A 72,089-nucleotide genomic window follows, 5' to 3' on the forward strand; every position below is an offset into this window, starting at 1 on the left:
GAAATGCTTCCAAAATTTCCCCATTAATGAAGATATCTGCTATAGTTTACCAGTTTAAGGAAGTTGTCTTCTGTTTCTAATTTACGAAGAGGTTTTCTCCAATCATGAATTCAACATTATCAAATGTTTTATTCTATATCTAGTAAAACAATTACATAGTTTTCTCTTGTAATCTGTTAATGTGTGAAATTAGAGTTTTTTGGGGGTTAACCCATCCTTTCATACTTGGGGTATACTCAACTTAGTCATGATATTGTTAGCTTTTTCATACACTGTCAGCTTCAATCTACTAACATTTTATTCAGGATTTTGAATCTATATTTTTTAGTGAAAGGGCTATAATTTTCTTTCTTTTAATGTACTTGTATCAGGATTAAGATTACTAATTTTAAATATTTCAAAACTGTAAGCTTTGCATGAAAAAAATAGCACAATTTTAGAAGAAAGAAGCTGGAAGAAGATATGTACAAAATATGTAACTGACATACAGCTGGCCCCCCACATATATAAATAACTCTTACAGATCAATAAGAAAAAGACTAACAATCAAATCAAATGGGCAAAGGATTAAAAAAAATGAAATTAACAAAGAGGATAACAAAAATATTTAATTATATTCATTAAACATTATAAAAAGATCCTCAACATCACTATAGATTAAGAAAATACAAATCTATACAATATTTATATACCATTTTAAAGCTCATCACAACGTCGAAACTTAAAAAGAAACCAAGTCCTGATGTTAACAGCGCAGAGCAGGAATTCCATCCCTGCTGGTGGAAAAATAATTGGGGCTATCAATTTGTAGACCAGTTTGGAAATATTTAGTGAAGTTGAAATTATGCATGAACTACTTCCTCATAATTCTACTTCTAGAGAAACTGTCATTTAATATGCTCCAGAAGAGTACAAAATTAGAAAAAATCTTAATGTCTTTCTGTAGGAGGATGGCTAACTGAACAGTGACACAGATAAAATGAATATACTGTGTATCTGCATGAATCTATATAATACATCTTGAAAACAGTACACTGGGTAAACAATAATGCTAGGAGGAAAACAGTGCAGTATGGGACCATCTTTGTAAATCTTGGAAATACTCAAATCATTGTTATATATCATTTATGGCTACAAATGAATGAATTAAAATATAAAGCATGAATACAAAAGATATACACAAACTTCATGAATTGGATGAGTCTACCAACGTAGGGAAAGGAATTCGGAAGGGTAAAGGGGTTTCTGTTGTGACATTAAATGTTTATTTTCGCAATTTGAAGAAAATATGACAAAATATTAGTATTTGTTACTTTGATAGTGGAGAGTATATGAAGTTTATAGTTCTCTTTAGGTTTTTCTATGTTTTTTAAATGCTTCATAATTTTAAATAAATGTTTATGAAAAAGAACCACTTGAATTATTTGAGAAGTAGATGTTGCGTTATATTACCGCTCTAACTATCCTTGAAATTGTTCTCTACGTATTCTGTCTCTTCGTGATTGAATATTCTCTGGGCCTGCTTCCTCACCTGTAATGTAAGAGGGGTGAACAGATGGTCATTTCAGATTCTTTGTAGCTCAGATACTCTAAGTGCCTTTCCTTCCCCATCCGCTGACACCCCGTCCCGCCACCATTTTTTTTTTTTTTTTTTTTTTTTTGCGGTACGCGGGCCTCTCACTGTTGTGGCCCCTCCCGCCGCGGAGCACAGGCTCCGGAAGCGTAGGCCCAGCAGCCACGGATCACGGGCCCAGCCGCTCCGCGGCATGTGGGATCCTCCCGGACCGGGTCACGAACCCGTGTCCCCTGTATCGGCAGGCGGACTCCCAACCACTGAGCCACTAGGGAAGCCCCCGCCACCTTTTTAAGGTTCGTTACCTGACTCCATCTTTCTTTCCATTCTCCAAGTCTCCTTTTCTGAAAAGTCACCCGGAAACACTTGACCAAAGCATGCTCAGTAATCAAATTTGCTAAAACTCGAGAAAAGCTTTTTAACAGTTCCACATTTTTAACTGTCAGCTCTGACGGAAATCGGTGTAGGGAGCAGCAGGAGGAAGCAATAGAAAAGACGCTCCATGGGAACAGGTGTGCTAGTGCGTTCTTACCTGGACGTCAGACTCCAGCCAAGGAGCAGATAATTTGGGAATGGACTATAAGGCCAGCTTAACTCTGTACAATCCGAGCAAGTCAGCGTGGACGCAACATATTGTACTTTGCAGCAGTTGGTTGGGTGGGAGGCGAGGGGAGAGAGGCGGCAGCTGGAGGTTTAAAAAAAAAAAAAAAAGGGAAAAAAAGGCGAGGTGCTGGGAGAGAGGGCTGCCCAAATCAGAAACACCCTGTAGCGTCTCCGCCGCAGGAGGAAGGCGTATTTCGCAACCTCCGAGGGAAATAGCCTCGGCCGCGGCGTCCAAGTGAGCTGCGGCCGCAGCCCGCGCAGCCCGCGCAGCCCGCGCAGCCCGCGCAGCCCGCGCAGCCCGCGCAGCCCGCGCAGCCCGCGCAGCCCGCGCAGCCCGCCCCCAACTTGCCCGCCGCGCGCCGACCCCGGGCTTGGAGCTCGCGGAGGAGGCTGTTCTGGCGAGTCGAGTACCCGCGCCCACGAACCTTCCACCTGCAGAGGACCCGGGTGCAGCCATGGGCTACCAGGGACAGCTGCCCGTCGTCCCGCCACAGGTAACGAGACTGGGGCTGGTTCTGAAGGCAGGTCATTCGTTCGTTCATCCTGCAACAGCGTTTAGCTACCTTCACCCAGCGTCTTGATGTAGCACCACAGAAGGTTCTCCAGCAGAAAAAAGAAATTTTGCCTTGATCTTTTTTTTTTTCATAGCGGGCACTTTTCAATATAACCCCTTTAATTTCACAAAAATCACATCCTTTGCTCCCTAAGAGATCCTAAAGTACTAGGATTTCATGCAGTAGTCCACGAACTTGGTGCAGCTGTAATCAGGACATTTTAGGATGGAGTTTGTTCACAAGCTCTGTTTGAATTACTAGATATTGTTGTTACTCTATTATTATCCTCATTTGCTTATCGTTATTGGCATTACTTATTATTATTACTAATATCATGTTAGTCTCCTAAATTGCAGTTTTCTGAATTTTTGAGCTAGTTAAATATTTTTTTAATTACACTTTTATATACTAAAATAGAGCCATCTAGATGACAGAGAAACCCTCATTTCTGAGCATAAGGACAAAGGGAAAACTTGTCGTCAGTCTGCTGCTGTTTTTAATGTTGTCAACTCGATTATAGGATCTGGTATAATAGGTAAGTTTGTTGTTTTTTTTTTTAAATTTTCAGTGAAAAGGCCAAATTTAAGACACTTATTATGTTGCTAGTATTCATAGGTTAATTTTAAAGGAAAAAAATCTTAAATGATAAAATTGGTAATTGTTTTTTCATAAAAGCCTTCCCTTTTTTCCAATGTAACAATGTGCACACATCAGTCTCTCTTATACTAAAAATGGGGTGGTGATTCACACTCTTTCCACATTTGAGAGCATCCTCCGTGTGTGATAGATTAAGGTGGAGCTGCAGATGGGAGATTGCTGAATTTTTTTTTCATAGGCTGCATGGTCAAGTGATAATGTTACCCAATTTACTTTTTTCCCTGTTCCTGGAGTGGCCAACCGTTACTTGAATCACCTTTCCATCACCTTCTAGAGGTGTAGAACCTCCAGATACTTGCAAATATTGGAGATACAAAAGTTTAATGTGAAAACATAACAATCGTGAAGAATCAAATCCACGTAATATTTCCTTACCCATTTATAGAGTATTAAATTTTAAAGTACAAACTTATTATGATATATCAATTGTAAATATAATTTAATCAATAAATAGAAATGGTTTTTTAAATGATTTTTTAAAACAAAGGAGCCAAATAATCAGAATTGAAAGAAATGAGCCTCTCATATTTTCCCAATTTGAAGCAAAGGAAAAGTTCAGAAAAAATTAAGTGCATTGCGTTATAATAATAAAGGCAGTTTTTTTTTCAGCGCTTTTGTTATTTGAAACATCCAATTTAAGAAAAAGCAAGGACAAAACAAAATCCTGCAAATACTCATTGAGAATATTACTTTTTCCTGTAAAGTTATGACATTTTAGTCTCAGTCATCTGGATTGAGTTACTTTTCTTAACTTTCACAAGTTGATGTATTTCTTGATTTTACTTTCCATATACAGACAATTTTTTTTTCAAATGGTAAATAAACTGTAGGAACCTGAGGCAAAGTAGTAGCAAGTAGGCGTAAAGACTTTTTTGAAATTCAGCCTCCATGTACCATAGAGGTGTAGGCCGAATTCCAGAGTTAATTCCTGATATGAACACTTTAAGCTGATTTATGTCAACTTAAAAAGTACTTCTTAATTAGGCTCAGCAGATTTTTGAAAGGGGAAAATTTTCAGAGAATAAATATTCTGGGTGGAATTATTTTAAGTACATTTTATTTTAAATGTTTCATTGTCCATAATCTAAAATTGCCCATTTCCAAAAAAGATTCATAAGAAATAACATTACATACTCCTTTCAGCTTTATAAAAAATACTTTTGCCTTCTTATTTTCCTCTCCTTTTCCTACAGAGTTGCCCATTTTGACCCCAGGGTTGGTCTTTCCTCATATCTCATAACCCTTCTATACTCTGGTTATCATCTCTGTTTTCCCGGCCAGCACATAAGGAGAGCTTTGGGTCATTACTCTCCACATATTCTAGGTCATATGTCCCCCTCACCCCGAAGGGAACATTATTTGTGTGAACTGTCATCTGTTTTTCATTTGATGCTTTCTTACTCTTATTTTTCCACCTCATAAACTTACTCACTTGACATGCCCTTAACTTACAACATTTTATTCTGAAATAGGTGTTAATATGCTAACATTTAATTTTAGTATTCATATACACTGTTTAAAACTATGTCATATAAATATGTCAATTTACTTAGCCTATTATATACAGAAATTGGGGGAAAACTTCCGTGTTTCCATATGTTTTATTAACGTGATGGGTGGGACATTTTATGTTTTTTCCAGGATTGCCTTATTCAATGAAGCAAGCTGGCTTTCCTCTGGGAATATTGCTTTTATTCTGGGTTTCATATGTTACAGGTAAAATGCTATGTAATTGATTATTCCTGCAACTTAAATTGTGCAATGACTGTTTTACACAAACACACACGCTCTGTAATTGAATTTCCTAATTAAAAAGTGCATCAAAGAATCCTAAAGAATTTAAACATTTGTATCTGAGGAGATTTACTTTCCTTGCTAATCCTCTGAACAGATTAGAAAAGCATTATATATTACCAAGCCTAAATCCTTTTCATGTGCCTTTTCACTTTATGCCAAACGTGGTAGATAGAGGAGTCACTTTAAAGACTGATTAAGGCCAAGACCGTACTCTGAAAATGCAGACATCAGGGATTCCTTTCCCACAAAAACCTCAGGCAGGTGCACACAGATGAACAACCTTTTTGAGCTCTGTTTGTGCAGGTGGCAGCTAGAGCCCCGGTGCTCAACCAGCAGGGATCCCCACTCCCTCCCCACCCTACCCTGCCTGCCCAGCCTCCTGCCTGCCACTGTCTTCAAGGGCAGCAGTAAGGTGCTTCTGTATCGCTTCTTCTGTTCTGCTTCCCACTTTCCGTGTAACATGTTCATTCACACCCATTCCCCCGTCTAAGTGCAGGCTTTACAACTCCTAATCATCTTCTCTTCCTGTTGTTCTCACCCCTGCCCTGTCGTCCCCCCAGTTCACCTCAAGGCAAACACAAGGTCTTTCCTCTACCTTAGTATCACTGTGAAAGATGCTGCAATCACAGACAGACACCCACTGCAGTGGTTGCTGCTAGGGGGCTGCTACGTGTGATCACCTAGATGCCCTTTACCAGGTAATACAAAACACCTCAGCTGTCCCCTGCTCCAGAGTGGCGACCTGGGCCTTAACAGTATCACCTTCCTGTGAGGTTATGAACCCCAGCCACCATTTCCCCAAAGACTGAGTAACGGAAACCCCAAAGCTGTTCTCCTTGCCTTGGGAGGGACCAATGTGCGGGGCAGTTGGAGCTCCAGAGCGCCACCGCTGCAGGGCTTGGGCTGCAGCTGCTCTCCCCCGAGATGGAGTCCTGGTGAGCTGTTCCCCTGCCCTATCTTTTCACTCCCCTTCTCCTAAGAGCACTCCCTCAAATCTCTTGCCCAAGAATCTCTGTCTCAGCTCTACTTCTAGAGACTCTGACTATGCGATCCCTCATAAAATCTCAGGCTTCCAAAACCAGCCTGTAACTCAGCTGTTTTTCCTCAGGCTCAGGAAGAAAGTAAAGCATGCAGCAGGTACCAGAGTCAGAGCTGCAGAGGCCCTCAACTCCCTTCCTCCCTGCTTCTCACCACCCACCACTCCCTAAACCTAAGATGCTTTTAGCTTCTACAGCTCTTAATTTGTAGCTTAAGACCCATACTTTAGTAATGTGGAATCTGTGACTTTGTGCTTATTCAGAGTTGCTGGTGCTTAAAAAGTGTATTTTATTTATGAGCACATTTATCACACTCAAAAACCCTATTCAAGGATTTACCCTTGTCGTTTTTAATTTCCTGTTTCCCAGTCAATCAGTACTGACAAATAATTAATTTCCTCCCAGGCATAATAACCATGGCTTGTTTAAGTGCATTATGAACATGTACACACATTGTAAACCAGTAGACAGAAAGCATTTAAAAATATATATCACCTAAGGATTCAATCAATAATTAAGGAGAATGAATAGTTTCTTAAAGCCAAGTCACATTATACATACATAGATCATAATGTGAATAACTCTCTCAACTGATGCTATACGTAAACCTACAGCAATGTCTGTGAGCAGTCCTTTGCAAAGTCATATGTTGCAACTAATCAGCAGAAATTAGTTACTCAGTAATTTGGCTGCATGATGAAAATCCTTAAATAATTTTGATAAATTAAGGATGACCACACAGACACAAAAAATAATTATAGACTGTGATTCATTTTGTTCCTTAATTAGGATTTTAAGAGCAAAATCTACAAGTAGGGTTATAATATTGAGTTGTTCTTTAAATTGACACTAATTATACAGTTGTTTGTCTCTACAATTATTCTTTTGTCTTTTTAAGGCCTTTGTCTTTTTAATGAGTTATGTCCAGTTCAACAAGTAGTGTTTCTAAGTTCTGTTTTCATGTTTGTGAAATGTTGGAGAACAAGAAAGAATTGTAAATATTTACAACAAATGATTTTATTTTAATTTACTTTAAGGTTCTCATATTTGTTGATTAGAGTAAAATAATTTTTATTGTCCAAGTATACATAATGATGTAAAAGAAAATGTTCCTGTTAAATAACGTACACTCATTCATGGATTATCTAAAATTTGCATACAGTACATTTAAAGGGAGATCAAAATGTTATAGTGATATTTGAGATTCCTAAAACTTTTGAGAGCTTTATCTATAGCCCGTATAGCATTTGTTATTGACTAACTTCTTAGCAAATTGTTACTTTTGAGCAGTACATTTTGAACTGCTGTACAATTCAGCAGGTCTCATCCCAAGCATACAGTTCTTCACCAAAACTTTACAACATCTGTGAAACTGGTTACCCCCTGTTACTCCAGTCCTCACTGATTCTCTTCCTTGGCCAATAAGTTGCTTTTTAGTTTTCCTGCCTTTAGCATCTGTCTTTTGCTTTCTGATCCGTCCTCCATATTACTGCAAAAGTTATCTTTATGAAACCTCAGCCTGATCTGATATTCCCCCAGTCAAAACGTTCCAAGACTCTATAATGACAACAGAAAAAAATGTATTGCATTTAAATTCTTTCATGGTTCGGCCACAGTCTGCATTTCTGGTCTTATCTCCCTCTAATATGACCTCTCTTTCACCCTGTCACCGACACTGCCCTGTGTGGGACTAATGTTTTAGCCATTCTGGACTATTCCATTACCCACATGTAGAATATACCTTCACACTGACTTCCCATAGATAGTCCCCCTGCTTGACATTATTTTTTTCTTCTCTACCTGGTGAAATCCTGTTTATCCTTCAAGGCACTACTCAACTCTTCTGTGAAGCTTTTCCTAGTTTTAAACAAAGGAGGTAGGATGAATTACTATGTCATTTGTGCTTGCAGAATATTTTAAAATATATTTATTAAGTCATTTATCATATCACATTTGAATCAGATATATAGACACCTAGCAATCCTGCTTTATTGATCACTGATTCATTCAACAGATACTTACTGACACTGCTGCCATTATAACAATGATAGGAATGATAGCTATAGCAATGATAGCATTATTCCTGCCCACACGAAGCTCACAATGTAGTACGTTAGGCAGAAAAAAACACACATAATTATAATACTTCATGAAAAATACCATAATACAAATATGTGCATGACAATAGGGATACTGGCATTTAATCCAGCCTTAAAGGAGCAGACATGTTTTGGGGAGGAAAAAACAGCTTCACTGACTGTTTATGAAAAAATGTGAGAGAGCAAAGAAAATGGAAGGGTACTCCAAGCAGATGGTAATGTAGAAATGCAAGAGAGAACTATGTTAGTGATTCAGCCTGGCTAAAGTATAGGGTTGATGTTGATAAGTGGAAAGAGATGAAGTTAGGTTTGCAGAGGCATTTTTGAAGGCTCCCATGTAATGATAATCATTACCATTTCCTGAAGACTGGCTAGATGCTAAGCATAATGCAGCCACTATACTTAATCCTTCTGACTCCATAAAGTAGGTATTCATGTTCTACTTTTTATGGAGGAGGAAATTGAGACCAGTAGGTTAACATGATTTGCCCAAGGTCTGCAGTTACTGGCAACAGAGTTGAGATTTTGGTTAAATGCGTGGATTCTGGAGCTAGACTACCAGGGTCTGAGTCCTGTCTCTCCTTTATTCTGTGAAATTTAGCAATTTACTTAAGCTTCTGTGCCTCACTTTTCTCATCTATCAAATGGAGGATCATAAGGGCACCTACTTAGGGCTGTTGTGATGATTAAACACATTAATATACATAAAGCATTTAGAAAAAGGTCTGGCAGACAGAAAGTGTTGTGAAGTATTTGCTATTGTTTTTGTGGTTTTTATCATCGTTACCATCATTATCATCAGACTCCAAATACTATGTTTTTCCACCGCAACACACAGCCTATAGAAGATAACTAAAAATAGCATGAGTTCTCATTCGTTTAGCCTCCATAGTGTGCCAAGCATTGTGGTAGGCATTTAAACATCATCATCCTCATAGACTCTTCAAGGTTGGGGTATTGCCTTACTTTACAGATGAAACTCAGAGTCCTTCATCCAAGATCCCACAGCTAATAAACAGTTTTTTTCTGAAAAAAAATTATGAAAAAGTGTTGTTTTTTATCCAAAGGCATCAAAGTATTCCCCTGGAGGATTTTAAGCAGAAAACATGGTCAGATTTATGCTGTGGCCAGATTCATCTGGTACAGGGGGGAGGTCAAGAAAGTCTTAGTAGGGAGGGGATAGTGGATGAGAGAACTAATAGGAGTTTTTGCAGTAATCCAAGCAAGAAATGATAAAGGCCTAAGCCCTAAAGTAAAACAGGTTAGAGACTAGAAGTGAGGAGATATAGTTGAATAATTTATGATGCAGTAGTTAATGGACTTAGTGACCAAAGGAAAATAGAAGGTGATGGATAATGAGAAGTCTAGTGTGATTCTCAAGTTTATCTTGATATTATTCACAGTTTGGAGAAATATGAATGCGGAAGCAGGTTCCAAAACAAATATATAAATTCTAATTTGGACATCTAAAATCAAGATGCCTATGAGGTCTTCAAGGTAAAATGTTTATTAGGCAGCTAGATGTAGAAATCTGGATTTTTGGAAGAAATCTGGGCTGGAGGTACAAATTTGGGAGTTACTAACATCTTTATGAAAATTGAAAGCATGACCATGAATAGGATCACATTAGGACATCTTGAAGAGTGAGGAAAAAGTCCAAGAATCCAGGGTTTGAAGAGAGTTAAAGAAACGTGAAAAACTAAATGACCCAAAAGATAGGAGGAAATCCAAGAGAAAGTGATGTCAGAAAGGCCAAGGGAGGTTGGTTGAGAAACAAGGGAATGGTAAACAGGGAGAAAATGCTACTGAAAAAGCAAATATGATTAATATTTAGGAGGTATCAATTGGATTTATCAACTTGGAGCTCATTGATGAACTTGTTAAAAGAAGTTTCAGTGAACTGGGGGTGGGGAATCAAGGTGGAAACAACATTGCAATGATTTGTATTTTCTTCTTTGTATTCTAGTACATTTCCAAATAACTTGATAAAAAATTCACCTGTGATGGAAGCATGAGCAAGGAAAAAGAAAAAGCAAGAATCACACCCTCTGTGTAGCTGTGTACCCAATACAACTGCAGTGTCATTCACTAGGTGTTCAAAAACATTGGGTTAAATGAAAGAGACTTTTAGTTATATATTTTCTATATATTTGTATCTTCAATTTCAACACTAAAAGTGGAACTTGGGAATTCTCTGGCGTTCCAGTGGTTAGGACTCCGAGCTCTTACTGCCAAGGGCACGGTTCAATCCCTGGTCAGGGTACTAAGATCCCACAAGCCACACGATGCGGCCAAATAAATAAACAAACAAAAAGAAAATTGGCCATCTCTGTTTTTTTTAAAAAAAAAAAAAAAATGGAACTTAAATCTCTAAAATGTAAATTTCAAAAAAAAATTCTTAGAGTGCTCTCTTAACTATAATAATAATATAGTAAAGTAAACCATAATAACTATAAAGTTACTAGTTGTACTTTGTTATAAAACAAATGATCTGATTCTCCTAAATCTATTTTTTCTTCTGAATGGTTCCAGCACGTTTTATTCTCGGTCTTCACACGTTGAACGCCTATGAGATATTGGATTACCTACATTCTGTTGCTTGGACAATTGAGCCACATCCTGTTAATAGTCATCGCACTGGTTAGGTTAAGAAAGTAAAATGGAAAATTAAAGCTTTAACTCTAGTCTGCATACCCTCATCTGTCCAGTTCATTGCATGGATATATGAAGTCTATTTGCATCTCGATTGAAAAATATATAACTGGAAACAGTACAGTTTTATGAAAGATAAAGTTTTATGAAACGTAAGACTTGCCATGCTAATTTACTGTAGCATTAAACTCTTCTTTAAAGTTCTTTTTTTCTTTAAGTCAAAACACTAAAAAAAAATTGTATTAAATGTAATCTGACATTTGTTTAATGGTTATTTTTGCCACAGACTTTTCCCTTGTTTTATTGATAAAAGGAGGGGCCCTCTCTGGGACAGACACTTACCAGTCTTTGGTCAATAAAACTTTTGGCTTTCCAGGATATCTCCTACTGTCTGTTCTACAATTTTTGTATCCTTTCATAGGTAAGGATGAATGTGAAATTGAATATTGTAAGTATTTTCATAAACGGCCATTTCTGAATAAAATAGTTTTAATAGTCATTAAAGAATACTAGTAGTTGAAATAGTTTCCACATTAAGTGTTTATCTTTAGCCATTTTTCCCTTGTTTTCTGTTCCTTTTGGTCAGTTTTCTGAGTATTTCATTGAAATAAAGTGAGCGTGATTCTGAGTTAATGCTTGTGATTCCCTAGCTTGATGAAAAATAGAATGATAGATTTCTTCTAAGGCTAAAATTTTTTTGAAAACCTAAGGATTTGTGGAAGTCATGTCCAAGGCCAACGTGCTGTTTAAAGTTTGCACCCAGCACTTCTTAAATAAGCAAAATGTTAACGTTCATCAATGGCCAAATTGACTTCATTTTCAAAATAAGTAATACAGAAGCTATTGTTCAAACTAGTTTCTTATGTCTCTTCAGAAAGCTAAGAATATATTTCTCCAAAATCTTACTTTTTCAAATGAGGTGATATTTTGGAGCCTTGACAGTTTTCTATTATTGTTCCGCACTTTGAGCAAAATATGTGTTCCTAGAGAGTATTTGGAAACTGAACTTTAATAACAAAACAAATTGCGTTTTAAATGACTACCAAAACTCACTATTATTTAAAGACGTTCTGGAAAGAATCAATTTGTGAGGTGAAAATCTTTTTGTAATACAAACTGATATTCTCCCACAAATCTGCTGTCTAGTTATTTTTAAAGTTGTACATATTTGTAATCACAATATATATTTGAAAGTAGACTATTTGGGAAGTGATAACTGATTACTTTCAAAATATTCAAGATGAAACATGTGATGGCTTGTTGGTGACTGTATTGTTTCAATTATGTGTTTAGCTATGATAAGTTACAACATAATAACTGGAGATACTTTGAGCAAAGTTTTCCAAAGAATCCCTGGAGGTAAGTCAGTATATTTATTTTATATGGTTTTTCATAGTTAATGTGATTCATAATAACTTAAAAATAAAATATTTGCAAGTGGAGGAATTGGATGACTTCAAATATCCAGTAATATCCATGATCCAATCTGATCCTAAAGTATTAATCTCTTATATATAGTTTATTTCTAATTTAGCTGTTTAAAAATTATTATTTATATAATTTAAATACTTTATATTTTAAATATCTTATGTATCAATAACTCTCTGTAGTATCATTTTTTCATGTAGTGTTTATACTACATCATTTCTTAAATAAGCAAGCTAATCTTTGTCCCCATTATTTGTGTTAAGGTACAATTTAATATAGTAAAATTAACCCTTTTTAATGTATAGTCCTATGAGTTTTGACACATGCATATAGTCATATAACCACAGCCACAATCAAAATACAGAACCATTCCATTATCCCCCCAGATTTTTCTCATTCCCCTTTGTAGTCAAACTTTCTCTCATCTCCAGCCTTAGGGAACCACTGATCTGATTTCTCTTCCTACTTTTGCTTTTCCCAGAATGTCAAATAAATGGCATCTTATAGGAGCTAGCCTTTTGGGTCTGGCCTCTTTCACTTAGTATAGTACATTTGAGGTTCTCCATGTTTTGGGGTTTATTAGTAACGTGTTCTTTTTTATAATTGCTGAGGATTATTTCATTATATTGATATAAACATTTTATCTATCATCCAGTTGAGGGACATTCGGGTTGTTTCCTGTTTGGCTTGATTCTGAAAAAGCCGCTGTGAACATTTTAAGCAGACCTTTTTAGCATGTGCCACAACGCCACTCCCTGTTCATCCTTTCACCATATCATGGCTATTTCAATAATTCAGAGATCGTGAGTCTTTTTGCTTTGAAGAGTTCCCCGTCCAAGCTACATAATCCCCATTTCATAGTCACCTAACTTTATAGTTGTTATTATCCTTCAAATTGATACAAAAACACCTTTTCTCTTAGTGTGTGAATCACCCATCCTAGAAACATGCCAACAAAATGAAACAAAACGTAAAACTGGAAATTGTGCTTATTCCTCTCACAGGGTTTAGTGGAAACTGAAACCAAGGAGATTTGAGCATCAAATCACTGACCCACTACTCGCTAGCTGTGTGACCTTGAGAAGGTTAATGCCTTCGCTGAGTTCTAGCCCCTCATCTCTAAATTATGAATTAGAGTATCACCTGCTTCATAGAATTATGGTGTGAAACGAGAGACAACGCAGACAGTGCCTAGCATATAGGAGGTGTACCCAGCACTGTTAGCTGTTATCTGTAGGTGCTGTCATAGCCCCCAGCCTCCAAATCCTGTTTTCATAAACTGAGATTAGGTGAGTGGATAGAATGTTAAGGAAAATGAGAAGAATATAATACCATATATACAATATGATCTAAATTATGTGAATTTTCTATTTCCATAAATAAGGAAAAAATAAAAAACATATTCACATATAAACTGTGGTTATCTTTTAATTGTGCAATTCATAGGAATTTTTTCAAAAATTTGTCAATTTTTTCAGTTTTTCAAAGGAGCATTATTAATTTAGAAAAACTTCTTTCTTTTTTCTTATTTAAGAAGTAATACATATGTATGAGGAAAATGTTAGAAAATATAGCATAGTCTCTTTCTCTTGGGACAACCAAGTAGGCATAATCCTACCAACACTTCCTTCTTTCCTTTTCTCCTTCCTTTTTAATCTATACTTTCAGAATTTTAAGGATACATGTAACTTCAGACATCCATATAAATAAGATAACACTATATTAGCAGAGCAAACAGTTTGAAAGAGTAAACAGACCAGATATACAAATAATTTAATTCATATTATGTTCACCAGAAATATGTAAATAGTTGAGTTCAAGGGTTTTGGAACTTGACTTTCCTGTTTTATTGTTTTGACTCACAACGTTATGATGATTGTTTAGTTATGACTGAGTTAAACAAAAACCCACGATTTATATTTCCATTCTGGTATATAGGTGTGTGTGTATAACTTATGCCATTTTGAAATTCCCACCTTGGAACTTCCTTATGTATTAGTTTATTAGCCATATAAGAAAACTAGTCTTACTTTTCAGAGTAATAGCTCTCTTTTTTCTTTTTATTGCGGTATGCGGGCCTCTCACTGTTGTGGCCTCTCCCGTTGCGGAGCACAGGCTCCAGACGCGCAGGCTCAGCGGCCATGGCTCACGGGCCCAGCCGCTCCGCGGCACGTGGGATCTTCCCAGACCGGGGCATGAACCTGCGTCCCCTGCATCGGCAAGCGGACTCTCAACCACTGTGCCACCAGGGAAGCCCCTCTTTTTTTGTTTTTGTTTTTTACCACATTCACTTACTTATTTGACATACTTGGCTTCTACAGATTTTAGATTTTGCAGAAATTAATGCACAAAGACTTGGTACCACTGAGGACATTTCAAAAATATAATCACATGATCTCTGAAGGAATTCAATATGAGCTAAAAATTTAAACAATAGTGTCTTTATTGGAATAGATAGATAGCTCCTAAAGTGAATACTAAAGTTAGCACAGCTTTAAATATATATATATATATAAATCCTTGTAAGTATGTTTTATTTTATGTTTACAAATTTTGTTTGTATTTGATCTCTCTCTCTCTCACACACACACACACACACACACTCTATTATTTCCTTGTTTTGATAGCCAAGAGTCTGCAGTGAATACCTGGTTTCAGCAGCTTCCCTATGACATCTTCCCTATCCAAAAAGTGGCTTTGTCTGCTTTCCTTCAGGGAAATCACTTCTTTCTCAATAGAAGGATAGAAATAATAGTCAATATTTTTATCAAAACCTTGAGGTTTGAAATCTTAAGTTGTACTGATCAAGTCTCTCTGGAATACAGAAGTTAGAAAAAAAAAAGCCATAGAACATACCATGTCCCCATGTTGCTTACTTTATGAATGAAGGGTTTTGCCATTAGAGGGTTTAGAACAAGGAGTGACATAATGACTTTAGCCTTTGGAAAGGATCTCTGTAGTTTCTAGGTTAAAAATATACACTAAGGCGGCTTCCCTGGTGGCGCAGTGGTTGAGAGTCCACCTGCCGATGCAGGGGACATGGGTTCGTGCCCCGGTCCAGGAAGATCCCACATGCTGCGGAGCGGCTGGGCCCGTGAGCCATGGCCGCTGAGCCTGCGCGTCCGGAGCCTGTGCTCCGCAACGGGAGAGGGCACAGCAGTGAGAGGCCCACGTATCGCAAAAAAAAAAAAAAAAAAAATACAGTAAGGGGACAAAGGAAGGAAGAAGCAGGAAAACTGATGCAGAGGCTACTAAAATAATTTGAATGCAAAATATTATAACATTATTTGAATTATAGGTTCATCCTTAAGTTATTTTGTATTTACATTTTTTGTGAATTATTTCTGTTTTTACATGGTTCTATGGAATTTATTCAAAACTGTCATTTATGTAGCGCTTTGTATTAATTAAGTCATTTTTTAATTAAATATTTAACTACTTGTGTCACTGGTGTTACTCATAAACACTTTATAATATTTATTGTGTTTTAGTTGATCCTGAAAACTTGCTTATTGGTCACCATTTCATTATTGTGCTTTCCACTGTTGCCTTTACTCTGCCTTTGTCCTTGTATCGAGATATAGCGAAACTTGGAAAGGTAATTTTTACATTTTAAATAGACAAAGAAATGCACTTTGTTACCTGCATTAATTTTGTCAAACTACTATCTCTATGGCCAAGTTCTTAATTACAGTATTCATCTTTAGTTTCTTTTAGTTTACTTATAATTGTATTAGAGTAAACTATGTTTGATATTTTATCTTATTTGGGGGAACTGATGGTTAAATACTTGATGACTATGAAATAAATAGGTCCTTTCTTTTCTTTTTTTAAGGTAGACACTCTGACACAGACAGCACACTTTAATTTTAGAAAATATAAAGAACTCTATTTAAACCAAGTCTGTTTACTGAAAAATCTAGTCTATTTTCTATCATTCTTTGTAGATAGTCATTTAAACAATTTAAAATTACATTAACTTTAATGAAGTAAGAATGAATCACTTCACTGGCTTAAAATTTTTTTGTAAATTACAACGTCTATTGTGCCCATTTTTTATCCAGTGAATTTAAATGTCAATATTTGATTGATTAATTGTTGAGAATTTGGCCAGTATTTATGATTCTTATTGCTAAAGAGAAATGGTGATTTATTTCTAATGAAACCGACCAAGTACGTATTCAACTCACCACATATGCTTATCTGCATGCATTAGCCTTTATCTGGCTGTATTTTATTTCCTTACTCTCATGAAGTGTTTGTGTTTTACTCAGAATATTATTGGTGTTGCATCCTCATTATGCCAAACATTCTGATTAAAAAAATTTTTTTTAAGTTATTCATGTGTTTTTACATTCTATTTTGAAAAATCCAACAGTTAATTAATTTTACTTTTCACTGTGACGTTTCATGTGTATCCACAGTGATGAAGCCCCTTCTTCCAGGTAGAGCTGAGAATGGGGATGATATTCCAGAGTTTTCTGACCATGCTCCTTCCTTCCATAACAGGCATCCAGAAATAAACTGAAGTGTATTAAAAGGAACTTTTTTGGTGAATTTTCTGAAATGTCTGAACTGTTTTCCATTCCATATGCTCAATGTAGACATAAATGCTTCCTTCTGAGAGCAAAAGGCAAGGCATTTATGAAAAGAAAGCTAATATTCCATCGTATTACTAATACTTGAACATTTTGACCCTAAGTGTCCCTTAAAAATGTCATATTGATGTATTTAAATAAATCTCCCATGAGCAAAGCAGAGTAGTTAGAAAACACTGATCTGGAGTCAGGCTGAGCATCTGAGTTCCCCACTGGCCACTTTCTAGCTATGTGACTGGATTCTTTCCCAATATCTGAGTGGATCAGAGGACTTATAATAGAACCTTCTCTCTAGTTAAAAGCTAACAACCCAGGAAACAAGATTAATGACAATCAAATGAAATAAAAGCAATTTTGTATTTTTCTTATCAGACAAAAATTTCTAAATTGTGCTTATCCATTTAAAAAATTAAGAGTAGAACACAGATTTAATGTTAAGAGTGCAAAGAACACATATACACACAGACCAGTTTATATTGTAACCAGTTAAAATAGTGACAGAAGAGAGAGGAAGTAGCAGAGAAGACTCTAGGAACACAGACCAAAGGACAAAACCACAGAGGAAAATTAGACTTAATAGAGCTAGAAAGCAGCAAGGAAAAAGCAGAGGTATCCCAAAATGTGTGTGAGTGAGTGGGGGGACGTTGTATAGGAAGGGGCAGGGTAGGATAACGACAGAAGCAAGAAGCAATTATAGATAGAAAAAAGCACAAGTCAACACTAAAATAAAACCTGAAGAAAAATGAAAACGTAATTTCCCTTTATGAAATAGTCATATTTGGTACTTGTTCTATTTGGGGGGAAAAGAACTAAGACTAAGATCTGATAAAAAATTTACCTGCCTTAGATTATCAATACCAATCTGTAAGAATAAACTACTAAAGAATTGTATTTTAAAAACTGTACTTAAGTTTACTCAAGTAAAAAGTGAATCACCTAATATTTTCAATAAAATTGTCTCTTCTAAACTGACCATATATCTTTACATTTTCTTTTTCAGATCTCTCTTATTTCTACGGTTTTAACAACTCTGATTCTTGGAATTGTAATGGCAAGGGTAGTTTCATTGGGTCCACACATGTAAGTTTTGTTGCTTCATTGGTTGATATTTGATTCATACCCATCATTCAGATGTTCATATGATATAAATGCAGAAACATAAAGTTATAATGGTACCAGAAGCATCATTTATCTTCAGTATTTGACAAAATGAGAGGAAATGATTACGTTTAAGTAGTAGCTGATGGGATTAAACTGAGTTTGCTTATTATTTTAATGGCCTGCCTAAAGAATTGAAATAAGAAAGGGATTTTGAATAGTGAGAAATAGGAACAAGGTAGAGAAGTGGTAGATGGCAGAAAGAGGAGAAATGGTAGATGGTAGAAATTTCTGTATCTGTCTCACAGATTGATTTGTTCTTAACAAAGTTTTCACCAACCTAGGTTGAAATGAGAAGAGTAAAGAATATAGTGGATGTTTTTCTCTATTTAATGAAATGTGGTCACCTTGAAAACCACCCTTTATTCTCTACTAAGATTATATTCTTTAATTGTGTTAAAATGCTTTGTCATTTGTGAACTCATAGTGATAGTTGGTAATGATATTTATTTGTTTTTTACATTATTATTTGGCCAAATAAAATGTTGGGAACTTGGCATTGGTTCCACAAATTTTAAAAATGTTACTTAGCCGTGAAATTCAAAGTAGAGATTCTACTAATCTAAACCACACAGTTCTTATGCTTTGATTATAGAATAGATTTATCAGATAAGGACTGGGTAGTTTGTATCCACAGTCCCAAGAGAATGCTGTAATGAAACTAGCTTAAAATAGCTTTAAACACAAAATTGGGTTCCCATAATGCACAATAACTATTTGTTGAATAAATTAATAAATAATACATTATGGAGTTTCCATGACACCTTAAATATTTTCTTTATCCTACATAAGACAAATAAAATTAATTTAAGACAATCTCTAACATAGTGCAAGGAACATGCTGGGTCTTCAGTTGTTATCTGTGAGGAATAAAAGAAACTTGGTGAATAGCTATAATTTATAATGCCATCCCCCAGGTAACTTATTTTTTTCCTACTGAACATTGTTCTGCAAAATCACTTCATCTTCCACTATATATGACTTATGTCAGGCTTCTTAATTTACCAGGAAAATACCAAAAATTATGCCTTAAATTTATTTGAAAGGAAGTATGAAATATCTAGACTACATTTCATATGGTCTTTTCTTTAAAAAAAAACCTTTTTTAAGGTTTTCAATAAAAGGAGATAGCATAAATATCTGTAATGTTTATATTAATGTTATCTTCAAATAACTTAATCCCAGTTCATAGTTGTATTAGTCAGTTTGGCCTGCTGGAACAAAGTACTACAGACTGGGTGACATGAACAACAGATATTTATTTTCTCATAGTTCTGCAGGCTGGCAGCTTGGTTGGGCTCTGGTGAGGGATTTCTTCCTGACTTGCAGATGCCTGCCTTCCTGCTGTGTCCTCATGTGGCAGACAGGGGGAGAGACAGCAAGCTCTCTGGTGTCTCCTCTTATACAGGCACTAATCCCAGTAAGAGTGTCCTACCCTCATGACCTCTTCTAAACCTAATTATCTCCCAAAGTCCTCATCCTTACATACCATCATGAATTTGGGTTAGGGCTTCAACATGAATTTTGTAGGGAGCACAATTCAGTCCATAGCGATAGTGTTTTTGAAATGTACCTGGTTCACTTCAATATGGCCATTTATTCCTTCATCTAGTAAACACTTATTGAGTACCTATGGCTTCTAACTATTTTGCTGTGCAGCACTTACTGCACATTGTTCACGATCAACTATGGATGAGGGATTTATTTTTTTTTTTTTTTCTTTTTTTTTTTCTTTTTTTTTTTTTTTGCGGTACGCGGGCCTCTCACTGTTGTGGCCTCTCCCGTTGCGGAGGATAGACTCCGGACGCGCAGGCTCAGCGGCCATGGCTCACGGGTCCAGCCGTTCCGCGGCATGTGGGATCTTCCCGGACCGGGGCACAAACCCAAGTCCCCCGCATCGGCAGGCAGACTCTCAACCACTGCGCCACCAGGGAAGCCCGAGGGATTTATTTTAAAAACAAAAAAGAAAAAGAAATGACAATACAGTATTAGGAGTGCAAAATAGAAGCATAAATGAGGGGCAGTGTCAGTGCCGAAGAAGAGTTCTTGAAGTCTGAATTAAGGAAGGCTTCCTAGAGGAAGAGAAATATGATCTGGACGTTTTGAAAGAGGAATCTGAATTTTTCCAGATAGATAAGGGTGTAAAAGGCATTACAGGCCTGGGAAAGGTAAGCTTAAAAGCACAAAAACACATATTAAATTCTACTAGATGTATTTAACGTCTATAATATTGGTACTGTATTCGGCTCTGGTTTTCAAAAGCTGAATTCACAGCAACGAAAGGCTAATAAGTGTATTGAACAAAATACACTAATAATTTTTGCTTAAAATTTTTACTTTTATAAGCCAGAACTATTTTAATTGAAGCCTTTATCATGTAGAGAATAAATCAGGTTATAATAAAAGGTGTTAATAGATTTGGGAAATAGAGTACTATGAGGGAATATTGAGGGGAAAAAAAGCAAGCAGCTAAAAGTTGGAAGTAAATAAATAAGCCATTAGTTGAGCCCAAGCAGAACAGTTTAAAGCAATGATTTTCAACTCTGGCTTCACATTAGAATTACCTGAATAGCTTTAAAAAATGCTGATGCCAGGGCCCTACTTGCAGAGATTCTGAAGGAATTGATGTAGGGGTCAGGCAACTGGATTTATTACTTAATGGTTTTGAGTTTGTGAACAAAGATCTAGAGCCTCTTGGTTTGAAGAGATTAAAATCATGAGTACACATTTTAACTGACACATTTCTAAAAATAGGCCAGAGATTTTGTTATTTTAGTTACTGTTGTGTCGTTATTTTTCATGATTCATCCTTCAGTTATTTTTTTCAGTGTCTTCTATATACAAAATGTGTGTGAGATACTATTGTGAACACAAAGAGAAAGTATCTCTGCTCTGAGGGGTGCACAGTTTAGTGGGGAAGATAAGATGATACAAATGACTGTCATATAGGCAGTGTATCTTGATACAAAGGAAAGAGGAAGGAGAAGCCACTTCCTGGTGGTGCTAAATGAATTGATTTTTATGGCCAAGAGCTATTTATTTCTGTTATAAACAAAATGTGACCTGTATCTTTTTAACCTTCCTCTAGTGCTGATAATCATATTTTATCTGAGTCTTTGAAATTTTTCTAATAACAGGGATTATTTAGTTAACTCTTTCAATATTTAAATGTTAAGGAAGTGTGTTTTTTAATACCGTGCTGCCTTTTATTTGTTTGAATACTACTGCAAACAACTTCTGTTTGTCCAGATTTACAATCAGGCTAATCAAATCCCATGTTTAGGGGCTGGCATAGTAGCTAGTCAGGCAGGCTTTTCTCTGAAAATATGACAGCCACGAATGCTTATAATCCATAAAACATGAGAAATTCAATACTCCATGTGTGTTTTTCCTCATTTTTTTGTTCAGATGAATGATCAGAAACCCTGTACTTTTTCATAGGACTTTTAAAGTGGTATTTGAAAAAGATCTTTAAACCCAGTATCAGAAAAGAGGAAGGTCTGCAATGGCGACTGGTATTGACCTTGTTACTATGGAAACACCTTTGTAGTGGTTGTGTTTTAAAAATAAAACATACAATTCAATTTCCTTTTCCATAACTCATAAGGCCATAAACTCTGCTTTTTGATATGATTTCAAATATCTCACAGTCCAATGACTTTCATTTCTTTTTGGAAATAATGTTGAGTTTTATTGTGTTTTCTAACCTTTTGCTTTCTAAAAACTGAGGTGGCAAGGCAATCTAATTGCTTTCCAGAAAGTGTGCTAGTATCAAAATGCAATAACACATTTCTCCCATTTTTTTTCAAACTACAATCAGAGGCATTATCACTGTGAAAAACCTTCATTCTGTGCCTCATTAATATTCAATTCTTTACATTCAGGATGGAAATGATAGCATGCAGTCCAAATTTATAACTAGTCTCCCTTCATATGACATCTCTTTTACAGCATTTTAATCAATAGTGTAGTGTGTTCCAAACATAATTTCAAAACATGTGTCTACACTTTTAACAGGTATTTATGCATATAAAATGTGCCTTTTCCAAGGATCTCAATACATACTAGTTTTGTTACCCCTTATTCATTCTAACCCTGAAATTCCACAATTATAGCTATATATAAAGAGGAACTAGAGTTGATTAAAGAAGGATCAGAAAAAAATGGGTAAAGACAAAGGAATAGTGCATATTTGAAAAGGGAATGATTAGTTCTGGCAAATACCAGCCACTGATTTGTTTTGATGGTGCATAAATTATTGCCGTTTTTGTTGCAGACGACAACAACCATAGAACCATAACTGGTTGAGGCAAGAGAGAATTTATTGACACACACAGCTATAAAGTTCAAGGCTATTTCTGTTATTAGGTTTGGTTGGATTTAGGAGCTCAGTCAACAAAATCATAGTTTTTCTTTTTTTATCCTTTGGCTTCATATCCTATTTTGGCTCTAGTGTCTGAAAGACTTTCCCCTTATTGTGACAAGATGGCAATGGCAATCTTAGCCTACATCTATTCAAGTCCAAGTCCATAAAAATAGAAAGAGCTTTCTCTTTTATTTTACCTCAAACCTCAATTCCAGTATTAGTTCTGACTGGCTCTAGTGAGGACCCATGACGATCATGCCTTGTACTGAGTTGTTTATGTTTATGTTACATGACTACCTTTGAAGCTAAGGATGGGATCACCTCAGCTAAAGCATACAGACTCTGAGCAGAGGAAAAGGTATCCCAAAGGAAATCAAGGCAATGATGATGCCACAGGAAGAGGGAGTAGACTGCATGGTGTAAACTACAGATGTCCACTTGAGGTGACCTTCAGGCATTTCAATCAAATGATAAAGTTGGAAAGTAGCTTAGAGAGAATTAAGATCTAAGTGAATTTGGCCCAAAAAAAAAACACCTTTTGTTTTTTAAGAGCCTCAATGAATGAAAATCTCAGGACAAAACAGTGGCTTAAGGCAGTAAGAAGTCTAAAAACTACCGTTTTTACCATGGGAGATATGGAACATGTTATAGACCAAGGCAGAAGATGGAGTGAAAGTCCCCCAGGAGATCTTGAAAAGTTGGAATCCATGATATGGAGTGCTCCTTGGAGAGGATTGAAGTCATGAGATAATGAAAATGATCTTAGGACATTAAAAATTTCATACAAAAACATTCTCTGGCAAAAAAATGTTCCTAAGGCTGCTTCCATGCTAACAAAATTTGCTCACTCATTTGCTAAAATACCATTTGACTCTATTCTGTAGCACTGCTAGAGCTAGTGTTAAGTCTTCCCAGACCAATTGCTGACATGAAGCAACAAATAGAACCATCATGTGACTTGAGTCTGCATGAAAATAGAAAAAAACAGCTGTAAGACTATGTTCTCCGAGAAGATCAGTCCAGTCCCTGTGTTAGTGGAGCTGAAGGAGCAGCCTGGGTTGCTCAGTGTTAAGGACTCATCCCACTTATCATCAATTTTTTTTTTTTTTTTTTTTGCGGTACGCGGGCCTCTCACTGTTGTGGCCTCTCCCGTTGCGGAGTACAGGCTCCGGATGCGCAGGCTCAGCGGCCATGGCTCACGGACCCAGCTGCTCTGCGCCATGTGGGATCCTCCCGGACCGGGGCACGAACCCCATGTCTCCTGCATCGGCAGGTGGACTCTCAACCACTGCGCCACCAGGGAAGCCCATCAATTATTTTTTTATAAATGGCTGACTTAGTGAAATGTGCCACCTGTGTGTTATTTCCGATTAGAAGCCAGACTGGTCTGTGGTACAGATTAACAACCAAAGAGCAAAAATCGAGTCACCTGTTCTTTCAGCTAATAAGCATTTATTAAATGTCTGGCTTATGCCAGTCACTCTTCTAGGTATTGAGGCTGCCAAGATGAGGAAAGCACAGTCCATGACCTCAGATATTTATAGTTTGTGAATGGGGAGAATAGACAGTTAATCTCAATATAATATTTAATAGAATTATGGCAAAACGCAATGGAAACAGGAAGGGCCCTTAGCCCAACCTGGGCAGGCAAGTAATATTTCAAGATAAGACAGTATGTGATCTGCTGTTTTTAAAACAATGTACTGAGATTAGCTGGGTCAAAAAAGGAGAGAAGGGAGGAGTGGGAAGCTACTGTTGGCAGAAATGAGTGAGGCCCAGAGGTGTGAGGTGTATAAGGACCTAAAGATTTAACGTTAACAGGAGGTACCTGGAGAAGAAGGACACTGCCACTGGTTGGGGGAACTATCAAAGAAAATAAAAGTGCATCCCTTGAGAATTTTCTCAAAAACTCTATCTTGCTTTTATGTTTCTCCTCGAATATATATTTTATCATAGTTTTAACAATGGTCATGTCTCCATATTATCTCTTTTGAAAAACTGCCAAATATGGTGCTTTCCTAATCCACTGACCTCTGCTCTCTCATCGCCACCACCTGTACAGCTTCTGTGTTAGGGAAGTAACTAGAATGTTGGTGATCCTGAGTTGAAAGTTCAGCTAGAGAGAACGAAGAAATGATCGTAGAGAGGTTGGTAGAGACCAACATGGAAGGAAAGCTTTACATGTAGTGCCAAGAAAGTTGGATTTGTTCTTTAGTTGATGGGACATTGAAAGTTCTTCAGCAGGACAGTAACCACAGCAAGTCTTCATTTTGGACTTCTCGCACCGCAGAGGTGAGGATAGATGGGGGTTAAAGGCCTGGGAGGAGGCTCTCTGGAGGCAAGCATCCAGGCAAAAGACAACTGGAACAGTATAAAGGCAAGGTTGGCAGAAAAGAAAAGGAAACAGAGGAGGGTGTTGCCAAGGTTTCCAGCTTGGACAACCAGAATTGTAGATGGTCCAGAACTCACCACCAAAAGGAGAAAATGAAAAAGTCTGTCCATCCAGTAAAGCATTTACTAAATGCTTGGGAACATCGAGGAAAAACCCCAGCTTATTTTAAATTGTTAACCAGGATAAAAAAGGAAGCAGGTCTGGAAAAAACATAAATTTTTAATTTTAATATCAATTTTGAGTAACCTTTGGGGTGGAGAGAGAGGAAAAGGAAGTTTTGGAAATGCAAGTTTAGAGTTTAGGGAGAGTCTGATATGAACAGGATTGTACAGAGACAGCATATAATAATAAGATGGGGAATTCCCTGCCGCCCGGAGGTTGGGACTCTGCGCTTCCACTGTTGGTGGGGAGGGAGGGGGGCACGGGTTCGATCCCTGGTCGGGGAACTGGGATCCCACATGCTGCATGGCACAGCCAATAATAATAATAATGTGAAGAGATTATTATTAGTAGAACCCCAATGGTAAATACAATTGACCCTTGAACAGTATGCGTTTGAACTGCTCGGGTCCATTTATTTGGGAATTTTTTTTTCAATCGTAAATACTGCAGTAGTACTACACAATCACAATTGGTTGAATCCACAAATGCAAAACTCAGATAGGGAGGGTCAACTATAGGTTATACTTGGATTTTCGACTGCTCTGACGGTCAGTGCCCCTAAGTCCTGCATTGTTCAAAGGTCAACTTCCATCATCTGGAGTTCACATCTGAAATTACATTTATTTTAATATAAACCTTGAGCATTTCCATTTAAAAACAAAAGGATCCGGGCTTCCCTGGTGGCGCAGTGGTTGAGAGTCCGCCTGCCGATGCAGGAGACACGGCTCGTGCCCCGGTCCGGGAAGATCCCACGTGCCGCGGAGCGGCTGGGCCCGTGAGCCATGGCCGCTGAGCCTGCGCATCTGGAGCCTGTGCTCCGCAACGGGAGAGGCCACAACAGTAAGAGGCCCACGTACCGCAAAAAAAAAAAAGGATCCGTTTTGATGTTTAGGGTGATACCCAGGAAGAATGTTCCTGAACAGCTGTATGTGTTCATGTGGACCACAGCTGTCTATAGAACAGACTCAGAAGAAAAGTGAGGTGGGAGCGAGGAAATAGCAGAGAGCTGTCAGCTGATGTGGAGCTAGGGAAGTGGGCAGATCTGCTTATGTCACTAATAGCTTGTGGTGTGACAGGAAACGTGGAGCCTTTGTGTGCCAGCCAGAGCACTTAACTCCCAGATGTATCTGGTTGAAGAGGTTAATATGTAAGGCTCTCTTAAGAAAAACGCAGGCTCTGCCGAAATTGTATGACTTGGAAGGTGCCTGTGTTTAGCTGAAAAGAGTTTGGTCAGGTACAACAGACACATGTGGTGTCCGACCTCCTGATCGGAGGTCAGATATTCTGGTGATCAGAAGCAATCCCTGTGCAGCTTGTTTTCTCCAGTCTGTGAAGACTGGAGATGTATTTGGTGGGACTTGCTTCCTACTTGCTTATTACTACAAATCTACTGTTATAAAGATAAGGAAAAGTATGTCTTTCAAAATAGGATGCAAAACCTGAACCCAAGAACCCAAACTGAGATAATTTTGCAAAATGAATTTAAGCCCCGAAAACCTCCCCACCTTGCACACATAAGGAAAAGGCTTCTAAAAATTGTATAACTAAGCATGTCTGGATTTTTCAGAGTAAGAGAAGCAATCATTCTTGTAAAAGTATTTGCAAACTGCTACAAGCCAATCTGTATTCCTGTCAGTATTAAAATATGTTAAAACACTGGAAGCATTGCTTCTTAAATGATCTGAACCTTATGATAAACCTTCATTATGTTGCCATGATTTATTTGAAGTTTTGTAAGACATTTTAAAAGATCCTGCCTCTTCCCAATATTGCTTTCATTTGGATTTATTTTTCTCAAAAGAATATTCACATAGTTTTACAACATCAAATATTACAAATTGCTTTTAATGAAATAGAGCTGCCTCCTACCAAATCCTTTCCTATTTAAGCTGTATCTTTTGGCGTTTATATTTTTACTTCTAGGTAATGTGCTTGTAACTGCTATTTCTTACTGTTGTCATATAGTAGATGAGGATTTAGCTCTTTCAAATTATTTTTCTTCCTCTATATCATATGTGAAGACTTAACACAAGTTTCAAAGTTAGTTATATTTCCCTTCTGTTACGTTTTTTCTAGAATCGAGACTTGCTTTTGGTTTTGTTTTTAATCATGTTTAGTTGGATGTTCAGTTTAGCTTTAAAAAAAACAAAAAATTTGATTTTTTCAAAGCAGTTTTAGGTTTACAGCAAAGTTGAGAGAGCGGTACAGAGATTTCCCACAAATGCCCTGCCCCACACATGCATAGGCTCCCCCATTATCAACATCCCCTACTAGAGTGGTACATTGGTGACAGTAGATGAATCTAGGTTAGTCCATCATAATCACCCAAAGTCCATAGTTTACATTAGTGTTCACTCTTGGTATTGTACATTCTGTGGGTTTGGACAAATGTGTAATGACATGTATCCGTAACTATATTATCATACAGTGCATTTTCACTGCCCTAAAAATCCTATGTGTTTCCTCTATTCATCACTTCTCCCCCACCCCTAACCACTGGCAACTACTGATCTTTTTACTGTCTCCACAGTTTTGCCTTTTCCAGAATGAAATACAGTTGAAATCATATAGTATGTAGCCTTTTCAGAATGGCTTCTTGCACTTAGTAATATGCATTTAAGGTTCCTGTCTTTTCGTGGCTTGATAGCTCATCTCTTTTTAGTACTGAGTAATATTCTATCATCTGGATGTACCAGAGTTTACCCATTCACCTTCTGAAGGCCATCTTGGTGGCCTCTGAGTTTTGGTAATTATGAAGAAAGCTGCTATAAACATCGGTGTGGCAGTTTTTTGTGTGGATCATATGTTTTCAGATTCTTTGGGTAAACACCAAGCAATGTGATTGCTGGATCCTATGATAAGAGTATGTTTAGTTTTATAAGAAACCATCAAACTGTCTTCCAAAGTAGCTGTACCAATTTGCATTTCCACTAGCAAAGAATGAGGGTTCGTATTGCTCTACATCCTCACCAACATTTGGAGTTGTCAGTGTTCTAGATTTTGACCAGTCTAATGGCTGTACTTTTTTTTTTCTTTCTTTCAAGGTGTGTAGTGGTATCTCAGTGTTGTTTTAATTTGCACTTCCCTGGTGACATATGGTTTGGAGCATCTTTTCATATGCCTGTTTGCTCTCAGGATCTGTTCTTTGGTGAGGGGTCTATTAGGGGGTCAGTGGATCTTTGGCCATTTTTAAATTGAGTTGTGTGTGTTCTTATTGTTGAGTCTGAAGTGTTCTTTGTATATTTTGGAGATAATGAGTCCTTTGTGAAATGTGTCTTTTAAAAATATTTTCTCCTAGTTTAGCTTTTGACTTTGATTATTTTTGTTACTCGTTTTCCAAATGCTCGAACATATAAGATAATCTACCAAGCTTGTTATTTTTCCTAGAGAGGAGTCTCAGAGCCTTCGTCCTCTTGCTCCTTTCTAGATAGAGTGATTTCTCAGTTTGCTGCCCCATTGTCTTTCTAGGACTTCCTTTCACCTCTTTTTTTGTGTTAGACACCTTACTTCCAGTTTCTCACATCTTTCTTTTTTTCTTTGTTTTCTCTTTTGCTGGAGCATCCTGAGTAGCTCTCTGGTGTGTCTGAGTCCTTTATACACGGGGGTTTAGCAAAGTGAGTTAGCTCTTTCACATCTTTAGCTCCCTCTATGTCATTGTAACTTAACACCAAGAATAACCCTTAATCTATGTGCATGTGTGTATAGATAGAATCTTAAAAATGTAAAAGGATAATTTTATACTTTTTTTCCTTTCAAGTCTAAGATGTAATCCAAGTGGTGATTAAATAATCAGGCAATTTGCCTCTCTATCCATTTTAGATGTCCAATATCTTAAGGTTTAATGAGTGCCCTCTTTTATTCAAACATTGAATTTATTCATTTTGAATTTATTCAAACAAAGATTCCATTGGTGGTAGTCTCCACACCACTGTAGCAAAATTTATATCAGCACAGAGAAGCTACAGCTTAGCTGGGGAACTGATAGCTGGGCTAAGCTGTACCCTTGGAGGGGGGTTGAGCAGCTCCACGTGTCCTGAGATTACCCAAGGGGTTTTCTGCAGCTGGAAGCTGCACTAATTTGGCAGACTCAGTTGTGCAGAAAGCTGTATGGGGTATGGTGGGTGGGATGGAATACCGAACATTTATCTGTCAATATCTAAAGCATAAATGAATTTTTTCATCTTTTTCACCATAATCAAAATCATTGGTTGCATTTGTACCATCTGTTATCAAGATTAATCGTTTGCTTATTTAAAATAAGATAGCTAGGGCTTCCCTGGTGGCACAGTGGTTGAGAGTCCGCCTGCCGATGCAGGGGACACGGGTTCGTGCCCCGGTCCGGGAAGATCCCACATGCTCTTCTCACATGCCGCGGAACAGCTAGGCCAGTGACCCATGGCCGCTGAGCCTGCGCGTCCAGAGCCTGTGGTCTGCAACGGGAGAGGCCACAACAGTGAGAGGCCCGCGTACCGCAAAAAATAAAAAATAAATAAATAAATAAAAAGATAGCTTGCCTTTCTCAAGGTCCCTTCATTCTCTGAAAGAATATGAATACCATGATGAAGATTGCATTTCATGAACTTGTAGGTCCTTACACCCAGACTGAGACATGTATTATTGCTTTAGTGATAACATGAGGAAAGGGAAAAAGAGCAGAAGAAGGTCCCATCTAACACTGATTGTCCACTATATACCACACTCTCTCATTCATTTTCTCATAACCTTTGTGTCAGATATACAAAATACAATTAATATCGTCTCTGTTCTACAGCAAAAAACAGTAAGACCAGTGTCATTAAGTAGTCTGCCCAAAGTCACCCTGCTAGTATATCATAAAGTTAAATTTTAAATCCTGCAGTGCCAGATGGAGGCACACGCGGTCACTGTGCGTGAGTGGCTGTCCCCCTGGACGCAGGGGGACCCTGCCAACCCCTCCCTCCCGGCAGATCACGCCAACCCGAGAGGAGACACGGAGCGACACAGTCAGAGCAGGGCCATGAGAGAGGGCTTTGGCATGGTGACCGCCAAGCATCCCTTCCCCAAGGGTTTGTAACTGCCCAGAGGAATGTTCTCTTCTCCGTGTTATTTATTTTGACTGTGTGCTCTATATTTGTCTCAGAGATGAAAGTTAAGTTTTGCGTTTACCATTACAAGGAGTAAAATAACAAAACGCGAGTCGAGAATTGATAATAGTCATTTGCAGATCACAACCAGCTTTTCCCACGAAGTGACCAAATCTTAAAAGCCTAATTTAGGTCTCAGTGAGACATTTTTGAATGTGTCTGAAGGGTTATTTGCAGAAGGAGGTATCTTAGGCATGACCATAGATGCTGCTCTCGGACGGTCGCTGGTGGAGACATTGCACAGCTGGGTCCGGTTTCTCACTTTCCTGTCTGATTCAGAAAGAGCTTTACTTCCCTGCAGGAGTGAGACTTCATTTGCACCTTTGGTCTTTATTTTATTTTATTTTGTTTTCAATAGCCATCTCTCCGTAGAATGTGTATATAAATATCGGAAATCATAATCTAATCTTTAAAGTTTATCTCATATTATTTAAGAATGACCCGAATTGTTTTTTTATTAATTGCCTTTTGAAAATCTGCAGTTAGGAAGTAATGTACATGTAGGATTTAGGAATGTCAGTCAGAAAATTATATTTTAAGAAATGTAATTATTTTATTTACCTTCTAAAGCCAAATATTCTTAGGCAGAAGTTCTTTGTTATTTTAGTTTCACTTTCTTTTGAGGGTCTTTCCTTGTCATGAGTGCACAACGCCCACCTGTTTGACCCGTGGCCCTGCATGGCCTCACTCACCTTGGCCAACCCCCGGGCAGGCCTGATGGCCACCAAGACGCCCACACAGACACCACGGTCAGCACACGCTCACCTGATGCGGGAGGCGTGGGGCGAGGCCAGAAGAGAGGAGGGGAGGGGAAGCGAGGAGGAGGGGCAGGGCCAGGGCTCCCGCAGGCTCCAAACCAGGGAGCAGGGCTCCCCGAGGCCTCACACTTCTTTGCCCTTGTGTGGCAATGTCCACCAGCGCCTGTGTGGACATCAAGAGATATGCTGGCCTCTGTGTGGTGACAGCCTAAAGAAGGGTGAGAAGGCCCTTGACCCTCTCATCTGGAGAGCAGCGAAAGGGGCAGGTCAGCATGAGAGGGTCTTCCGAGGCTTATTTGAAATCAGACACCCCAGGTGTGTGAGGTCCCACCTAGAGTGACTGTGAGACTCGAGGTTTGTAAACTTGCCCCTAGTTTGCTAAGATGATCTAAAATAATGTTTACTGTTCCAAGTTAGAGAAGAGAGAGAGAGAGAACGGGTCTGTGCGGCCTCCTGTGCAGGTCGGCTGGTCTGAAGATGAAGTCTGCCGTGTTACTGATCAGGCCAGACACGCTCGTGTCACCGCATCACCTGGGTCTCTCTTGTGCAGAAAACAGCACGGTGTTTTTAATCTGCTTGTGTTCCCTACAGTATGCTGTTAGAAGGTTAATTGATAAGATTAAAGTAGCCTGAATCACAAAGATGTTTAGTGTTTAAAAAAATTCCCCAGCAAGTATTGGAACTTCTAAAATATGTATATCATTTGTACAGGGTTAATCTTGGAAATTATACTTGAAAACTTTATTCTACTCTTCATTTTAAGTTGGAAATTGTTTTTAACAAAATTGTTTTGTACCATTGGAAAAGAAAAATGGTAATTTATGTTCTTAAAAAAAAAATTTTTAATCCAAATCCGCCTGACCCCAAAGCTCATTAACATTTTCCATTTCAGCTCTCTGTATTCCATATGTTTTCCCTTAGTCGAGAGAAAGTTCCTTCACAGTGGAAATTAAGTTCATTATTGTTCTAGTTGTCCCTTATTGGTAATATTAATCACAGTTTTATCTATAGCCAGCAAATAATCACATTAAATGAAAGAAGCAGGTAGGAGCCAGATGGGGATAAAGAGCTGGTTTATGCATTACTAGGTAACATTAACAGTTGCTGAAGAGATGCTATCGACCGCAGTGGACTAACTTCAAAACTGTTGGCTTCCATTGCAAACTCTAGACACACACCAGTAAATGTGGTTGGTTTCAGTTCTCAGGGAAATGAACTTTGACGGTGCCAACAGAAGAATCTAAAACAAAAAGAAACCAGAGAGTAGTTCTTATTTTGGGGTTTCTTCAGAAGAAAATTAGCCTCTCTTTGTACAAAAGAAATACTCCTGAAGAGTTGTATGTTAATATGTTTGATTTTGAAAAATCATTTGAAAACCATTTCCTGTTACAGGTTACTTATTGTGAATTATTCTTTAAAATTAAAAAAAAAAGGAAAGTGCTCATCCTATAATTTAATCACTTTGTAATAACAGATTAGTCTTTACTTGGTTCATATTTAATAATATTTCAATATGACTACTATGTACTCTGTTTTCCCCCTTGTCTGTATTCATAATGACAATTTTGATTTGTTTCTCCCAGTTTGTTATTTTTTTGCTTTCTTCATCTTCTTTTTCTTTTCTTCTTCTTGTTTTTTTCTTTCTCAAATTCTCTAGTAGCCATGGTTCTTTATAAGTTAACAAAGTATCCTTGTCTACTGTTACACTCATCTCCTCCATTCTTCTTCTTGCCTCTCAGGAAGTTCAGTTGGTAAATAGTAGCTGAAACTTACCGCATAAGCTACACTGCAGGAAAAAGAAATCTTCTTTAACTCTTCTAGAGCATTAGAAGCTAATTAGGTTTTCTGCAACAAAAGTTACCTATACCACTCCTTTTAGATCTATGTTGTCCAACACAGTAGCAACCAGCCACATGTGACTATTTTTTTTATTTTATGATTTTTTTATTGAAGTATAGTTAATTGACAATGTTGTGTTAGTTGCAAATGTTAATTTACAGTGTTGTTTACAGCAAAGTGATTCAGTTATACATATAAATGTATATATATAAATATATATGTAGTCTCTTTCAGATTCTTTTCCATTATAGGTTATTACAAGATATTGAGTATATTTCCCTGTGCTATACAGTAGGTCGTTGTTATTTACCTATTTTATATATAGTAGTGTGTATATATGTTAATCCCAAACTCCTAATTTATCTCCCCCTACATGTGACAATTTAAATTAGATAAAATTAAATAGAATTAAAAATTAATTAACTCTAGCCATAATTTTAAATGCTCAGTAGCCACATGTGCATAGTGGTCACCATATTGCACAGCACAGATGTAGAACATTTCCATCAGCACAGAAAGCAATTGTAGGGGAGCAAAATTCACCATGCCAAAAGGTGTCTCTTTGGCAGGTGGATTATTTCGAGCTGAAAACAATCAAGACCCAAAAGACTCAGGAAGTACCTTTGACCTTCTTCCTCACTGCCTAAAAGAATTCAGATAGAGGGATGTTCCTGGAATAGAGCAATCACCAGAGATACCTGCAAAGAATATGTGCTAGGTGTGGTGGAGAAACTTGGCAAGGGCTAGAGATCAGGGTCCACTAAATATCCCATGTCTCCACATGGCCCAGCAGACATTTCTTTACCAAACATTTACTTTTCCACCTTCATGTGAGTTGCCTTCCTCCCCTTCGAAGTCCCAAACCGCTACCCCCAACATCCTTGTTTGCCTTTAGCTAAAGATGGTATTTAATGTGAGGGCTTTGTCCATTTTGGCGAGTTACTCAGTTCCCTTGAGTCTCTCCCATGTGTACCTGTCATTAAACTTCTGTTTGATTTTCTCCTGTTAATCTGTCTCATGTCAATTTAACTCTTAGAGCAGCTAGAAGAACCTAGAATAGCGGAAAATGTCTTCCTCCCCAACACACTATTGTATGCTGCTATTCTAGATTATCATACAGAATAAAAAATATTTGACCTCTTTGTTTTGTCTTTTTCTCTGCAGCATTTCCAGTGGCCATAACACTGATTGCCACATTGGTAGTGTTCAGCAAATATTTGTTGAAATTTGAATGATTTGAATGACTTTCCAGTAGGAAGAATGTAATTTCAGTTATAGACTATTTATGGAAATTTAAGCTTAAAAATTAAGTTCAAATTCAAAAAGGTTTCATGTAGAAAATATTGTATAATTATATAAAGTTCAGAAAGTTTTAAATTGGGCTAAATCTTTTTGAAATAATTTTCTATATTTGGTTCCAGTCTTTATCAACAATAGACTATCATATTTAAAAGTCAATGTACTTCTCTTTCCATAGCAATAACTATAATTCTTAAGTTGGATTCATTTTTCTTTTCCCAGACATAACTATTATTCTTAAGTTGGTTTGAATCATTCCTGTTCATGCTTCTATACTTATACTATGCATTTATGTATTAGTATTGATTAGTATGTTTGTAAAATATTCATAAATAATCACTATGGTAAAAAAAAATGTACATTCTCTAATATAATTCACTATTTTCCCCTCAATATTGTATTCAGTATATTTCCATTTTGATAAAATTAGCACTGGGTGACTCTTCTACAGCATACAATCTGATGGTTTAGTTTAGAAATGTAATTGTTTGCTTATAAGCTTTGAGTACCTTAAACTTTACTAGATATTGCCAAGATCTTCTCCAAACTGTTTTATAGTTTACAGTTCCCTCCATAATAATTGTATCTTGTCCTAGCAACTTCTCAACATTGCTATTATTGAATTAGGTATAAAATTTTTTTTAATGTGTTTCATTTGAGTTTTTCTAATTATGAAGGAGGGTGAGCAACATACAGCATATTTGTTGGCCATTCTCATTTCCTTTTCTGTCAATTACCTGTTGTCTATTGTTCATTGGAATATCTTTTTATTATGATATGCAGTAGCATTTAATATACACTGGATAATAACCCTTTCTTGGTTATATGCAAGACACATTTCGTCTCCCAATTTTTAGCTTTTCTTTATTTTTTAACTTTGAATATGGATTATTTTATTATACATTTTATATTAATATTTACCTTCCATTGATTTTATCAGGTTTATCAGTTTTTACCTTTATGGTTTTTGCCTTTATAGGTTTTGTTTTGTTTTGTTTTTGCGGTTTGTGGGCCTCTCACTGTTGTGGCCTCTCCCGTTGCGGAGCACAGGCTCCAGACGCGCAGGCTCAGCGGCCATGGCTCACAGGCCCAGCCGCTCGGCGGCATGTGGGATCTTCCCGGACCGGGGCACGAACCCGTGTCCCCTGCATCGGCAGGCGGACTCTCAACCACTGAGCCACCAGGGAAGCCTGCCTTTATAGGTTTAAAACAGTCTCTCCTCCATCGATATTATGTTTTATTCTTTGAAATTTAATATTAATTTGGAGAGAATTGACATCTACATGATATTGAGTCTTCCCATTCATAAATATGGATATGCTATATCTCTCCATTTGTTTGTCTTTCAATAAAATTATGTCATGACATTAATATTATGCATATCTTTAAAAATAGTGTTTTTGTTGTCACTGCCATTTAAAAAACATTTTAACTGGTTCTTTTTTGTATACATCAACCCTATTAATTTTTGTATATTGAGCTTGTATCCAGTGAAGTTGCTGAATGCTCTTATTAATCCCAATAGCTTGTCAGTAGATTCCCCTGAATTTTCTGTGTACATAATTATATTGTGTCCAAATAATTTATCACTTTCCAATGATTACATATCTTATCACTGTCTTATTTTATTGCATTAGCTAAGAGTTCCCATAGTATATTCTGAAAGCAGTGATGGTGAACATCCTCATCTAGTTTCTGCCTTTAATTGTAATATTTCTAATTTTTCACTTTTAAATATGTCACTTGCTATAGGTTTTGGTATATATTCCTTATTAGGTTAAGGAAGTTCTATTTTAATAATAGCGTGCTTAGCATGCTTGTCAAAATAAATACTGGATTGTACGCTTTCCTACCTATTTTGAAATGGTCAGTCATAAGCTTTTTTCTCCATTAATCTGTTAATGTGATGACTTATACTAATAGATTTTTCTATTACTGAACTACTCTTGCACTTATTGGAAAAAACTCTTCTTAGACATGATTTTTTTCTTAAACATTGCTTGATTGCATTTGATAATATTTCATTTTCTATTTCATCATCTATATTCTAAAGTCAGAGCGGTCTGTAACTTCATTTTCTCATCCACATTGAGTATCAATGTTTCATAAAATATACCAAGAAACTTTGTCTTTTCTTTCTTCTGTGGAACCATTTTTCTGGAACTCAATCCCAGGCTAATTTATAAAAGGTTGGAAAACCATATTCAGTGTCTCTTTCCTTCTCTTTATCTAGATTTGGACACACATTTTTATCCTATCTGTAACATGTTTTTGGTATTTTCCATCTTATAAAATCAGCATCATTAAGCTGAACACAGAAAATCCAAAATCATCGTAGGTACTATTTCACACTCCATCTTATCTAGGAGTATCAAGGAACCATATGGACCAGGAAAAACCTTTTAAACTTAAATGAAAGAATAAAAATAAAACTCCTACCTTTTCATTACTAATATAAGAGTTAAAAAGTAGGGCACCACCACAATCTGTACTGAAAGGAAAAATGAATATTATTCACCTGGGAATACCCTACCAGGGAAAGTAGATCATTTAAAACATATTAGAAAGTTAAAAATCTTCAAGCTTCTACAATTATTAGTGCTGCCTTTTCTCAAAAAAATGTTTAAGGACTGTGGACAAAATTTGTATTTTTCCACATTAACATTGGAATTTGACGGGTATGCTGCTGTCGGTAACGTTCACTGCAGTGAGTAGTGGAAGCAGCAGGTGGCAGCAGCTCCCACTCAACAAACTATGGGTTTCTGAGCAAGCACTGTAACAGCAGGAGGCCTCCCTTGTTTGTTCCTTAGTTCTTTTGTGTCTGTAATGCTCCTTTCAAATATGGAAAGAAGTAATATAATGCATAAATCCCACTAACTTTGACAAAACAGATGAGACATTTTTGTGTCTACATTGAGAATGAATAACAAACTTAGGAAATAGATGGATTTATACCTAGTACCTTTATGCTTTCTAGGACCCTTCTTCTCTGTCCCCCTCTTCTATCTTATGCCTTTTTTGGATCTCACTGAAGCCTTTCCTTTTCAGGGAAGCCGGCCATACTTTCGGACATTTGCTACCTTCTATTAAATGACACTGTATAATAATAACAATGTTAATACATAAGCTGATAATACTAGTGACCATTTATTGAATACTTACTGTATGCTAGGCTCTCTTCCAAAGTTTTTTTTTTGTTTTGCGGTACGCGGGCCTCTCACTCTTGTGGCCTCTCCAGTTGTGGAGCACAGGCTCCGGACGCGCAGGCTCAGCGGCCATGGCTCACGGGCCCAGCCGCTCGGCGGCATGTGGGTTCTTCCCGGACCGGAGCACGAGCCCGTGTCCCCTGCATTGGCAGGCGGACTCTCAACCACTGCGCCACCAGGGAAGCCCTCTTCCAAAGTTTTACATATTTTTCTTATTTAATTTACACAATAACTCAGTGAATTTGGTACTATTATTATTATCCTCATTTTATAGATATCAAAACTGAAGCACAGAAAGGTTAAGTACTTTGCCTAAGATACATAGCTAATAAGTGGATGGGGCCAGATCACACAGGCTGTCTGACCTTGGAGCCTGTGTTCTTCACTGCTACTCAGGGATTTGTTAAACAGGGAGACCAATCCCTGCCTATAGACAGGTTGGCAAATATTTTAATTCCGCTAGGAAAGAGACTTATTCAAGCTATTTAAAGTACATATATTTCTAAAACCTCTTTGAGAAGTGTATATACAGGTGGGAATTTGAGGCGACTGGCAGTTCAGTAAGGAAGAGACAAACCAAAGAGACAGATCTCAACTTCTTTACTTACTGTTTGTGGAAGCTTGACCAGATATGTCACCACCCAGAGCTTGACTTTCCTAGTACATTAAATGGTGATAATAATACTTAGGTGTTATTGTGAAGATTGAGATAGCATAGGATAGTTCCTAGAACATAGTTAAGTACCTTTTCAATTAATATTAGTTCAAGTCTACCTTTCTCAATAAACTGTAGCGCCAACTGTGAATTTCCCTTGGGTAGGATGAACCTGGAAGAGTTAAAGGGAAATAAAGGGCAGCATTGAGGACTTCCCTGGTGGTGCAGTGGTTGAGAGTCCGCCTGCCGATGCAGGGGACACGGGTTCTTGGCCCGGTCTGGGAAGACCCCATGTGCCGCGGAGCGGCTAGGCCCGTGAGCCATGGCCGCTGAGCCTGCGCGTCCAGAGCCTGTGCTCCACGATGGGAGAGGCCACAACAGTGAGAGGCCCGCATACCGCAAAAAAAAAAAAGAGCAGCATTGATTAACTGAGGAAGAACTTTGCATTATTAATGTTTGAATCTCCCTCAACAAGTATCTCAAATGATGAGTGCATAACAAATGTTTGTTGTTAAACTGATAAGTAGATAAAGTCACAGAGTTAAGTGGTCAATTCTAAATATGCAAAACTAGAGTCTCTCCAAGTCATGGGCATGCATTTTCAAGGACTGAGGTTAACAGTAACATTGGTATTCCCAGGAAATTTATTTACAATTTAAAAAGATGAATGGGAGCCCCTTATTAATTTCTGACTTAAAGATGTTCAATTTATAGTGTGACATCATTTCTTGTTTTCTTTTATGCTTATGCTTGCATTTGTTTAATCATTCATCAAATTAACTGATTTCTGTTCTAGACCAAAAACAGAAGATGCCTGGATATTTGCAAAGCCCAATGCTATTCAGGCTGTTGGTGTAATGTCGTTTGGTGAGTAGATGGTTTCCAAGGCCCTTTCTCAATATGGAGTCTTCTGTACCAGGAAAAAGTGCTGTGGGGCTTCCCTGGTGGCACAGTGGTTAAGAATCCACCTGCCAATGCAAGGGACACGGGTTCGAGCCCTGGCCTGGGAAGATCCCACATGCTGCGGAGCAACTAAGCCCGTGTGCTACAACTACTGAGACTGAGCTCTAGAGCCCACAAGCCACAACTACTGAGCCCACGTGCCACAACTACTGAAGCCTGCGCGCCTAGAGCCCATGCTCCACAATGAGAAGCCATGACAATGAGAAGCCCGCACACCGCAACGAAGAGTAGCCCCCACTCACCACAAGTAAAGAAAGCTTGTGCACAGCAACAAAGACCCAACACAGCCAAAAATAAATAAGTAAATTTATTTTTTTAAAAAAAAGGTGCTGTGTGTCTGGAGAGCAGACGTCCTAAGTTTTAGACTTCCCATTAGCAGCATATGATCCAGTTTGTGCCAACATAAAATTAGGCTCAAACTTTTCTCACTCATCACCAGAATGTGCTTCAATTTGGACAAGTCTCTTCCTCATGCAGAAAACTCATTTAAGTCTTCTTGTTTCTTAATTTGAAAATCTAGCAAGTGTTATGAACTTCTTCAAAACCTTGCACACAAAGTATTATGAATTGGCCATCTAAAGTTACTCTGTTATATCCCAGATAGGAAAGGAAGCCCTGGACTGAAAATATGGTGTTGTTTAGATTTCCTTTAAGATTGGAAAGACCACTGGGAAATGGGAGAGAAAGTTGGCTAGGCCTGGTATATATCAAGAGTGACATGAGGAGAATATAAGCCTAATGTGAATGAAATTTCTCATTCCTACAGCTGTTAGAAAGATTATTTCTGACATATTTAGTAAATTAGTATATCTGAACTTCAGTTCATTAGTATTTCAAAGTAGCATACATCTCTGAATTTTCTGAAGGAAAGGGAGAACTATGGTGCTTGCTTTAATAATGCTTTTTTTTTTCTTGTATTGCAGCATTTATTTGCCACCATAACTGCTTCTTAGTTTATGGTTCTTTGGAAGAACCCACAGTAGCTAAGTGGTCTCGCATCATCCATGTGTCCACCTTGATTTCTGTATTTATCAGTATTCTCTTTGCTACATGCGGATACTTGACATTTACTGGCTACACCCAAGGTAAAATGAAAAATTCAGTATTAGCATATTTTGGTGTTCATATGGAGTGGTGCTATCACTTCTCATTTTAAGTACAATTATACCCAATGTTCTACTTCAGAGTAGAACCCATTCTCTCCCCTACCTTCCTGCCTCTCCTAATTTTCTCCTTTTTAAACTGCTAAGCTTCTTCTGTAGTCCATTCTCCCTCCTTCCACAGTATCACTTCAAAGCACATGAATTCCAGCTTCCCTCTCTACTAGTCCACTGCAGTTTCACTTTCGAGGACACCAATATCCTCCCATTCTTCAAAGCTAACAGTCTTCTTGGTTCTGATTTTCATGGACCTCTCTGAGTCACTTAACAGTTCTGTACATTCTTTCTTTCCTCCCGCAGAGAAAAGAGCACTACCATACCATCATTCACTCCCTTAATATTTTTTTCTTTCTGAGTGATTCATCTTTACTTTCTCCTACCTCCTCTCCCTCTCTCCCCACAACCCCCATTAACTGGCTCAAGCAAGTTGGCTTTTTTTCTCTCAACAAATTCTTGGAGATTTTCATTGTTTTAACTCTAGTCCAGAACTTTCTTTTCATCTCCAGCCTCTTGCCTGCAGGACATTTCTACTTAGTTGTTTCACTCTTGCCTTAAACACAAAATACATCTTTCCCACAAAACCAGGCCTTTCCCTCCTCACCCCAACTCTCATCCCAGGACCCCACACTGAATTCACTTCTCTTCTGTTCATCCACGCCCAACAACGGAATGGTCATCTCATCTACATCCTTGACCCTTACATTCACTCATCTCTGTAGTGTGAGAGTTAGGGTATTCTGACAGCCTGCTAAATACTATGATTCATGCATTTCACAGCTTTTGCAGGTTTGTTATCTCATTTGACCTTCAGACAACCCTAGGAAGGTAAGTGGAATAACTAGTTTTACCCCCTGCCTAGAACACAAAGAGGCGGAGTAACTTGCCCAAGCTGGCTGCTGACAAAGTAGAAAACACATCTCCTAACTTTCAGTCCCATTTTCTTTCCTTTCCATCTTGTCGTCTACCCCATTTTGGATACATATGGCCCATTAAAAACTGTCTCTTAGCCTCTAGTTCTGCTTAGCTTACGTTTCATATGACACTGAAGTACTCTTGGGTGGGTGGTACATTGTTCCAAATGCAGGTTACAGGCGACTATGATTATAGGGAGAGATTTCTCAAGAAATAAAGAAGATGGCTTCATAAAAGAGTGATGAATAACATAATCCCAGTGCCATCAAAAACATAATACCGGTGTGTGCCATTAGAGTGCAGTAATGAAGTGACCTTGAAAATCTTGATAAAAATTGTTTCAAAACATTGCCATGTATCACTATTGCTACATAGTTTGCAAAGACAAATAGCCTGTAGACTCCAGTCTGCACAGGACCTTGGTTTTAAATGCCTTTTCTATAAGACATAAACCCTTTTTCTTAGTCACACCTTCCTGGTGTTTTTATCATTAGTAATTGTGCAGATATAATTAAGTCTTTATATAACAAAGCTGACAGGTTGGTTTTGGTTTTGATTGTCTGTTTGTTTGTTTTTTTCTTTCTTTTCTAGCTATAATTCCCTAAAATACACTTAGACTCAACCTAGAATAAGCTGAGGTTGTTTCTTCAGGCCATTTTGCCTTAGGCAAATCTAGTCTTGTTCCCTCACACTGCATGCTTCTTTTCCCTTTCATTACATAAACTCCAGCTTGTGAGGCAGTGAGAACTCTACATTGTTCTTGAATTTCCCAGTGACTTTTGAAAAGGTACAGGGCCTGTTTTTTAGTGGAGGTTAGTGAACAGGGAGCTTTGGGCCTTTTTTCTCAGAGTGTTGGAACCCTTTCAATCAACCTTGGATGAACCTCTGCCACTACTGCTTTGTGATTTAATCTCCTTCTGCCCAAAAGGAACACTAAAAAGTAATGTACATTTACTCCAATTAACAGGGGGAGGGGAAAAGAGTCACTTAAAGTAAGTCTTGGGAAGAGGCAGGTCATTTAGTCTTTTAATGAAAAAATAAAGTACAGAAGTATTATTATTTTGTTTTCTTTGTAAACAGTGTGGTAGTGTGTGACTTTTATCTAATTTTCTAGTCAGTCTCATCAAAAAATGTGACCAACATTTTAAAATGTAAGCATGTTATATTTTGGAAATAAACAGTCTCAAATATTCTTTGTTTCTATATTGGGAAACTTTTTGCTGACATGATCTGTGCCCTCATTAGATCCCTGCATTTCCTCACAGGTGTCTAAGAAAATACAGTCTCTAAATAAGAATTGGTTCAATGTATATGTGGTCCATTGTTTAGTTTGGAACTAATTAAATATAATAAAATATAATACTCTGCCTGGGAAATAACCATATTTTCACAGTTTTGAATCAGTGCATTTACCTCAGACTCATCAGATAACATGGAAGATAATGTATGTTTGGAATTCCTTGCTGTGGCCCTGAGTTTGTGATTAAACTCTATAGGAAATTCAGCTCCCTACATGTACTAGTCTACTCTTCCTTTCAGGATTGTCCTTGATCTAAGAATAACATTTCAAAAGGAAATTTGTTTATTTTAACAGACTTTTTTTTGTTGTTGTTTAATAATGAAGTCACTTACTTACCAGAAACAAAGACCAGAAGCAAGTTTATAAAACCAGTGCACAAGAATTTAGGGAGTTGATTCTGGTGTAAGAAGACAATGGATAAAAGTATTTTTCAGAACTTGGTACAAATATAAGGCTAATCTTCTAAAAACAAACACTGAGAGTAAGAAAAAAACTATTAGTGATGAATTTGCTTTCAAGTGGAACATGTGCTACTTTTAATACCCATCAGTAATTATATAGTTTTTGAATGCAAAATTTATGTTTAGATTTGGCAGTCTATTCTATTAAATTAAATGACGTTTATGTAGCTTCACTTATATAATAAATATCCAATATCTCATTTATTAGATATTTATCTCAATACCCAGTATCTATTAAATAAATCTATTTTATATTATTCTCTAGGAGACTTATTTGAAAATTATTGCAGAAATGATGACTTGGTAACATTTGGAAGGTTTTGTTATGGAGTCACTGTCATTTTGACGTACCCGATTGAATGCTTTGTGACTAGAGAGGTAAGCACAACTTCTTTCCGACACTTTACCTAGGTCATCTCTCTACTGCTTTAATTTGGGACGATTTATAAATCATTTGATTTTGCAAATTCCCAAGCGCATGACAAGTAATATAATGTATAAAATTTTCTCTTTTAACCAGTTTAAAGATAAATTCATATTCAAATGTTTACAAGATATTTTTTCAAAAGTTGGATTTGAAAATCATGTTTGGTAGTTTAGTTTATATTAACGTAAGTATAAATATTAATACAACTGCATTCCAAAGCGAATGCCATTGCGGAGCACAGGCTCTGGACGCGCAGGCTCAGCGGCCATGTCTCACGGGCCCAGCTGCCCTGCAGCATATGGGATCTTCGCGGACCGGGGCTCGAACCCGCATCCCCTGCATCGGCAGGCGGACTCTCAACCACTGCACCACCAGGGAAGCCCTATTTTACTCATTCTTACAAAGAAATTAAGTACTAAGGTTTAAAACATGTTTTACAAAATTGTTTTTTGGCTAAAATGTTTTACAAGTCAACATGTTTTAAAGGCACCACAGGACAGATTTGATGAGTTTTATTAGTTTTAAAAAACTAAAATATTTTATTTTTCATGAAAACCCCAAATTCAATTTAAACCATTAGTTTTACAGATATATTTTATTCTATATTTATAAATTTATAAATGTTTATGTAAATATAAAATAAACATTTCTTCATTCATAAATTTATAAATATGTTTATTATGATAAATATATTTATCTATTTATACTTATATACCATATAAAATAATAGTGAGTATATTATTTACTTATATCTGTATATTCAGATATTTCACTTATGAAGTCAACTCCAAGTTATGTTATATAGCCCACCAGAATTTGTAGAGGAAGATTAGGTAAAAGAGAACCAATTCTTTTTGTGTAAAATTAGATAACGTGGCTTGTCAGGAATCCCTTGTACAGTATGCTAAAAATCCACTGTACCATTTAGCAGAAGAACATGATCCTGCTTCGTAGTGGTTCTTTCAGGAATCTCGCTGAAAAGGCTTAGTCTTAGGATCTATTCCTAGAGGCTGTTTACACAGTGCACCATGTCAATGGGCCTAATGTGTGAAGCAAAATGCCTACAGAGCTTCAAATACACTAACTAATGGGCAGGCTTCTAGAGGCACACCAGTGCTTACCTTATGCCACTTCTGCAGATAGGGAACTGCACAAGGAAAAGGAAAAGGAATGAGGAAATGTTCAGCACTATGTATATCCTTTGCAGTTATCACTTGTCCTCACTTACAAATGTACAACTCATAAGCCAGCTCTTCTCAAATATAGAGAGCAGTAGACTGAATTTGATGAATAGTTTTTAAATTGAAGAGCCTTTAAAATTTTTGCCAACTATTGTTGGATGCCAGAAATGGTTTTATTTTAGTTTCTGCCCAGTACTTTAGGTTCAAATCTGATCTCTAGATCAGCAGTAATAAATGGTGCATTCTCATGTGGTTTCTGGTGAACTGCTTGTGGTCTGTCAGAGTCACTCCACCTGGTATAGCTTATGTCTTCAGTACTTGGAGCTTGTGTTTCCTTTCTAGCGGCCATGACAGGAAGACAGAACTGAACCAAGATCTCTGCCATGGTAGCAAATACTAGGCAGAGGAACTTTGCATATACCTCACCCGTTCACTTCCTTTTTCTTTCTCTCCTTTCTGCACACACACACACACACACACACACACACACACACACACAAATATACAATTGGCCTAAATATAATCAAAGCTGTTTCTATTCACAGGTAAAGTAGCCAGCCAAGTACAAGGGTGCCACAAAGCCAGTCTGTGCCTAATAAATACTAGCCTGCCCCACTCAGTGATCTTCATCTATAAGAATGAACTTCAAATTAGATAATATTTGGAAGGACATTACCAATTGTAAAACCATAAATGAGTAAGAGTGATTAGTACCCCCATTTAATTATTAACAGAGTTATGGCAGTATCCCGTCAATGGGGGACTGTTACTCAACTAGGAATGCTACTTATCACAGTCATTAAGGTCCCCCAGCATCTGACCCTCTCCCACCATTTCCAATACTTGTCTCATGGTTCTTTTGCATAAAGCTACCACCCTATTCAGGCTGTCTCCTCCTTGTCCCCCATAGGTATCTTTACTGTTCTTACCTCTTTGCTCTTTTTCACACTATTGCCTTGGTCTATAATTCTGTTCTAAATCGCATCCATGTTTCAAGTCCTACATCAAGCCAAGGTAGGACAAGCACATTTCAGGAATACTGTAAAGCCAATTACTCTCAGGGAATCAGATCTAGATAACTAAAGCACTGTCTAGTTCTGAATTGTATTTGATCTTTTTAATCTGTCAAAAATTGATCACTATTTGTTTCATTAGATTGGTTGGATCTCTCCAATTAGGATGTTAATTTCTGAGAATAGGAATCATCTCCTAGACATTTTCTCTTAGCAAGTCAGTAAATAAGTAACTGTTGATCGATTTCCTGATCTGAGTATCAATGGAAAATGGTAATCAACTCTTCTCCATTTTTGTTGAGGAAAGGCAAGATAAAATAGACTTGGCTTGTATCAGATAGGATTTAGATTATATGAAATTAATTTCCTGTTAGTAAAGGATATTACACACCCATTATTATTAAAGGATATTGTGCTAACCCCTTCCTTAGAGGTCATTCAAATAATCTAAATAGCATCTGTAGTTTGTGTAAGTGGTAACCTTGTTGGACTCAAGGAGGAAGGATAAGGTAACTTCCCAAGGTCTCTCTTACACTTGAGAAATATATTTATTCACACATTAGTATGCCATGTTCTGAGTCTGGAATGTAATCCACTGCCTGTCTGATAGTTCAACAAAGAATACTTGTTATTGATATGTGTGTGTGTCTATGTGTAAATACTTTGGAAATGATAGAACATTCATTCATATGGCTTTGGCTTAAAATTTGATTGATTGCCTAATTGGTAGTATTTTATACAGTCCTAACTACTATAATATAAAATACTCTCTTAATAAGTCCTGCACAACTCTGAGACTCCCTCTCTAAATAATCTGTTTATATTTGGCAGGTAATTGCCAATGTGTTTTTTGGTGGGACTCTTTCGGCAGTTCTCCACATTATCATAACAGTGGCTATCATTACTGTGGCCACACTTGTGTCATTGCTGATTGATTGCCTTGGAATAGTTTTAGAGCTCAATGTAAGTACATTTAAAGATTCTAAGAATCCCTTTTAAAGTAGTGTTTACATTTAACATGAGATGTATTTTCCCTTAACAAAGGTGTCACTTTCTAATGTGGAATGAAAATGTGTTTGTTATATTATAGTAAATATTTATAAAGATGATACTGTGTACTTTATAGGACTATATTTTTAGAGCAGTGGTTCTCCAGTGGGGGAAATATTGCCCTTCCCTCTCCACCTGCAGGGGACATTTAGCAATGTCTAGAGACATTTTTAGTTGCCACAACTGGGTAGGCTGGTGCTAGTGGTATCTAGTGGGTAGAGGACAGGAATGTGGCTAGCCATCCCACAATGTGCAGGGTAGCCCCTACTACAAAGAATTATCCAATCCAAAATAGTGCTGAAATCAAGATATTGGTTTAAAGGACATTTTTCATATTCTATTTTCTGTAGAACGTACATATTACTGAAAATAACAATAAATTGAATGGATCTGGAAACTCCTATGCAGAGTGAAGATCGGTCTAGAGAGATTAATTAAAATATGTAATGAAGAGACTTATATCCACACCCCACATTCACTTACCCTGGCGCAAGTTCTTCTTTTTTTCTTTGAAGTATTTTTTTCTCCCTCTAGACTTTACTTTGTGATCTCTACTGCTGCTTCCCAAATCTAGGTCCTCATCATATCACATCTGAATTAGTACTGACGTTTTGCTTCAACTAGCATATATTTAAGCTCTGCTTCCAATTTATCACCATCCTGCTTAAAAATCTCCACTTTCCTACCAACAAGCATAAAATCTGTTGTCTTTATGATCTGACCCCAAACCTTCTATGGAAGGTTTTTTACCATTAACTTCCCGGAATCTGCCCTCAGCTCTAGTCGATCTTATTTTTGACCTATGAGTAAGCCATATTAATTCTTTCTTTTATCCTTTGGCTTATGTTTATTCTTTCCTGTAATTATTATTTCCCTTTCCTTTCTGTGCAAATATTACAAAGATTTAAAATTTAGTGCATTTTCTAAGTTATTTATTTGTTGATCAGATATATATTGAATAATTACAGTTGAACCTTGAACAACATGGGTTTGAACTGCACAGGTCCACTTGTGTACAGATTTTTTTCAATAAATATGTACTACATGAACCTCAGTTGGTTGAATCTGCAGATATGGAGGAACCAAGTATGTGGAGGGCTGACTATAAGTTATACACGGATTTTCGACTGCTCAGAAACCCCTTAACCTTTACATTATTCAAGGGTCAAGTATACTGTATTCCACACAACAGAGATACAAGGATGGGAGGAAATCAGAAAGGATCCATGCTATCGTGGAGCTTACAATCTCACAAATAAAAATTCAGCTGCTATATAGGCAATGAAGAAAAGAAAGAGGTATAAGTAGACTCCTAAAAGACATTTTTGAGAAAAGATTGACAGAATTTGGTAACCAATTCAACTGGGAGGACAGGGGGCTAGAGGGACACATCAAGAATGACTTCTTGGGATCCAGCAATTCCTCTTCTGGGTATTTACCCAAAGAAAAGCAAAAACACTAATTTGAAAATATATATGCACCCTGAAGTACATGGCAGCATTATTTACAGTAGCCAAGATATGGAAACAGCCTAAGTGTCCATCAATAGATGAATGAGTAAAGAAGATGTGGTGTGTATATACAGTGGAATACTACTTGGGCAAAACAAAATGAAATCATAGTTGGATCCAGAGTGTATTATGCTAAGTGAAATAAGTCACACAGAAAAAGACAAATAGTGTATTATCTTACTTATATGTGGAATCTAAGAAGGATTTAAAAAAAAACAAAATGAAAACAGGTTCATAGATACGGAGAACAAATGAGTGGTTGCCAGAGGGGAGGGGGAGGGGGGTGAAATAGGTCAAGGAGATTAAGAGATACAAACTTGCAGTTATAGAATAAATAAGCCATGTGTATGTAATATACAGCATAAGGAATATGGTCTATAGTACTGTAATAACTTCATATGGGGACAGATGATTTACTAGACTCATTGTGGTGATCATTTTATAATGTATGTAAATGTCAAATCACTATGTAGTACACCTAAAACTAACATAATATCGTATGTCAACTATATGTCCGTTTTTAAAAGTGACCAAAAAAAAAACGAATGACTCCTTGGTTCTACTTTGTGGAAGTAGGATAATGATGGCATTTGGTAAAACATGAATAGAAGTGAATCTGCCACTTTAGAGTCTTTCATCTTCCCCTTCTACAGTCCTAATGAAATTTCTACTCAGAATCACACCACTTAGCATTTATCAATCATGCCCCCACAGGGAGGGCAAGCTTTTCAGATGGAATCCCAAGTTATCATTTACTCACTCCACTGAGAGTTAAGGGGAAGGTGAAGGTATTATTGTCCATGCCCGAGACACTGTTCCCTCCAGGTGCCATTTGGATTTGAAGGTCCAGGCAAAGGTAGTGGAAGATTCAGTCAGGAACACACTATTGGGAATTTTCCTGCCTCAGAGTATGTGGAAAGTAGGGAGTAGGCAGCTCCCCTGAAACCGCATGGGACTAGGGAAACATCTATTCCATTAGCAATGGAAAGATGGCTCATAGGAGAGATGGATCATTATCAAAAGTAACTTTTACCTACATCCTAATTTTGCATAGGCTAAAGGCTAGTAGGTTCACTCAAGATCATTTCATGTTCCAACCTTGGTCTACATAAAGGGATGACTACTACCTAAATGTGCTAACTTGATTTATGTATTATCTTGTATCATGTATTGTTTGGACTGTCCATAAGCTTGCCTTGCCTACCTATGTGCAAGTTCTTTGGAGACAAGAATGGTACTTAGCTGCCTCCTCCATCTTCCACAGTATATAGCACAGTGCTAAGAACACAGTGCTCCAATTACTGCATGGGTGATTGCCCTTGGGAGCACTGTTGAGGAACTATTTCTACAAATGCCCCTGGACATAAGAGACATTCTTAGTGTAGCACCAGGAAATTAAGTGTTACCAAAAATTTTGGGGGTTGACAGTAATGGTAACCCTCTAATTATGCTGAGGACATGATCGGCATGACTCCCAGCTCTGTTATTCCTTATTTTGTGAAATGTCTCATTTGAGTTCACATGTTTGTTTGTTTGTTAGAATATTGTAGGATTGTCATATGAGAGAAAATGTCTTTATCAAGTGCCTTGGCACTCACTATTTTGATAGCCTAAGAATGTTTTGTTCCCTTTAAGTTAAGCAAGCATACACATATTGCTTATGTTTCAGGAATGATATATTTCTGTAAATTTGACCATTACTTTCTGTTAACTGTGAATCTCCCTCACACTCACACAATAAAATTATAAGCACATAATCACATTAAATATTCCCTGTTATGCTTATGTTGAAATTTTTTGTGGTTAAGACAGAATTCTGGTGTTGTAGTCAAAGAATAATATTTGGTGAATATCTGTTATAAAGTCAAGATCTGAGCTGGCTTGGAGGACTATTTTTAAAAATTTAATACATGATTCTTGGGCTTCCCTGGTGGCGCAGTGGTTGAGAGTCCACCTGCCGATGCAGGGGATACGGGGTCGTGCCCCGATCCGGGAAGATCCCACATGCCACAGAGCGGCTGGGCCCGTGAGCCATGGCCGCTGAGCCTGCGCGTCCAGAGCCTGTGCTCCGCAACGGGAGAGGCCACAACAGTGAGAGGCCCGCGTACCATAAAAAAGAAAAAAAAAAATTTAATACATGATTCTAGATCCTTAGAATTTTTAAAAACCTGGTTATATAAACATTCATAAAAAACAGGGTGTTAAATTGTCATGATCTAATAACTCAATTACACTAGTTTTAAAGCACTTTGTAGGAATTCGTAAAATCTAAGATCTCCATTCTCTTCCAGACCACTTGAGTGCATATTTTTCCAGTCAACAAATGTCTTTTGGTTAGCACAATATCATAGTCAGGGCTTTGTTCAACTCTGTTTTGTGTGGGCATTTGTCATGTTTCATAAAGCCAGATCAAGCGTCATTTCTGTCAGTAATGCAAGCCAGGTCACGCAACACTTTAGAAGTAGCTAAAGCATGTGGTGTTCCCCTTCTGAGCAACAGTGTGAGCTAACATGTAGGGAGCATTTACTCTGTGCCAAGTGTTTTGCATGCATTATCCTCTTAATCTGTATTAATTGTATAGATGAAGAAACTGAGGCACAGAGTGACTGGAGTGATTAAATAGGTCACACTAGTTTTTTTTTTTAATTAAAGTATAGTTGATTTATAATAGATTACTTCCAGGTGTACAACATAGTGATTCAATATTTTTATAGATTATATTCCATTTAAAGTTAATATAAAATAATGGCTATATTTTCCTATGCTGTACAGCATATCCTTGTAGCTTATATATCTCATACATAATAGTTTATATCTCTTCATCCCCTTCCCCTATCCTGCCCTTTTCACCTTCAACCCTCCCCACTGGTAACCACTAGTTTGTTCTCTATATCTGTGAGTCTGTTTCTTTTTTGTTATAGTCACTACTTTGTTTTATTTTTTACATTCCACATATAAGTGACAACATACAGTATTTGTCTTTCTCTGATTTATTTCACTAAGCATAATACGCTCTAGGTCCATCCATGTTATTGCAAATGGCAGAATTTCATTCTTTTTTATGTCTGAGTAATATTTCTCTGTGTGTGTGTGTATGTGTATGGATACCACACCTTCTTTATCCATTCATCTGTTAATAAACACTTAAATAGGTCACACTAGTTTTAAGTGGTAGAATCAAGAATAAGTAGAGGGCTTCCCTGGTGGCGCAGTGGTTAAGAATCTGCCTGCCAATGCAGGAGACACGGGTTCGATCTCTGGCCCAGGAAGATCCCACATGTTGCAGAGCAACTAAGCCCATGCGCCACAGCTACTGAGCCTGTGCTCTAGAGCCTGTGAGCCGCAACTACTGAGCCCATGTGCCACAACTACTGAGCCCATGTGCCACAACTACTGAAGCCCGCGGGCCTAGAGCCCATGCCCTGCAACAAGAGAAGCCACGACGAGAAGCCCACGCACCACAACAAAGAGTAGCCCCCACTCGCCACAACTAGAGAAAGCCCGCGCACAGCAACAAAGACCTAATACAGCCAAAAATTAAAACAAATAAATAAATTTATTTTAAAAAAAAGAATAAGTAGAATATGGACCTTTACAAATGAGATGTGTAATAGAATCAGACCTTCAACTTGCAAAGTTAGGGGAATGCTGTTACTTAGTATAACTAAAATAATACAGAATAAATTATTCAGGGTTATATTAGTTATTTAATAAAAAGCAAAACCCCATTTAGAACTTAGCTTCTCTTTTATTTTATTGTTTTCATGGCAGCAGACAACGACATATTTTCCAAGGCAACTGCACCCTCAATTTTAAAGGATTCATTTTAGAAACAAATAAAATAAATGTAGCTTCCATTCTTGGTAATAAGGATCCAGCATCTTGGCACTGATGTTGCTCTTAAGAGAGAAGAGGCATCTGCAGTAATTGGGTCCTATGGGTTTCTACGTGCAGCAGAGCAAAGAGAAGAGATGAAGCAGCTGGTGCTTGTGGTCGGAGTAACCAGCCCAGCAAGCACTGTGTGCAGCTTACAGTGGAAGAAGGACAGCAAACCAGTTACCCAGCAAGAGCCCACATACAGAGTGAGGGAGCCATAGTCCAAGCTGTCAAATACCTGTGAGCTAGAGTTTCTTTTTAGGGTATAGGAACACATTTCACGAGTCCAAATTGATTACAAAGTAGAAATTTTCAATATGTATAAGCATTCTTTTATTTAGTTTTCAGCTTCCTTGCATAAATGAGAGGTTTCTATTCAGGTAGGAGAATTCAGATACTTTTCCAATCTGTATTGCCCGTAAAGATCTTCAACACTTTCTGTTATTTCCCTCTTGCAAACTACAAAATGCGCTGGCATCTGTGGTGTTATTATCAAAGGATAGTGCTTTCCCCCCACCCTTTATAATTAAGGCTATATTTTCTTGTCTCTTTGATAAATTGTTATGGTATTTATGTCCTGTCAAGAAATTTCAAAAATTATCCCAAAGCCAGTGGTGTAACCTCAGGCAAGGCTATATTAGATAGATCAAATTAGCTGGACTCATTTATAGGGAATAGAGCAGATGGAACTGTTCTATCATTTTACTGATGATCTTAGGTCCTAACAACAATCTCTAGCAAGACGGAGCTCTCAAATATTAGGAAAGTAACCGCTATCAAGACAAGATACTCAACTGGACTTCTTCCAGTACAAACATCAGCTATACAGTTTTCCCACTAATTCCCACTACTTTCTCAACCCTTAAAAATTATGGCATAAACAGAACACCCATTACTTTGCACTGCCCAGCAAGTTAGGTTTGGAAGAGTCCCAAATGCTGACTGATGACAGCTTCTTAGCAGCAGCTGGTGGCAGTTTTCATCCTGATAGCACTTTCACACTCCACAGTTCCAGATGAAGTAGCTTCACATGTTTGTTCCTATGAAGAGAAGAGACTCTGTCTCTCTCTCTCTCCACACACACACACACACACACACACACACACACACACGCATACATATATAATTGTTTTCAAAAATTATTTCATAGAAATCAAAGGATAATTATTATAAGCACAGATTGAGTTCTACAGTATTTTTTATAAATTGAAAAACATTGTCAGTTTCAAGTGACATGATGGAGCCTAAGGAATCCATAATTCATTTAACTCTGGCCATATGAAAACTAATCCTTTATATGCTGTGTACCTTTGTAGGTAGTCATTTGTATTCATGTGCTATGAATAGCAAAATTATATTGTCCATATATTTTAAATTAGAATATGGTACCTCTTAGAATTTTCTCATTCTTATATCTCTGACTGTAGAAATATTTTCCATGAAGTGTGGTCCCTTCTATTCTTCCCCAGATTTTTAGATGCTTCCTGGCTAGTCTGACTTCATAATTTGTCCCCCTCAATTGATATTTCTCCAGACTTTTGCTGTTTTTATAAAAATAAAAAAGTTACATTTTTGAAATCATAGTCATATATTTCTTGTATGAGAGTAGTAATTAGTGTAAAATACAGTAAACTTAGTAAATGGTGACACTGAGAAAAATCTTTCTTTTAAAACTATTTTTAAGGTCTAATCTGTTCCTTTACATCATCCAATTTCAAAATCAGTTTTCTATGATTTTTCCCTAGGGACAATCTACCAAAATAATGTGTCAAAAGCTTTCAAACCATAGTGATAGGCATATAGTGTTTCATTATACTATCCTTTCTACTTTTCTGTATATTTACAAATTTCCATAACTTTTTCAGGTATGGAAAATATATTTTTTATGGAAAGCTTCTTTTGTATTCTAAACCATATCATATTGGTTATTGTGTGTTTTAAAATTTTTCTGTTTTATGGTTTAAGAAAATATCATTTGTCATTTGTCACATCATATAAATATATTTTGTTAATAGTATGTGTTATGTTTTGTTTAATGTATAATTAATTTTTAACATAATTAGAAAAAATATTACCTAAAGTGCATTAAATTTTAACATTACTTTATTCACAGAGTTACTAGTGCAGATTTGGCCTCCTCAAGGGGAAAGTCTCTTTCCTTTGAAGTCAGTAACTCTTGGTCTTTTTATAATAGGCAACACCACTTCCCATAATTTTCAGTCTAACATTCCTCCTCAGGTTGGACTTATCCATAAGCCAATGTGGGGGAAGGGTGAATGAGTCATAGTTATTTCGTTCTGCTGTCAATTTTCTAGGGTAATTAATGTGTTTAGTTTTACTTGAAAGAGGATTTAGAAATGCTACTTCATGCTAAGTACCCTTAGGGGTACAGTTTTCCTTTCTCATACAGACAGGCACCTACTTTCATACAAAGTCAAGGAAAGAGGAGAGGAGAGATAAGACGTTATGCCCTATATATACCTCCCAATAGTCCCCTTTCGTACACAGCTGACAAACAGACATCTCAGCTTTGAATGGCATAATAGATAACCAGCAATTTGAAATGAAGAGTATAAGGAAATATGATGTGACTGAAAATATGGGAACTTTTAAGTGTTTGCCAGGAGTCAGTCTTTTTTTTTTTTTTTTTTTTTTTTTTAAAATTTCATCCTATAGTTTAGGATTTGGGTTTTTTTTTTAACTTTATTTATTTATTTTTGGCTGCATTGGGTCTTCATTGATGTGCGCGGGCTTTCTCTAGTTGCTGAGAGCGGGGGCTACTCTTCGTTACAGTGCGCGGGCTTCTCATTGCCGTGGCTTCTCTTGTTGCGGAGCACGGGCTCTAGGCGTGTGGGCTTCGGTAGTTGTGGCTCTCGGGCTCATTAGTTGTGGCTCACGGGCTTAGTCGCTCCGCGGCATGTGGGATCTTCCCGGACCAGGGCTCGAACCCCCGTCCCCTGCATTGGCAGGCAGATTCTTAGCCACTACGCCACCAGGGAAGTCCCAGGAGTCAGTCTTATCATCTGCTTTATTTTATATTGTTTTCTGATATTATTTAAGCCTGATATACTATTATATTATTTTGCTTTTCTCATTTGTAAATATACCATCAGTAAGGGAAAAACCTATTCCTAAGTCTTTCTTGGAATTATTTTTCTTTCCTCTGTTTGATTTAACTGAACATATCAAACTTTTAACATGCATGATGACAAATACATTTTGTAAATGTTTTTTAAAAACTCTCCAAGGAACGCTCCATTCAGTAACATTATCTTATTTCTTGTTTTGAATACGCAGGGTGTGATCTGTGCAGCTCCCCTAATTTTTATCATCCCATCAGCATGTTATCTGAAACTGTCTGAAGAACCGAGGACACACTCAGATAAGATTATGTCCTGTGTCATGCTTCCCACTGGTGCTGTGGTGATGGCTGTTGGATTTGTCATGGCCATCACCAATCCTCAAGACTGCACGCACGGGCAGGAAATGTTCTACTGCTTTCCTAACAATTTCTCCCTCACGAACGTCTCAGTTTCTCATTTTCAAGTGACAACACAACTTTCAATTTTAAACGTCAGCATCTTTCAGTGAGTTGCGTACTTTAAAAAATAGGTATTTTTCATAGACTTACATTCACACGTTTTAGTCTCTATGTTATAAAAGTATTACTTTGGCATTTATCAAGACTTGGTTTTTCTTTACTCTTTAGTCCAGTATAAAAGATAAAAAGGAGGGAATTCCCTGGCGGCCCAGTGGTCAGGACTCCACGCTTTCACTGCCGAGGACCCTAGTTGGGGAACTAAGATCCCGCAAACCACACGGTGTGGAAAAAAAAAGATAAAAAGGAAAAGAAAGTTGAATGTATTTTATCTTAAACTGGGACAAAATAATGTTTTGTTCTAATGACGGGGCTGCGCTAATCTTAAATGCAGGAGGAGCAGTGAAGCCTGTGGCATCTGCTACCAACCTCCCAAAGCAGTATTCTCTAATTTAGTATGTGAGCCAATATATTGTGCTGTAAAATGAGTAGATGATTGTGGGTTGCAATTTTGTGTATGTGTCCTTTATGAGAAAAATACGTTTTTTGTCTTAAAAGAAGGACTCAAAGGGAAGGAAAACTCAAGACTATTAAAGAGACTAGATATCCCAAGAGCAAAGTGAAGCTGTCCGTTATGATTTCAGCAGCATCCCTTTTTTAGAGGAAAGTGAATCCCTGGAGAAATGAATAAAGTCCTTCACATGTTACAAAGCGTGACTAACAGACTAGGTATACAGAGCAAGGTGTGTGAGGGAGCAAAATTACCTCGCAGTTTTGATCCTGTGGGAATATGATGGTGGTGCCATTAAATGAATTATAAAATGGGAAACCACAAGTTGTTCTGAGGCACAAGCTTAAAGACATCAGTTCTGCATCAGCTTTGGACCCGTTGAATGTGAAGTGCTGGCAGGAATAAGCAACTGGAAGCTGAACTTTCAGACTAGAGCCTTGAGAGAAGAAAATCAGGGCACAAAAGAGGCAGTCTCACTACTCTGGGGGGTCCTCAGAGAGATTCTCGGGCACTCTCGTTGACTAGATTCTCCAGAAGCAGACAGTAAGATGGAGTTTGGCATTCGGGGTATTTATTAGGGATTATAACTAGTGGGACAGAGGGGGAAAGCAGGATCAGGTGGGCAAATGGAACTGCAGTGCAGGCTGGCAAAGCCTCAGCCAAGTCCATAAGGAGTCTGGAGCATACGTGACCCATCAGAGTTGTCTCAGTTCAAATGAAATAGCCAAGTTTTAGTACTGCTACTTCCATCAGTCCTTGAATGTGGGCAGCTCTTTGCAGCTGAGCAAACCCTAAAGGGACTGAGAGCTAGAGGTGATCTGCTGGTGGCTGGGACACTAATGCTTCCTTGTGCAGGGTCTGGGAGGCACAGCTGTGTTTGCCACAGCTGGCCTCAGTTTTTAATGAGAATTTTTTTATATCTCTTAAGGAGGATTTCATGTTTTCATATCTATGACAATCTTTTAAAAGTAACAAGAAAATTTGGGCCCATCTGGATGGCTACCTTAAATCAAGTAGATTTAATTTCTCACCTTTTCATCTGTATTTCAATCAAGTTGACAATCCATAGTACTGTTTTAATTGTTGTCAAATAGTGAGAAAATATCACAAACAGAGAATACACACCTGACGTATCTGTAAAAATCACAGGCCAAAAAAAAAATATTCCCACAGGAAGTGTAAAAGGGATAGTTTCACAGCAGTTTGAATACAGACGTGGTGAAAGCTGAGTTGTCATGTGACTAATAATAAGAAAGGCCTCTTGAAAGCAAAGGAAGCTGCCCCTTAGCCGGCAGGGCCGTGCTCAGGCTTTGCGTGGTAGCATTCGCTTCAACAAAACATCATCCGGGTCACTAAATTAATTTAAATTCTATTGGCTGTATAGCTTTTCTGTATTTCATTTGTAGAGTTGTTTTTTTTATAGTTGGTTAAGAATCATAAGGTGATTTGTGTCCATTTTTAGATCAATACATGTTTTGGTAAAATGCTTATAAAAATACTTTCATTCCATACTGAGGGAATGTAAGAAATTTTTGCAGCAGTCCTTCTCTACATTACTCAGGACCGAGAAACACTGACCTACATAGTTGTTAGATAAAGTCATGAGAGAGGAGATTTCCAAGGGTGTACAAAGAAAAGTACGTCAAGGATAACGTAATTTAGTACTTAACCTTCTATTATCTTGTACTCTTGCTATTGCTTCAGATACATTAACCTTGATTCAAGTAGGTGAAAAGCTCCGGGTAAGAACTGAGTGCTGCATTAATGCCTAATATATATTTGTTCTGGTTTTGTGTGTGTGTTTTCCAAATCAACTGCAGAACAAGACTACCTTGGGCGCAGTTATTAGCTGCAAGGATTACCACTTTCAAATTATGATAGAATAAATGTTACAAACACATCTATTTCACAGGAATACTTACGTTAATTTTGCCGGTGTGCATAACTTTGAGAACCACCCCCATCGATTTAATGAGATTTCCACTGAAACTCATTCCTTCCCTGCTACTTCTTGCCCTTAACAAAACAACTTGAATATTTAATCCAGTTTTTGAAGTTGTCACTACATTTGACCTTATAAAGTTCTTCTTAATTTTAAAGAGGAGGGGAGGGAATAGTATATTTATACTATTATATTATAATAATTATATATATTAATATATATTATATAATAATAATATATATCTAATAATATATTATTATACTAATGCAAGCATCTAGCAATACATTTCCTTTAAGGATATAGATTGGATGGCATCTGTATAACTTACAAATCGGGTCGTTATGCATGTCACTTATAATTGGTTCTTTAACCGCAACCCAAATATCAGAACAGGTAGACTGCTTTGCCTCAGGTAGACTGACAGGTAGACTGACCAGCCCCAATGGTGTCAAGCAATAATTGTTGACTCTTGTCTTTCCTAAAAGAACTCTGAAATCCAGGTTATTGAAGTGGGAAAATCCCAACTAGTCCTTTGCTGGAGTCATACTGCACACATCTACTTAATTAGATGAGCGATAAAAAGATAAATGTATTGGATAGCAGCAGGCCTCCTTCTGGTTAATCTGTGGCAGTCTTCTCAGGGAAGTGGTACTAGTCCATTTTTTAGTATAGCTGGCCGCTGACAGGACCAGGCGTTGTCAGGTATTCTCAAGCATGGACCAACCAATGACCATGAGGTAAGGTACCCATAAATGCTTAACTGACTTTGATGGAGGTAATAATTAGCTACACCAATCAGATAACCTCCTTGAAGAATTTGTAATTATTCTAAAAAGAGTATAAAGGACTTGCCCAGATCACAGAGTAGACACGCAGAGTGGACAAGAGGCACCATGACCTAGAGAACACATAGACTGGAAGACAAAGAAAACGGTACAGTCATTCTCTAGAGCAGTGGTTCACAAAGTTCAACACGTGTCAGAATCATTGGTGGGCTTGTCAAAATGCAGATTGCTGGGGCCCACGTGCGGAGTTTCTGGTTCGGTGCTCTGGGGTGAAGCCTGAGAATTTGCATTTGTTCAAAGTTCCCAGGTGATGCGGTTGCTGTTGATTCAAAGGTCACATTTGAATAAGGATGGAGGTTGGACATAATAGAGATGCCAGATGGGGCCATGTGTTTAGAGGCTGGGCAGGGCGTAGAATGCCAGGTTGGAGGTCAGGAAGAAACTGAGAGTGGAGACAGAAGGGAGAGCTCTTGTCAGAGAGTAACTGTACTTATCCTTCATCTCTTTGAAAAATCCTTTGGTGAAGCTTACAGAGAGGAGAGGAGAGACCAAGACAGCGAGATTAGGGAAGAGTAATGACAAGGGAGGGGAGGAGAGTTAACAAAGACGAAAACAGAGATTATGGTCTAAAGTCAACACAGCTGCAGTGGTTAAGCTACAAACCTGGTTTGGAACCTACAGGCATTCAGGGAAGATTGCATGAGCTTCATAGCTCTTATGAGAAGGAAGAAAATATACCAGTTCCTCAAAAGTACAGCAAGTTTTCCTAGGACTAAACTCAATAAAATGTCTTACTTGGAAAAAAAATCTTATTTGGAACATGAGTAAAATTGGGTTATACTCATAATAACATCATGCTGGTACAGAATTCATGTGGCTATCTTTATAGGACATTTCAATAGTCATTTTCTAATATTTGCTCATGGAAAATGAAGATTATGAATAAATTTAGCTTTGGAATTTTTATTATATTGTTCACTTATAGCAATATGCTAAATGTCTCATTTAAAAAAAAAAAAGGCACATACAGATTTAATCTGTCCTTCACTCCTAACACCTCCCTGATTCTGGTCCTTACCAACTCACACCCAGACTAATGCCACAGCCTCTTACCTGAGCATTCTGCCTTCAGGCTCTCCTCCCTTCAAGATGATTTGTGTATCACTCCAAGAATCATCTTATTAAACTGATGCTTTGATAACACCAAATGCTTGCTCAGAAGCTTTTCATGAATCTCTTGTGCTTATAGGATAAAGTACAAACTCCGTGGCCTGTATTCAAACTTTTTATAGAATGGCCTCAACATATCTCGCCTCATCTCCCATGACTGCAGGAAGGAACCCTTTTTTCTGACATAACTAAAGCATTGTTTTACACTAAAATTGCTTTCTGCCCCTTTTGCCATTGCCCTTGAATTCTTGCCACCCTCTCATCTGAAGTATCCAAACCTTCCTTTCCCACCCTCATCAAATTCTATCAGTCCTCCAATCTTCTCCCTGTGCCATCCCTGACAACTCTAGCTGCAGGTTAATTTTCCTCCTTTGGAATTCTGTAATTCTTATGTTATATGAAGAAACCATGTCCTGCCAACCAGCTTCTTTTTACTCTTAATAGTCCATGGCATGGTACCTTGAATGTACTAAACACTTAAGAATTTGAAGTGAGATTGGTAGTATAGAAGGGAAAATGGCTGATTGTACCTATAGCCATACATATTCTTTTAATAGGATTTTTCCATCTATAATAATTGTCATTCAGTAAAGTAGCAAGTTAATGTGATACAGTCATTCATCCAACAAGGTGGTTTAGGTAATTGAGTTTCTCGTTTTGCTTTGTTAAGCATCGACCCTTCAGAGAATTTATTTAGAATATTCTTTTTTTTTACATATAAGCACATACGTTTATTATTAATTTTAATAATATTAAAGACGCATAATTTACAAATAATAATAGAGTATTCAGTACTGTATCATAAGTTCTTTATAGCCAATTGGATATTACAGGGTGCTTTGGTTGATTGACGCTGAACTCTCATATCTGTAAGCAACCTATGATTGTAGGTCAGCCATGATTTGACAAATGGAGTTCCATTCCAATTCACTCATTTCCCAATAAATGTATTGTCACTAAATCTGAAATGTGATCTACTATTACTCTATTTTTATCCTCATATAAACTATACTCATTAAATTGAAATTTCTTTCAATTTTAGCACTACATTATTTCAGAACCTCATCACCTGTCAGTGAAGTGAGTGACTATTGTGTTGAATTGCATAATAGTTTTCAAATAATGGAAGAATATTTCCTTAATGTTCTGTGCTATTCATAACGTGATGGCCACAGACACACCACACTTTTAGTTTAATCTGCATTTTTTACATTTTTCTCAATTATTTTCTTAAGTTTAGACTATTTGGAATATTCTTAAAAGGTCCCTTCAAGTGCATCCCAATCAGCACATAGTTTTTCACTTGTTTTGACTGCTAAATAAAAATTTACTTGTCTCTTTTTTTTTTAAATGCGGTTCGCAGACCTCTCACCGCTGTGGCCTCTCCCGTGCGTTGCGGAGCACAGGGTCTGGACGCGCAGGCTCAGCGGCCATAGCTGACGAGCCCAGCCGCTCGGCGGCATGTGGGATCCTCCCGCACCAGGGTACGAACCCGTGTCCCCAGCATCGGCAGGCAGACTCTCAACCACTGCACCACCAGGGAAGCCCTCATCTCTTTTGTAATTACAAGTTCTTTGAGACCTAAGGCCATGTCGTATTTAGTTTTATTTTTTGCCAGTGTATGCTCATATATCTTAGTAATTTGAGATGCTTGGATAAACATTTAATGACTTGAATTTACCTAATTCCGATGTATCTCACTAAAATTTATAATTTACCAGGAAAACTTACCTTAATTCCTTCATTTAATATTATTCCTAAAGAAATAGTCAAAACCTTAAAACAAAATGTGTTTATGGTTCAGATAAAATTATCACCTTGTTTAATCTCATCTGACAGCTCAGTAATTTGATAGAGCACAAAAAAGAAGAAGTGGTTTAGGAACATGCAGGCAACAATTTAAGAAAAACACCCCAGACAATAAATGAGTTTGCAGTTTAAAATTTGAAAGACTGAAAACTTTTATTTCCAAGGCACAGTGTATTATCTTTTAATTTTGTGTTGCCGGAGGACAACAAGGGCAGTTCCAGAAAAATAAATCCAGTCCAGGCTTCTTACAGTCACGCCTCTCTCAGAACAGCATTGTTCTTTAAATCTTTAGGTTCTGGGAGAAAAAAATAGTAAAGCATCTTCTAAGACAGAGGAAAAATTATTGTAACCCAGAATGGCAGTCTTTAGGTGACTTCTGACTTTTCCTACACCACTTTGCATTCTTATAAAGTCCTAAAAAGAATTTTCTAAGTTATACCATTTTTTTGTTTTTATTTTTGTTTTTTACATCTTTATTGGAGTATAATTGCTTTACAATGGTGTGTTAGTTTCTGCTTTATAACAAAGTGAATCAGTTATACATATACATATGTTCCCATATTTCTTCCCTCTTGCGTCTCCCTCCCTCCCACCTTCCCTATCCCACCCCTCCAGGCGGTCACAAATCTAGAAACAATAAATGCTGGAGAGGGTGTGGAGAAAAGGGAACCCTCTTGCACTGCTGGTGGGAATGTGAATTTGTACAGCCACTATGGAGAACAGTATAGAGGTTCCTTAAAAAACTACAAATAGAACTACCATATGACCCAGCAATCCCACTAAGTTATACATTTTAACTGTTGTTTCTCCATGTGCAAGACATAGACAAACTGGAAGTTGAGTGATACGACCTTGGGTTTTATGTGCTTTATGTTTCAGAGCATTTCAAAATGAATTTAGATTTGTTTAAAAAGCTGTAAGAATAGACAGGGAAGGAAATCAACATTAAATATTTAGAAAAATAGGGCTTAGAAAAACTTTGGGTTTTGTAGAAGTGGCTAGTTGATTGCACAAACACAGCGGGAGATGCTCCCTATTCTAGAAGACAATCTGAGCCTTCAAAATAGACATTTTAAACAAGAGATTAAGAAATTTTAAAATATTAGCTTGAGGTAGAAATTTGTCTCAGAAACAAATGATTTTAAATGTGTAACCTAAATGCCAGCTGAGGACTCCTCGCCCCCAAGTGAATTGGTTAAACTTGATCTTAAACCGCATTCCACACTCAGGAGCCTACTCCATAATTCTGGTAAATTAGCCTGGTTTACATTCTCACGCTTCTCTATGCCACCATAAAGCAGGGTTCTTTTGCGCTGTACCTGAAAAACTCCACGATACTCCAGATGCAAAACACACAGTCCCTGCATCATTTTCCATAAAAATCTATTCACATCATGCATTGTGTATTTTTTGTGTTGTTGTTGTACCTTTTGAAGATTTAGAGTGCTTAGGAGGAAGGGTCACACCCTGGGGCATGGCCTTCGACTAATCTTTAGGCTTCACCTCCTAAACATCTCTACTCTTCATTTTTCATCTCCTTCAGATTAACAAGCAAATATTTCCCTGTGACTTTCTCAGCGAGGTCCCAGAACCTCCAGGCCTCTAGAAGACCCCTATTCCACTTTACCCCATACCTTGTCATTGTATTTTTTTGACGCAAATGCCATTCTCTTCCTAAGAAGAATTCAGGTGGAAGCTGTCAGCACATCCATATTTTTCCATTTCCTGACATATAGATACTCTGTCATTTATATTCGGAATTGTACTTCTAGACTTCACTCTCGTTAAAAAGAGAAACAAGGGACTTCCCTGACGGTCTAGTAGTTAAGACTCAGCGCTCCCAATGCAGGGGACACGGGTTCTGTCCCTGTTCAGGGAACTAAGATCCCACATGCTGCATGGCGTGGCTAAAAAAAAGAGAAACAAGAAGACTTCTGCTTGCATAAAGTTAAAACTCAGTTCATGGCGTTAAATAGGAGCGGTTCCATCCAAATGGGTAACACAAGGTTGACCAGCTCCCGCTGTGGTTTCCCAACACAGTGAACCCTCATGGCTTAAAGCTGTGCTCCCACAAGCTCCTCTTGTGTATCTCCAGCCATTGTAGTTTCTCACCTCAGCATCTGTACTATTCTCCAAACAACCGCTGTGTGTCTGCCTACTTCCTTTGCACGCCAGATAAAACTGGCCTTTCAGAATTAGATTACTGCAGGCCCAGCTGTAGTAGGTGGATAATCATCTGCTTTATAAGTGAGGAGAATATGAAAAGTCCCTCTACTCATTTTCTCAAATATCTTGTGTAAATGATGCCATGGTATCTGACATATTGTTGATTGCTCTGCATTATTTAAAATAGAGACATCGCTTAACACGGGGGCATTAATTAGCGGATCCAGATTGACAATTAGAAAGTGTAACTCTAAGAGGATGAGAATGCTGCCTCCCCACTTCTGTCCGTCTCCCTAAATTCTAGTAGCACTTAAGATTTTGCCCAAATGCCTCCTCCTCTGGAAGTTCCCCCCAGCCATTTTCAGCAGACCATAACTTTTCTTTTCTTTTTTTTTTAAATAAAGAATGTGGGGAATTCCCTGGCAGTCCAGTGTTAAGACTCAGCGGTTTCACTGCTGTGGGCCTGGGTTCGATCCCTTTTCGGGGAACTAAGATCCCACAAGCTGCATGGCACGGCCAAAAAAATAAATACAGGGCTTCCCTGGTGGCGCAGTGGTTGAGAGTCCGCCTGCCGATGCAGGGGACACGGGTTCATGCCCTGGTCCGGGAAGATCCCACATGCCGCGGAGCGGCTAGGCCCGTGAGCCATGGCCGCTGAGCCTGCGCGTCCGGAGCCTGTGCTCCGCAATGGGAGAGGCCACAACAGTGAGAGACCCGCATAACGCAAAAAAAAAAATAAATACATAAATAAAATAAAATAAAATAATGAGTTTTTATTTCTCTCATAATTTAAAAAATGTAAACTTTCTGTAATTCAGCCACAGCCTTTATTTCCAGATGACTTCTTCATTGGGCCTCAATTCCTTTTAAATAACAGACTCTTGTTCCAGAAGCCAGTTAGCTTTTCATCATGTTTTCTGTCTAGACAACATCCAAAGACAAATCCCAAAGGGGCAAGTATATGTACCCAGTAGTCACGCACAGTCTGAAGTAAGTTCATCATGAACGCTGGGGCCTTGGTGCCAACAACAACCCCACGACCAAGGGCAGTGGTAAGCCCAGCCACCAGCCAGACCATGACTTTTCTTCTGCAAGACAACGGGTATATGTCTGACAATTAATAGAAGGAACAATCTAGTGTAAATAAGAACTTTCTAAGAATTAGAGGCAATGGATGTCAGCATGGGCTACCCTGGAACTTAGTGAGCCTTCTGGGCCTGGAACAACTTAGAAGCTGGATAGACAATTGCCCACAGCGTGGTAGGGGCAGTTCACATGCTGGATAAAAATTGAACTTGATCTTTAAGGTCTCCCCAAATGCTGAGCTTCTAGGTATAGCTTTGTGTCCTCTAATAAAATAAAATACAGAGTTGTTATGGAATTCCTTCATCACTTATTTTTGCACACCTTTTTTTTCTAAATAAATATTAAACAGCTTAAAACCAGTGGTCCTTCATATTTTTTTCAGTGCTTAGACTGCCTTGCACAGAATTAGTGATCAGAAACATTTATGGATTGAACCATGAAAGCTGGTTTTGAAGGGAGGTTAAGAAAGGGAAGGGATAACAACCTTGAGAGAATAAAGCAGATATGAAGCAGCATCACCAAGCACCAAACGTCTAGGGATTAGGTCCCACTGAAGAATAAGAGCTCACAGGGAGTTAGAGGGATCCTTCAACAGCTTCCTTTGTTCTTCCATCGGGTCTGCGCAGGAGTTATTGCTGCCACTGCTAACTAGCATGTGAGACCAGTTCTCATTCTCTTCTTGTCATCATTCCTGATTTTCTACTTACGGGAAAGATATTTGCAGGAAACAGTAAAAGAACTGTTTAATAATTGTGTCAAATAGATCCATAAATTCTTTAATTTCCCTCTTTGATTGGAGGATATTCTCTAAAAGCAGAATAGAACCCAATTACAGACAAGATAAAGACAAATGCATCAAACCCATGATTGGGTTCACAAATGTGCAGCATCTATTGGTGATTAAGAGCTGGGAGGTGGTTATACTGCCTTACCCTGAAAAGTAGGGTCTGTGGACCCTCAACTTTGGTATCCCTCCGGGAGCTCTTTAAAAATGCAGAATCTCAGGCTCCACCCCAAACCTAATGAACCAGAATCTGCATTATAACAAGAGCCCCAAGTTGTTCCTGTTCAAGTTTGAAAAGCACCAGTGTGCAGGTGGCCATGTCCTTTGGGAAGGAGGCTTATCAGAATCAGCTAGGAATCTTAGTTGAATAGGAAACCACCTCCTGGAGAGTCTATTATGCTTATGTTAGGGCTTCTGTTACTGATGAGAATGTGTGATAACATATTTCTGGGAATTGGGGTAGGAAAAATAACTGTAAATCACTCATTTATGGCAATAACAATTAAGTCCATTTCTCTTTTTCACTATTGTGTTTTTTTCGGGAACAATCATGCATTTAAAAAATGATTTTTTCCAACATTGTCTAATATTGAACACACTAGCCATGTATTTTCGTTAGCTCATAATAGCAATTTTTTGGTAACTGTAGTAGAAACAATGTTACAAATTAGGAAAACTTAAGACATCCTGTTGATTTCTACTTTGTATGTGAAGAGCCCTAATGAATGTCAGAAAGTTTTTAGCATGGAAATGTGCTTTCAGTTTATGATTATATCTGTCATAAACAAACGGGGGGTGGAGAGTAGAAATAAGTAGGAATATCTTGGCAATAAATGTTTAAAGCCTGAGCATAGTATTTATATTTGAATGCATAAAGAGGACAACCTAATAGATTAATGGATGGAAGTCACCAACAATACTCTTTCTGTTGCTTCTAGATTAAGTAGTTGATTAAACAAAATAGTCACTGTCATAGACATGCTCTTTAATTAGACTGAAGAGCAGCCTAAAATACATTTTACTTTAATGAAGATGAACATGTAATTACTTTGTTAACATTAAAAACTTAATGAAAGGAGTATGCTCTATGTGGAACTAAGCAATAACTGAGTCATACAATTTAATTTAAATTTAGCGAGGGTCTGGTATCCAGAGAAGGGAGAGTATTCCTCATTCTAACGTCAGGAACTCTTGGGCTTCCCTGGTGGCGCAGTGGTTGGGAATCCGCCTGCCAATGCAGGGGACACGGGTTCAAGCCCTGGTCCGGGAAGATCCCACATGCCGCGGAGCAACGAAGCCCGTGCGCCACAACTACTGAAGCCCGCGTGCCTACAGCCCACGAGCCGCAGCTGGAGAAAGCCCGCGCGCAGCAACGGGGACGCAATGCAGCCAAAAATAAATAATAAATTTTAAAAATTTCTTAAAAAAGAACTCTTGACTATGAGGGTGAGCCACAAGAAGTCGTATCTAGGAGACTGGGTTTCCTCAGCCACAGGTGTGACAGGGCTTGAGATCTTAGTCCAAAGTTAGAAGGATGAATCTCAACTTTGTCCTTATTCTCATAAACAAGTGATTTAACCTTTCTGATCCTCACTTTCCTCACCTGTAAAATGAAGAAATCATAATATCCTAGGTTTCCATGAGAGCTTTTCCTGTATTTATTGACAATTTGAATTACTATGTACTGTATTACACATACTTATTTTCTCCCATTGGAGTTTTTGCTTTTCTTCTTGATGAATTAATGATATCATGCCTTTATGAATAAGGTACTAGCTTAAACATTTTTTTGGTATTTATCTTTTAATTTTGTTTTTGATCAATTTACCTGATTAAACTTTTTTATTTTATATAGCCAAATATATATATTTTAAGATTTTTCAATAGTTTTTGTAAAAGTTGTTTTTCCACTTAAGGGTACAGATGGTCCCCGACTTACACTGGTTCTGACTTACAATTTCTTGATTTTATGATTATGCAAAAGCAATACGGATTCAGTAGAAACTGTACTTTGAATTGTGAACTGTGATCTTTTCTCAGGCCAGACATATGTGGTACGATCCTCTCTGGTGATGCTGGGAGTGGCAGCAGCTCCAAGTCAGCCATGAGACCAGGAGGGTAAACAATGATACACTTAAAAGCATTCTGTACCCATACAAGCATTCTGTTTTTCACTTTCAGTGCAGTATTCCGTAAATTACATGAGATATTCAACACTTTATTATAAAATAGGCTTTGTGTTAGATGATTTTGCCCAACTGGAGGCTAATGTTAATGTTCTGAACATGTTGAAGGTAGGCTAGACTCAGCTATGATGTTCAATGGTGTATTAAATGCATTTCAAATTATACTATTTTCAACTTCTGATGGGTTTATCAGAAGATGGGTTTAACCCATCATAAGTTGAAGAAGATCTGTAGATAATACTTTACACCAGTATTCTAGTTTTGAATTAATTACAGTTCACTCATGTCTTTTATTTTTATTATAAAATTATAAAGTGCACATTGTAAATTAAAATGGAATAACATAGCACAAAGGGAAAATTAAAATCATCACCCTGTTAATATTTTGGTTCACTACCATCCAGCCATTTTTCTATGTTATATTTTCTCCAAAGTTGGGACAATGCTATTGTGATATAATAAGAAATATATATTTGGTCTCGGCCTCCAGTTTCTGACACAGAACTCCTAAAACTGTAATTTCCTAAGTGATAGGGTGCTAGAAGCATCTTTTGTCCTAATAGTTGGTCTTTGACTCAGATTCCTGACACCAGAGTTTTTAACACCCTTGGAATCTTTAGAAAGATGAGTGTCTTTTTGTATGCTAATGAAAGGACTGGGGGCTAGAGGCCCCTAGATAGCTTCAGGTTGGGGGTTGGTCACCAGAAAGACCAAAGGTTCAAAAGGTTGAACTTTTATTGCCACCTTCAACCTGTGGGAAGGGGAGAGGGACTGGAGTAGAGTTAATCACCAACAGTCAATGATTTAATCAACCATTCTTTTTCTTTTTTTTTTTTTTTTTAGTATATTTATTTATTTATTTAATTTTTGGCTGCGTTGGGTCTTTGTTGCTGCACACCGGCTTTCTCTAGTTGCGGTGAGCGGGGGCTACTCTTTGCTGCGGAGTGTGGGCTCTAGGCGCACGGGCTTCAGTAGTTGTGGCACATGGGCTTAGTTGCTCCGTGGCATGTGCGGTTCTTCCCTGACCAGGGCTCGAGGCCGTGTGCCCTGCGTTGGCAGGCGGACGCTTAACCACTGCGCCACCAGGGAAGTCCCTCAACAATTCTTAAAACACAATAATTTGACTGTACATCCCCACAGTGATATGCTTTGAAAACAAAAGGAACATTAATAAAACCCCACACTACTTTATATTTTATTGATGGTATTTGTGGTAGTGCAGGCATTGTTATTCCAAGGCTATTACATGGATTTTGTGGCTTGATGCAAATGAGAAATTATAACGATGCCCTTAAAAATCAGGATTTTGGACATAGGATTCAGATATAACATAAATAAAATTCTGTAAAATTCCTGCAGTCCTAAAATTGAATTGAAAATATCTGTGTGAATTCAAAAAGTATTTTATCTTAAAAGAATTAACTTATTTTCTAGCTCTGACCACTGCAAAGGGCTAGAAAGAATGACCAGTGCATAACATATTGAGCACAGCAATACCAAAACTGTGTTCTCCAACCAAGTACCTTCCCAATAAAAGGAACCAAGGCTCTTTGAAGAAATGGCTCAATGCAGAAGTGGAACAGAAAATGTGCAAAATAAAAATGGATGACCAGAAACAAAGAAGCAGAACTATCAAAAAAACAAGGAAGTCAGCTTGCAGAGGTTTGCTTCCACTGGTCAAAGACAGGATGATATGAGCATCAATCAGGATAATAATAGCAGTGGTTTAAAATAACTCCTTTATTATTATAAAATATTGGCTATATTCCCTGTTTTGTACAATATACCCTTGTAGCTTACTTTATACATAATAGTTTGTACCTCTTTGGGAACTAGTTTTTTTGAGTATTAAGAAAAAAATGTATGAGCTCGTAATCTTTTGGTCTTTGTGAAAGAAATTTTATCTGTACCCAACTTAAAGAATAGTTAGTATAAGATGATAGCATTAGCTCCTGGAACTCAAATAATATTTATTAGTAATACTTTATTTTCCTGTTTGCAAAAATAAAATGGAAGTGAAAATATTATCAAGTATTTTTTTCTTAGCTTTCTATTATTTTTTTAATGTGACAAATGTAGTTGGCTAGAATACAGACAAAGCCAGCTTATCCTCTAATCATGTAGAAGACTTATCATTATTATCTGCTGAGAGGTTTTTTTCCATAAATATAGTTTGCCAGTATGCAAATGTGACTAAAAGACATACAGTTTCCAGATGGGACACTCAAATTAAGGCACGAATAAAAAGTCTCTCCTCAATGGGTGCCCTCAGACACTTGCTTTGGACAAATTTCTGGGTAATCACAAGGCAGGATACTCCCCCCAAGACCACACACGGAAGATCACCGTCTTTTTCTTTTTTCACTTTTCTTCCCAGTAATACTCAACCCTGGTGATGTCCACAGGAACACAGCACCCTCAGGATGCATAACTTACACAACTCATTTAGGATCACAGAATCATAAACGAAAACGTTTGAGAAGGCTCTGAGTCTCTATTACAGTGTGAGAAAATTTCAGAATACAAATGATATAGTGTTGAGGTAATTTGCAAGTACACAGTCTCACATTCCTCAATAAACTTGGCACGGGTTTAAAGCTTTAAACAATCTGTTCTTGGATGGCTTCACTTTTATTCCCCTTAGATGCAGCTGGCCCCTCCTTTGGCCTTGACCCAGGGTCACTGTCCTTTCTTGCTAGACTTTACCATCATCCCAGGCCTTCTCTGAGTTTTACTTCTACTGATTTCCTAGACCCTTAGAGAACCAGGCTCCTTTCCAGTTTGGGGCCCAAGTCAAGCTTTCTGCACTCACATGAAAACTGTTCTGGTAGCTCCAAACGTGAGCTGAGAATTTTCTGCCCAACCTTCCTCTGGAGTCTGGGCAATGACAGTTTCCCTGAGCTAAGCATCCTCCCATAATCAATATGTTCTGAGTTTCCTCTTAATTGTTATACTTTTTTTTTTCCTCTCTACTTCCTATGCTTCCAATTTTTAAAGAACTTGTGTTATTCACTCCTGATCACATACACCTAAGGCATCCCCACCACCACCCTCCACGCCAAATTCTAATGGCAGTTTCTATGAAAATGCCCAGGCTCTAAATGCATCCCTGGACTTGGTGAACTCTACCTCACGGCTGAATGCTTTGGCCCAGCAAAACATGGAGAATCATATTTCCCAACTTAAATGCAGACTTATGGCAGACTTATGGCTGTCGCCACATGTAGCACACATCCCTAGGGATCATTCAGATTCCTCTGGATCCTCTCTCCAAGAACTGACCTTGAGCTGTTGGAGCCCCTTCTGCCCTTGTTCTTTGTACAGAGAAGCAGAAGTTCCTGAAAGGCACTGCATTCCTGAGAAAACCTATAGTACTGACTTGTGTGGGAGTTTGCCTCAGAGTGGGACAAATCTAAGATGTAATTTATGATCCAGAGTACATTGTGGAATCTGAGACTCAGAAATCATGGGCAATTTCTCTCTCGCTTGTCTTGTTCCCCCTTTTCAGTCCTGCTTCCTCCACTTCCTTACCTGCTTCTCCCGGGAGCACTTCCTTAATAAATGTCAAATATTAATACATGAATCCTCATCTCAAGGTCAGCTTCTAGAGAGTTCAAACTGAGTCCATGCCATATACATGCCAACATTTAATTACAAACAATCCCCCGAATTCTGTAAAGCTGGTCATCCCAGGATTACCAAAATTTGAGAGGAAAAAGTTTGTACCTCCTTTCTAGTCCCCCCCCCAAAATCTAGGGAATAAATTATCCCCTCCTAGGGAATTCCCAGGCGGTCCAGTGGTTAGGGATGCCGCACTTTCATTGCTGAGGGCATGGGTTCAATCCCTGGTGGGGGAACTAAGATCCTACAAGCCATGTGGCACAACCAAAAAAAAAAAAAAAAAGAAAAGAAAAAAACAATTATCCCCTGCTAATTTTTTATATTGTATTAATTTCTTGGGTATTGGCTTTTTAAAAATCTGGTGTTCAATTTCCATATCCTTAAGAATCAAAGTTTACCTATGTGGGGTTTTTTTTAGTAAAATTTAAACAGAAAAGGGATGGATTTAGTTTATCCATATAGTAACCCGAATACAATCTCTTGACCTATATCTTTGCTCCCAAATATTTTGGATTATTTTCCTTTATAACACATGGTTCAGAAATGTGATCAGCTCCAGAAACCACTTCAAACAATTGATCTGGTTTATAAGTCAAACCCTAACACATTTCCAAGTTTATTAGGTAATACTTAAACCATGTAACCATACATATAAAAGTTCATAATTTGAATTTTTTCACT

At 37.7% G+C, this 72,089-nt stretch overlaps 1 protein-coding gene and 1 pseudogene across 1 annotated transcript; one reads left to right on the plus strand and one right to left on the minus strand.

Annotated features, from left to right (window-relative positions):
- The first annotated feature begins 2,564 nt into the window (after nucleotides 1-2,564).
- On the plus strand, nucleotides 2,565-55,490 carry SLC38A11 (solute carrier family 38 member 11). The gene is made up of 12 exons (XM_032637820.1): nucleotides 2,565-2,670; nucleotides 3,148-3,265; nucleotides 5,029-5,103; nucleotides 11,259-11,393; nucleotides 12,266-12,331; nucleotides 15,892-15,998; nucleotides 17,999-18,078; nucleotides 38,753-38,823; nucleotides 39,843-40,004; nucleotides 43,018-43,130; nucleotides 46,205-46,336; nucleotides 55,108-55,490. Exons 1-12 carry the CDS (start codon nucleotides 2,632-2,634, stop codon nucleotides 55,399-55,401), a joined length of 1,392 nt encoding a protein of 463 aa, XP_032493711.1. The 5' UTR covers nucleotides 2,565-2,631; the 3' UTR covers nucleotides 55,402-55,490.
- A 9,068-nt stretch (nucleotides 55,491-64,558) lies between these two features.
- LOC116757107 lies at nucleotides 64,559-64,761 on the minus strand (annotated as a pseudogene).
- Nucleotides 64,762-72,089: the final 7,328 nt, after the last annotated feature.

The sequence above is a fragment of the Phocoena sinus genome, chromosome 7 (genome assembly GCF_008692025.1).
Source record: "Phocoena sinus isolate mPhoSin1 chromosome 7, mPhoSin1.pri, whole genome shotgun sequence".
NCBI classification, from domain to species: domain Eukaryota; kingdom Metazoa; phylum Chordata; class Mammalia; order Artiodactyla; family Phocoenidae; genus Phocoena; species Phocoena sinus.

Bases quoted from the DNA above. Each gene is read 5' to 3' on its own strand.
- SLC38A11 (XM_032637820.1), top strand. From the start codon at position 2,632: ATGGGCTACCAGGGACAGCTGCCCGTCGTCCCGCCACAG. The intron at 11,394-12,265 runs GTAAGGATGAAT...TTATGTGTTTAG, and splicing joins ATTTTTGTATCCTTTCATAG to CTATGATAAGTTACAACATA. The intron at 46,337-55,107 runs GTAAGTACATTT...TTGAATACGCAG, and splicing joins GAATAGTTTTAGAGCTCAAT to GGTGTGATCTGTGCAGCTCC.